Below are 72,089 nucleotides of genomic sequence, written 5' to 3' on the forward strand. Positions count from 1 at the left end.
CACTATAAGTATGTTCTGAATCATTGCTTTCATTGTTTCTTAATGATTTCTGTGGTATTTAGTTTTTGCATGCTTGATTAGTTATATAACTTCTTAGATGCCTGCCGATTCGAGGAATGAGCGAATGCTCGGAGCTCTCATCGACTTGATCTGAGGCACAGAGGCCCTCGATCAAGCGGTTTAGTAGATTGTGCGGAGTGCCCGGATACTTGCACATCCGGCACCTCCTTGTGGGAGATGTGACCAGTATCACACGGGATAGATTTGCCGATGACCTAAGGAGGAACACACCAGGAACGTCACAGTCAGCACCTCAGCGACCTCCTCAGCAGCAACAATAGCAGCAATCGTACCCGTCGTTGCAACCTTCCCAGCAGAAGACGGGTAATCAGAGGATGGTGGCAGGGCGTGCCTACGCAGCCACTATCGAGCAAGTGACCAAGGGAGAGTTGGTCCAAGGTACTATTCCAGTCGCTGGTCATGCCGCTTTTACCCTGTTTGACTGTGGTGCTTCACATTTTTTCATAGCTTCGAGATTTGCTAGTTCTTTGCCTATGTCTGTTGTGTTGTTGAATTATCCGTTGGAAGTTCGTACACCGACTGGTGATTAGTCTTTGTGTACTTTGTACATTCCGAGCGTAGAGGTGTCAGTGGCGGGTCAAAACTTGTCAGCTGACTTGATCCTGCTAGATATGACAGAGTTTGATGTCATTCTAGGCATGGATTGGTTGTTTGAGTACCATGCTCAAGTTCTGTGCAGAGAAGGCAAGGTGGTTTTGTACCCTCCTGATCGTCCAGTTTTGGAGATCAGCTTTGCTCGACCTATTCAAGATAGTCGCTTGATTTCGTCCTTTAAGGTTCAGAAGTATCTATAGAATCGTGGTACTGCATTCTTGGTCAGTATCGTCCCAGTTGAACTGGTGTTAACTCCTATCGAGGATCTTGACGTAGTTCAGGAGTTCCCTGATGTGTTTTCTGAGGAACTGCCTGGATTACCTCCAAAGCATGAGATCGAGTTTTGTATTGAGTTGTTGCCTGGAACAACTCTGATCTCAAAGGCACCGTATCGTATGGCTCTGGCAGAACTCGAAGAACTAAAGCGTCAGTTGGAAGAGTTGATGGAGCAAGGGTTTATCAGAAACAGTGCATCGCCGTGGGGTGCACCTGTTTTGTTTGTGAAGAAGAAAGACGGATCCCTGAGGTTGTGCATTGATTACAGAATGCTCAACCAAGCGATGATTAAGAACAAGTATCCATTGTCGAGAATAGAAGATCTCTTTGATCAGTTGCAGAGAGCAAGGATATTCTCGAAGATTGACCTCAGATCGGGTTATCATCAACTCCGGATCAGAGAGGAAGATGTCTCGAAGACAGTTTTTTGAACTAGGTACGGGTTGTACGAGTTCGTTGTGATGCCTTTTGCGCTCATAAATGCACCAGCAGCATTCATGGATTTGATGAATCGTATTTTTCATCCGTTCGTGGATACGTTCGTGATCGTATTCATTGATGACATCTTGATCTACTCAGAGACCCCTGAGCAGCACCGAGAGCACTTGCGTATTGTGTTGGGAGTACTTCGGGAGCACAAATTGTTCACCAAGTTCTCCAAGTGCGAGTTTTGGCTTCGACGAGTCATGTTTTTGGGTCATGTGTTATCCAGTGATGGTGTGTCAGTTGATCCAGCGAAGGTCGAAGCAGTGTTGGACTGGAAGCAGCCTCAGTCTGTTACAGACATCCGCAGTTTTCTCGGGTTAGCTGGTTACTACCGACATTTCATTCAGGACTTCTCCAGGATTATGTTTCTATTGATGAAGCTTTTGCATAAGGGAGTCAAGTTTGAGTGGACTGACGCTTGCAAAGAGAGTTTTTGGATCCTGAAGACGAAGCTGACTACCTCTCCGGTGTTAGATTTACCTTCAGGCAGAGGTGGTTTTGTGGTGTACACAGACACCTCGGGTACAGGATTGGGATGTGTGCTCATGCAGCACGGTCGTGTTATTGCGTATGCTTCGCGATAGCTGATAACTCACGAAAGGAATTATCTGACTTATGACTTGGAGTTAGCAACTGTGGTGTTCGCCTTGAAGTCCTGGCGACATTATCTGTACGGAGATACTTTTGAGGTCTTTTCTGACCATAAGAGTCTCAAATATTTATTCTCCCATAAGGAATTAAATATGAGACAGCATCGTTGACTCGAGTTTATCAAAGATTATAAGTTTACGTTGTCTTACCACTCTGGTAAGGCGAACGTCGTTGCGGATGCACTTAGTCGCAAATCGAGCAGTGTTCTAGCTAGTCTTGTGTGGAGCCAGAAGTTGATCGAAGATTGCGTGGCTTGGAAGCCATTCGTGATCGGAGGTGGAACGATCAGATTGTCTGGGTTGGCCATTCGATCAGAGTTCTTGCCTAAGGTTATCGAGGCGCAAAAGTGAAACGCTCAATATCAGAAGTTTGTCGACCGAGCTCGTGAAGAGGGCTCAGTCTTTCGCATTGATGACAGGGATTGTATTCGCATGAAGGATCGACTTTGGGTGACAAATGACCCTGAGTTGAGGAAAGAGATTCTTGATGAGGCACATCTGTTGAAGTACATTGTTCACCCTGGTGGTACTAAGATGTTTAAGGATCTTCAACGAAGATATTGGTGAAACGGGATAAAGCGTGAAGTCGCAGCGTATGTTTCTAGGTGTTTGACTTGTCAGCAAATCAAGATCGAGAACCAACGTCCCGGTGGTTCCATGCAGAGGATCGAGATTCCTCAGTGGAAATGGGAGGATATCACGATGGATTTCGTGGTGGGTTTACCGCGAACCAGGTGAAAGCATGACGCGATATGGGTGATTGTGGACAGACTCACCAAGTCTGCAAACTTCTTACCTATCTGGATCAGTCAGCCGCTTGAGAGCTTATCAGACTTGTATATCCAAGAGATCATACGATTGCATGGTGTACCTATATATATCATTTCGGATCGTGATCCCAGATTCACGTCGCGACTGTGGGGACAGTTGCAGTCAGCTTTGGGAACGAAGCTGAAGTTCAGTACAGCCTTTCACCCTCAGACTGATGGCCAATCAAAAAGAACGATTCAAACGTTAGAGGATATGTTGCGAGCTTATATGCTCGACTGAAAGGGTGATTGGGATTCGCACTTGTGTTTGGTCGAGTTTGCCTACAACAACAGTTATCACGCTAGTATCGATATGGCTCCGTACGAGGATTTGTACGGGAGACCTTGTCGATCATCGTCATATTGGGACGATATCAGCGATTGATCCAGTGAATCACCGATTGTTCTTCAGCACTACACTCAGCAAGTGCAGAAGATCAGAGAGCGTTTGAAGGCAGCTCAGGACAGACAAAAGAGCTACGCCGATAAGAGGCGGCGAGAGCTTCAGTTTGATGTGGATGACATGGTTTTCGTGAAAGTATCACCGACGAAGAGCATCTTTCGTTTCAGAAAGAAAGGAAAGTTGAGCCCTAGATACATTGGGCCATTCAGGATCCTTGAGAGGATCGGTGGAGCAGCCTATCAGATTGAGCTACCACAGCAGTATGCTTAAATTCATAATGTTTTTCACGTGTCGATGCTGAGGAAATACATTCCGGACCCATCACACGTCATCCGCTACGAAGATGTTGAAGTACTAGAGGACTTAACTGTAGCCGAGAAACCGGTTGAGATCATCGATCGTCGTGATCAAGTTCTGCGTACCAAGACCATTCTGTTGGTTAAGGTACGGTGGCAACACCATGGCATCGAAGAATGCACATGGGAGCTAGAGGCCAGCATGATGATTGTGCCTGTATTAGTGGCTATCGACCCTGAAAGTGGTTAATTGTATTGATGCATGTATGACAATAGTTTTCACTGGATATGGTACATGTTGATGAATTGTTCCTAAAGGATTCTCTATGAGGGTGTACATAACCAGATTAGGTAATCCGGCTAGAGCGGTAAGTCTTTGTGAGGAAGTGCATTGTCTAAGAGCAGGTAGCCCGCGAAGACGGTATATTCCTATGAGGAAGTGCATTGTCCAAGACCAGGCAAATCATCCGTCTTGGACTGTAATTCTTTGTGAGGTTGTATATTTCCCAAACCAGGCAATCCAGTGCAGATCTTGTGAATATTTGTATGATTAAATGAAATGTTATGATGAATTGTGATGATCTTCTAAGTTGGTGGAGATCATCAATTATGAATCTATAGATTTGGCCTTTCTGTTGTAGTATGATTATATGTTAAACTTAGATGTGAGAATCAGATCCTTATTGATTTTAGATCTTGATATGTGGTTATAATTGTGATGCTTATGTTAGCATATAGGTAAATGACACATCATGCCTACAAATTACTAGGTTGACTTATCAGGTGAATGACACATCACGCCTACATAGTTTTATTGCAGATGATTACATTATGATTGTTTGAGTGAATATATCATACATATGTATCATGATTGATGTGTATCATAAATATCTAACTGATTTACTTAGAAAGTATGTGTGTGTGTTTCACACTGAGATGGTCAAATATGATTTAACCTATTGTTTATAGGAATTATGAATGCATATGCAAATGATGCAATGGTCTAAATGTCTTAGAGGCATATATATATATATATATATATATATATATATATATATATATATATATATATATATATATATATATATATATATATATATATATATGTGTGTGTGTGTGTGTGTGTGTGTGATGACTTGTATGTCTTGAATGCATGTGGATTATGTGTAAGACCCGCAATTTTTCAGAAAATATCTGAATAAAATTCATGAGGCAATTACCGCTAAAAATGGCATTTTTCTCAGAATGCGAAACGAATCAATTCCTGCGAGCCAGTTACACTTAGGATATTCGTCGAATCGCGAATATATGCTCAAACACTCTGGAAGCTATAACTTCCTATCTGAACAAAATCAAAGGATTCCTGCGAGCCAACTTTCTTAGTGGCATCAATACGAAGATAATGGCGTACTCAGAATTTTTCGGAAAAAAAATCGCCAAAAACCCGAAATTCTTGCGGGACCCACAGAAATATGGGTGGGACCCACAGAAATATTTCTCAAAAAATATTCTAGAAGATTCTAGAATATTCCAGCACCTTCCAGAGCCTTCCAGCTCCTTCCAGCACCTTCCATGGAAGGGATTTCTGAAAAGCCAAGGGGTAAAGAGGGGATTCTGAAACTTGGGGCCCAAGTTTCAGAACCTATAAATAGAGGACCCCTCCTCCTTTAGAAAATCGCCAACCCCTCTCTCTCTCCTCCTTTTTCCAAACCTCCCCTACCAAGCCTAGCCCACCTGACCTGGTCTGAGCCTGCCTGACTTAGCCTGAGCCTGCTTGACCTGGTCTGAGCCTGCCTGACCTGGTCCTAACCCACCTGACCTAGGTCTGAACCTACTTGACCTAAGTCTGAACCCAGTTGACTTGACTTGAACCTGGTTTGGTTCAAAGTCAAAGTCCAAGTCCTTTTTCGTCCGAAGTTCGAAGTTGATTCTTTTTCGAAGTCGAGCCTCGTTCGAAGCGTTTGAAGCAATCGGAGTCGTTTCTTCCTCAAATTGAAGTAAGTTCGCTTCATTAAACCATCTCTCTCAAGTATTTGATTGTTTGTATATAGCATATACTTTCTGAAGTAGTATCTTGCTTTAGTTCTTGGTTGAGCCCTCTAGGACACTTCGGTGTTCACTCGCTCGCCTCGTAACTATCGTCGGATATATATGTTTGAATACGCAGTATATGCGTTCTTCAAAATAGTATCTCACCCTAGTTCTTGGTTGAGCCCTCTAGAACACTTCGGTGTTCACTCGCTCGCCTCGTAACTATCGTTGGATACAGATCTAGGTGTATATCTGCTGATTCTGCCGACGCGTCTTATATCGCACAGGCTATGTAATTTACCTTTGCCGTCGCGTCGTATGATGCCAAGGCTCCCTGCTTTCTGTACTTCCGATTAAAGCACTTCCGATTATGCATTTACTTACGCCGTCGCGTCGAACGATGCCAAGGCTCCTGCTTTCTGCAATGTATTTACTTACGCCATCGCGTCGAACGATGCCAAGGCTTCTGCTTTGTTATATATGTAGAATATTTCGTTCAGTTACACACCCTGAACAATAGTATATGCATTTCCTTTACGCTGCTGCTGTATAAAGCACAGGCTTCTGCTTATATTACATATATGGCGCGTAAGTGAGCGTTCAAATGGAGATCAACTCCAAAATCGCCCATGCGATTCCCTTACCGCTCCTCGTGCAAGATTCTGCTTGACGAATGAAGCCCCTATTGGAAAGGCTTCGCCTTTTGGCAAAATGCTCTTTACGTAAAGACTAAATCAATTACGTATGGCCTGGCTATGGCCCAAGGTTCCTGCAACCTTGATGGATGCAAAGTACGCACAACGGTGCATATCCATTTCCCGAGTTAAGCGTAGCGATTTTCCACCAAAGAGGGGAGATGCCGCTGAAATGGATAAAAGAAACGCACGCTTTCTCCGTAAAAGAGAGGAAGTGCTGCTGAAATTCCTGAAGGAGCTAAGAATGGCTCAGAAAGAACGTAGCAGAAGTGCTACCCAGTTATGGAACGCCTTCTACGATGTAGAAAGGTTCATCGCACCACTGCCGGTAGAGCAGAGAAGGTGTTGACAGAATGGTTGGCAGAAGAGCTGCCAGAACCAGTTAAGTGGCACAATGATGTCCTTTGTTGGAACGATGTCAGAATGACTCGTCTCCCTAGCACCTGCAAGGGCACCATACTTGTAAGAGTCGTTGCGCCAAAGTAGTGGTGGCACCTTGACGAGGTCCTGAGCTCGTTGCGTAAAAATACGCCAAGTAGCCGATCCGTAGAGATCGAGTCATGTGCATGCTCATTGAGAATTATCAGACAACCAGACTCATAAGGGCCGCTGAGCCGGAGTGTGTTGTTTCCACCGAAAGAGGTGAAGTGCTCGTCAAGGCCGAAGTGCCGAGAGCAGAGTTAAGCATGCATATGAATAAAACCTTTGTTCCACGGTGAAAACCGTGTGGTTGATTGGGGTCGGGTACATACTTCTCAAAGGCTGCCCTATAGGCATGCAATGTTCGTCAAGTAATTGTAAGACCGGCAGGCCCCTTTCAGAATTTCTCACCGAGGAAGACGGTGATGGCGCAGCCTTGAGTGACATATATTTCACCCGAACCTGATAGAGTTCATTGATGGCCTTCGTCACTCAGAGGTATGGAGGTCGTGGTTATCCTTAAATATCTAAGGATTGAACCCAACTACTGCAGTAGCAGAATGCATTCGGATACCTAGTAAGGATCTCTTCTGGTATGCTGTACCGTCCTACTAGGGGGATGGGGTCAACAGGCCTCTGGGGTATCTAAAATACATAGAATAATCAACCCTCAGATCATCGCGTTGTCGCCCAGCTATGAGTCCCCTAAGCCCAGGGGGAGGTGCAATTATCGAAACAAAGCATTAGCTTAGGTACAGCGCTACTTTGAATGTATGAGTGGATGACGTTGTTGAGTCAGTCCTGCATAACCTTTATGAAGGTGTCATGGTCGGTATACTACTGGACCGATTGGGAAAGAACCTCATTGATATCCGTACGACTAAGTGAAGCTCGGAGAGCTGTCCTTAGATTCGTAGGATACGGATGTGCCAAGCATAAAGGCTTGAGCTAGACATCCATTCGTGACTCTGAGGAAGTCAAGGCTAAGTCGTAGAGACTTAAGAGGTTATTCTAACTCACAGCCCTAAAGAGGCTTATGCGAAGTCATGACGACTTGCGTGGATGTTCAACTCATAGCCCTGATGAGGCTTTTGCGATATACGCTAAGTCATGGAGGCTTGAGCGTCGTATTACGAACTGCGACCCTGAGTGGTCTATGCATTTACTTGAGTTGAATAGATAGGTGTTTGCCTACTTACCAGACCATCAGTGGTTCTGACCCCGTTTTATGGGGATTTCAGGTGTTGAACCTGCGTGGCGATATGCGGAGCAAGGCGGCATCGAGTTCCAGGGTTTCTCTAGACAGAGTTGTACTGCTTCCTTTTTATTGAACCTTCACTGCTTTTCTAAGCAGTAGTGTTGTAATAAACATGTGCTTTCGATAAAAGGGAACACTTTGGTGGTCAATGAGTTGCTTGGCCACATACCTGCAACGTGCTCGGAGTTTTCTAAAACCGACGACTCATTATCGTCTTATTCCGATGCTAAAAGCTTTCTAAGTTCCGCTGCAAAGAAAAAAAAAAGAAATTCATGAAAATTTTAACTTAGCTTTGTTTTGGAAATCCGGGGCGTTACAGAATTGGTATCAGAGCAAGAGTCTGAGAAACCTGGTTCAAGACCCGTCTTGTCCACCATATCGCACTGTGAGTATATTTTATACTTCTTGTTCTGATCTGGGTGCATCTTTGTATAGATGGCAACTCACGACTCCCGAGGATACTGCTATCGTTGCGGGATCATGCACGATGAGTGGGTATGCCCATATGAAGTCCAAGACTGCCAGTATTGTGGCGAAGAAGGGCATTCCGCCAACGAATGCCAAATGAAGCATACCACCGATATGGGTCGGCAGGGATCGCTTGGTCTTAGGGATGAGACCTCGCGTGTTAGTGGGCCACATTACTCTAGTAGAGGGAGTAGCCGTACCCCAGCAACTTCTGATAAACTACCATCTCTGGTAGGATTTGACTTGAACTTCCTTGAGGGATTTGGTCAATCGCAAGGCTATCAACAGGCATCATGTACGCCTAGCTTGCACAGTTGGGAGGAGGGATGCAACAACTCCTTCTATAATCCCATTATGATTTCAGATTCCTCGAATCAAAGTACTATTATATGGGGGAACAGAGCGGCTTCACCAACGCCGAGTCTGAATGGCCAGGAAGAGGGATACAACCCCTATCATCCTGTTATGGTATCGGATTCCCCGAGCCAAGATGCCACTGAATGGGCAAGTGGACCGGCATCACTGATCTATCCACAAGAGTCGCTTGAGAGTGCGGAAGTGCCGCCCAAGCCAAAACTAGTAGTGCCTGCACCAAGGCAATGTGAAAGTAAACGATACTTCGGGTTCTTTGGGTCAAGAAAGAAGTCCAGTTCCTAGAAGAGACTGGTAGTGTTTTGGAGTCAATAGACTCATGTACATAGTTACTCAACGCCTAAAAGTCTGCCAGTGCGGCATGACGTTTTGTTTAAGGCGATGCTTGTGTAAATATGATGTATATTAAGTAAATAAAACTTTGCTCGATATATACATTGTGAAATTAAAACACGTTGCTTGTATGTGGTAGATAAATGGCTCCTACGACGAGGAGAACCATGCCGAGTGAGGAGTCCCATACTCAAGGATTCCTGCTGGAAACACTCAACAATTTGGTTACTGCCATTCGAGAAACAAGGCCAGAACCAGTCGCACCTCGAAGCGAAAACCTTGGGGGAATAACCTATGAAAAATTCCTCAAGCTCGATCCACCAGTCTTCGCCGGTAGAGCCGATCCTGAACTGGCAGAAAGTTGGGTCGAAGAGACCGAACGTGCCTTCCTGGTGCTGGGAGTACCAGAAGAAAAGAAGACCAACTTTGGCACGTACAGGCTGAAAGACAACGCACGAAAGTGGTGGGATACCACTAAGATTATCCAGTTCTCGGAAGTTGAAGTCATTCCTTGGACTGACTTCCGGAGAGCTTTCATGGATAATTACTTTCCATTACACTCCAGAAACAAGAAGAAGATGGAGTTTCTGGAATTGGAGCAGGGTGGCATGAATCTGATTGACTATACCACCAAATTTCAAAATCTTGAACGGTACTGCTCCCGGTTATTTAAGACCGACCAAGAAAGGGCCGACAAGTACATCAATGGACTGCGAGAAGGGCTAAGGTCACGGGTTATCACCAGCATGCCCCAAACGTTTCAAACGGCTGTGGCAGCAGCTTCAAAAATACAAGTGGATTGGGAGCGATCAAAAGTGATCATAGCAAAAAGGCCCATAGTTGATGGTGGGAACAAGAAGAGAATGTTTCCAAGTGGCCAAGGTTCACGACAACCCTTTCAGAAGAAAAGGTTCCAAGGTGGGAACAACACTCAACAAGTTGTAAGGCCAAGGCAGAACATGGCTCCAAACAACCTGCAGTCCAACCCGAACTGCCCAAAATGCCATGTAAATCACGCAAGAGGACCATGTCCACGTGACACAGGTGGATGCTTCTACTGTGGCAAAGTGGGCCACATTGCAAGATAATGCAGGAAGAAGCTTATTGATGAGCAGAGGAGGAATGCCGGATCTGCCGGACCCTCTCAACAAGTACCACAACGAACACTAGTCCAACGACCCCCACCTAGAGTAGAACAAAGGCCTGCTGCAGGTCGTGTATACGCTGTAACGACTGAACAAGTCGAAACCGGTGACCTCATTGAAGGCACCGTACCTGTTAATGGACATTCAGCTTACGTCTTGTTTGATTATGGTGCTACTCATACGTTTATCTCTGACGATTTCACCGAACAACTCCACGCCTCGGTGCAACTGATTGATAAAATGATCGAAGTATATAACCCGTTGGGTTCACGCACCAAATGTATCCGGTGTGTGAAAAATTTGGATATTGAGATAGCAGGGCAACACTTGCCTACTGACGCCATCCTGATCGATATGATACAGTACGATGTCATTCTGGGAATGAATTGGTTGGCTCAGAATAATGCCAAGATTCTGTGCCGCGAGGGCAGAGTAATTCTATCTCGACCCGGATTGCCTAAGATGGAATATCGGTTATCCAAACCAGTTCCACAAAAAAGGCTCATATCAGCACTTAAGGTACAAAAATACCTTAGGAAGGGTTGTGTGGCCTTCCTGTTGAGTCTCTCGGTGGAAAAATCCAACGACCAACCCCTTGAGAGTTTGGAAGTAGTGCGGGAGTTTCCCGATCTGTTTCCTGAGGAATTGCCAGGACTTCCGCCACTTCGTGAGGTTGAATTTGGAATTCAATCCTTACCTGGAACAACGCCAATATCCAAAGCCCCTTATCGTATGGCACCAGCTGAACTCAGTGAGTTGAAGTGTCAGTTGGAAGAACTGATGGAACAAGGGTTCATCCGACCAAGTATGTCACCATGGGGAGCCCCGGTACTATTTGTAAAGAAGAAGGATGGATCCCTTCGGTTATGCATCGATTATCGGATGCTTAACCAGGCAACCGTTAAAAATAAGTACCCGTTGCCTCGGATTGAGGACTTATTCGATCAGCTCAGAACAGCGAGAGTGTTCTCCAAGATCGACCTCAGGTCTGGATACCATCAGCTCAGAGTTAAGGAGGAGGATATACCTAAGACTGCCTTCAGAACGAGATATGGCCATTATGAGTTCGTAGTAATGCCCTTCGGACTTACTAATGCGTCTGTTGTCTTTATGGACCTGATGAACCGAGTGTTCAAGCCATACTTAGACACTTTTGTCATCGTCTTCATTGATGACATTCTCGTGTATTCAGAGAATGAGGAACAACACAAGGAGCACTTGAGAATCGTCTTGAAAACCCTTCAAGATAATCAGTTATATGCCAAGTTTTCAAAATGTGAATTCTGGCTAGACAAAGTAATGTTCCTTGGCCATGTGATCTCCAAAGATGGAATTGCAGTAGATCCTGCGAAGGTCGAAGCTGTGATAGACTGGAAGCAGCCAGAAAATATCACTGAGGTCCGCAGCTTCCTTGGACTTGCCGGATATTATCGGAAGTTCATACAAGACTTCTCCCGAATCGCCGTACCGATGACAAAATTGTTGAAAAAGGGAGTCAAGTTCGAATGGACTGACCAGTGTAAGGAGTGCTTTGAGGTTCTCAAACAGAGGCTTACCACTGCCCCTGTCCTTACCTTACTTGTTGGTCAAGGAGGCTTCGTGGCTTATACCGATGCCTCGGGAACAGGTCTGGGTTGCGTATTGATGCAGCATGGCAAAGTAATCGCCTATGCATCCCGTCAGTTAAGAATTCATGAGAAAAACTATCCAACCCACGATCTTGAGCTTGCCGCGGTAGTGTTCGCACTTAAAATATGGCGACACTACCTTTATGGAGAGAAATTTGAGGTCATGTCGAACCATAAAAGCCTAAAATACCTCTTTTCTCAAAAGGAACTCAATATGCGGCAACGGCGATGGCTGGAATTCCTCAAAGACTATGAATTCACGCTTTCCTATCACCCTAGAAAAGCGAATGTTGTAGCAGATGCCCTTAGTCGCAAGACTGTTGGCACTCTGGCCAGCCTCACCGGACAATGGAAGCTGATGGAGGATTTTGTCAGTTGGAAGCCATTCCTGGCTGACCCAGGAAAGATTCGATTGTCATGCCTGACAATCCATATCGAGATCCTCGATCGCATCGTAGCCGAACAGTTCAAGGACCCCCAGTACTTGGAATTAAAAGCTCGTGCTGCAAAAGATGACACTTTCTTCCATTTAAAAGAGGATGGAGGAATATGGATGGAAGAAAGAATTTGGGTTCCAAATAACCCTGAGCTAAGACAGGAAGTACTCCAGGAGGCTCATAACAGCAAGTACACCATTCACCCTGGAGGTACAAAAATGTTTCGGGACTTACAGAGAAAGTACTGGTGGAAGGGTATAAAACGTGATGTGGCTACATTTGTCTCAAGGTGTTTAATCTGCCAGCAAGTAAAAATTGAGCATCAACGACCTGGTGGAAAAATGCAACGGATCGAGATTCCAGAATGGAAATGGGAAGGCATTACGATGGATTTCATCGTTGGATTGCCTCGATCCAAGAGACAACACGATTCGATATGGGTGATCGTGGACAGACTCACCAAGTCTGCTCACTTCCTGCCGATCAACACTCGATACTCAACTGAACGGTTGGCAGAGATCTACATTCGGGAAATCGTTAGACTCCATGGAGTGCCGATTTTGATCATATCCGATCGTGACCCGAAGTTCACCTCTCACTTTTGGGAGCAGCTTCAAAGAGCCCTGGGGACGAAACTCAAGTTCAGTACAGCATTCCATCCCCAAACAGATGGGCAATCAGAACGAACCATACAGACTCTTGAAGATATGCTAAGAGCCTGTATGCTAGAATGGAAAGGTGATTGGGATTCCCACCTAGCGTTGGCTGAATTTGCTTATAATAATAGCCACCACGCTAGCATTGGAATGGCACCGTATGAAGCCTTGTACGGGCGACCCTATCGATCACCAATCCATTGGGGTGAAGTGGGTGAGCGAACCTTGGACTCGCCCATAGTGTTGCAGCATTATACTGAGCAGGTCCACATGATCAGGAAGAAGCTACTGACTGCTCAGAGTCGACAGAAGAGCTACGCCGATCAGCGGCGTAGGGAACTCACTTTTGCGGTTGGAGATAAGTTTTTATCAAGGTCTCCCCAACCAAGAGTGTGTTTCGTTTCGGAAAGAAGGGGAAGCTCAGCCCCAGATTCGTTGGTCCCTTCGAGGTTTTGAGCCGGATAGGAGAGACCGCCTACAGAGTAGCATTGCCGCCGCAGTATACACAGATACACAACGTATTTCATGTGTCAATGCTTAGAAAATACATTCACGACCCTTCCCACGTCATCCAACATGAAGATATTGACATCCAGGAGGATATGACGGTGGAAGAAAGGCCAGTAGAGATCATGGACTGACGGGAGCAAGTGCTAAGGACGAAGGTCATTCCACTTGTCAAAGTGAGATGGCAACATCACGGAGTCGATGATTGCACTTGGGAGCCCGAATCGGATATGCGGGATAAATATCCTGAACTCTTCACCTTGTACTCTTAGCTGAATTTCGCGGACGAAATTCCTTTAAGGGGGTAATGATGTAAGACCCGCAATTTTTCAGAAAATATCTGAATAAAATTCATGAGGCAATTACCGCTAAAAATGGCATTTTTCTCAGAATGCGAAACGAATCAATTCCTGCGAGCCAGTTACACTTAGGATATTCGTTGAATCGCGAATATATGCTCAAACACTCTGGAAGCCATAACTTCCTATCTGAACAAAATCAAAGGATTCCTGCGAGCCAACTTTCTTAGTGGCATCAATACGAAGATAATGGCGTACTCAGAATTTTTCAGAAAAAAAATCGCCGAAAACCCGAAATTCTTGCGGGACCCACAGAAATATTTCTCAGAAAATATTCTAGAAGATTCTAGAATATTCCAGCACCTTCCAGAGCCTTCCAGCTCCTTCCAGCACCTTCCATGGAAGGGATTTCTGAAAAGCCAAGGGGTAAAGAGGGGATTCTGAAACTTGGGGCCCAAGTTTCAGAACCTATAAATAGAGGACCCCCCCTCCTTTAGAAAATCGCCAACCCCTCTCTCTCTCCTCCTTTTTCCAAACCTCTCCTACCTAGCCTAGCCCACCTGAGCCCACCTGACCTGGTCTGAGCCTGCCTGACTTAGCCTGAGCCTGCTTGACCTGGTCTGAGCCTGCCTGACCTGGTCCTAACCCACCTGACCTAGGTCTGAACCTACTTGACCTAAGTCTGAACCCAGTTGACTTGACTTGAACCTGGTTTGGTTCAAAGTCAAAGTCCAAGTCCTTTTTCGTCCGAAGTTCGAAGTTGATCCTTTTTCGAAGTCGAGCCTCGTTCGAAGCGTTTGAAGCAATCGGAGTTGTTTCTTCCTCAAATTGAAGTAAGTTCGCTTCATTAAACCATCTCTCTCAAGTATTTGATTGTTTGTATATAGCATATACTTTCTGAAGTAGTATCTTGCTTTAGTTCTTGGTTGAGCTCTCTAGGACACTTCGGTGTTCACTCGCTCGCCTCGTAACTATCGTCGGATATATATGTTCGAATACGCAGTATATGCGTTCTTCAAAATAGTATCTCACCCTAGTTCTTGGTTGAGCCCTCTAGAACACTTCGGTGTTCACTCGCTCGCCTCGTAACTATCGTTGGATACAGATCTAGGTGTATATCTGCTGATTCTGCCGACGCGTCTTATATCGCACAGGCTATGTAATTTACCTTTGCCGTCGCGTCGTATGATGCCAAGGCTCCCTGCTTTCTGTACTTCTGATTAAAGCACTTCCGATTATGCATTTACTTACGCCGTCGCGTCGAACGATGCCAAGGCTCCTGCTTTCTGCAATGTATTTACTTACGTTGTCGCGTCGAACGATGTCAAGGCTTCTGCTTTGTTATATATGTAGAATATTTCGTTCAGTTACACACCCTGAACAATAGTATATGCATTTCCTTTACGCCGCCGCTGTATAAAGCACAGGCTTCTGCTTATATTACATATATGGCGCGTAAGTGAGCGTTCAAATGTAGATCAACTCCAAAATCGCCCATGCGATTCCCTTACCGCTCCTCGTGCAAGATTCTGCTTGACGAATGAAGCCCCTATTGGAAAGGCTTCGCCTTTTGGCAAAATGCTCTTTACGTAAAGACTAAATCAATTACGTATGGCCTGGCTATGGCCCAAGGTTCCTGCAATCTTGATGGATGCAAAGTACGCACAACGGTGCATATCCATTTCCCGAGTTAAGCGTAGCGATTTTCCACCAAAGAGGGGAGATGCCGCTGAAATGGATAAAAGAAACGCACGCTTTCTCCGTAAAAGAGAGGAAGTGCTGCTGAAATTCCTGAAGGAGCTAAGAATGGCTCAGAAAGAACGTAGCAGAAGTGCTACCCAGTTATGGAACGCCTTCTACGATGTAGAAAGGTTCATCGCACCACTGCCGGTAGAGCAGAGAAGGTGTTGACAGAATGGTTGGCAGAAGAGCTGCCAGAACCAGTTAAGTGGCACAATGATGTCCTTTGTTGGAATGATGTCAGAATGACTCGTCTCCCTAGCACCTGCAAGGGCACCATACTTGTAAGAGCCGTTGCGCCAAAGTAGTGGTGGCACCTTGACGAGGTCCTGAGCTCGTTGCGTAAAAATACGCCGAGTAGCCGATCCGTAGAGATCGAGTCATGTGCATGCTCATTGAGAATTATCAGACAACCAGACTCGTAAGGGCCGCTGAGCCGGAGTGTGTTGTTTCCACCGAAAGAGGTGAAGTGCTCGTCAAGGCCGAAGTGCCGAGAGGAGAGTTAAGCATGCATATGAATAAAACCTTTGTTCCACGGTGAAAACCGTGTGGTTGATTGGGGTCGGGTACATACTTCTCAAAGGCTGCCTTATAGGCATGCAATGTTCGTCAAGTAATTGTAAGACCGGCAGGCCCCTTTCAGAATTTCTCACCGAGGAAGACGGTGATGGCGCAGCCTTGAGTGACATATATTTCACCCGAACCTGATAGAGTTCATTGATGGCCTTCGTCACTCAGAGGTATGGAGGTCGTGGTTATCCTTAAATATCTAAGGATTGAACCCAACTACTGCAGTAGCAGAATGCATTCGAATACCTAGTAAGGATCTCTTCCGGTATGCTGTACCGTCCTACTAGGGGGATGGGGTCAACAGGCCTCTGGGTATCTAAAATACATAGAATAATCAACCCTCAGATCGTCGCGTTGTCGCCCAGATATGAGTCCCCTAAGCCCAGGGGGAGGTGCAATTATCGAAACAAAGCATTAGCTTAGGTACAGCGCTACTTTGAATGTATGAGTGGATGACGTTGTTGAGTCAGCCCTGCATAACCTTTGTGAAGGTGTCATGGTCGGTATACTACTGGACCGATTGGGAAAGAACCCCATTGATATCCGTACGACTAAGTGAAGCTCGGAGAGCTGTCCTTAGATTCGTAGGATACGGATGTGCCAAGCATAAAGGCTTGAGCTAGACATCCATTCGTGACTCTGAGGAAGTCAAGGCTAAGTCGTAGAGACTTAAGAGGTTATTCTAACTCACAGCCCTAAAGAGGCTTATGCGAAGTCATGACGACTTGCGTGGATGTTCAACTCATAGCCCTGATGAGGCTTTTGCGATATACGCTAAGTCATGGAGGCTTGAGCGTCGTATTACGAACTGCGACCCTGAGTGGTCTATGCATTTACTTGAGTTGAATAGATAGGTGTTTGCCTACTTACCAGACCATCAGTGGTTCTGACCCCGTTTTATGGGGATTTCAGGTGTTGAACCTGCGTGGCGATATGCGGAGCAAGGCGGCATCGAGTTCCAGGGTTTCTCTAGACAGAGTTGTACTGCTTCCTTTTTATTGAACCTTCACTGCTTTTCTAAGCAGTAGTGTTGTAATAAACATGTGCTTTCGATAAAAGGGAACACTTTGGTGGTCAATGAGTTGCTTGGCCACATACCTGCAACGTGCTCGGAGTTTTCTAAAACCGATGACTCATTATCGTCTTATTCCGCTGCTAAAAGCTTTCTAAGTTCCGCTGCAAAGAAAAAAAAAAGAATATCATGAAAATTTTAACTTAGCTTTGTTTTGGAAATCCGGGGCGTTACATTATGCTTTCAGAAGTGAGTGATCATGATCATCGTTGTGGCGCAAGCGTCACGCCCACGAATAGAGTTCTCTCAGAGCAGCCATTTTCTCTCACGGTTTTGGGCTCTATCCTTAGGGGGTACAACTCAGGGGGTTACTCGGGCATAATAAAATATATAACATAATAAACACCCGAGCTAGTCAGTCTGTTTTGGGTTGATTTACATCATACCTAAGTAGACCTAGTAATAAAGAAAAAACATAAAATACTTGTCCACATTACTTTATTGCACTTTGCTTTACTTTGCTTTATATTACTGCAAATTATTCTTGTTCTTGAAAGTTTGTGAATTTATGTTTATTGATATATGTCTTGTTCTCATCTGGAGTTTGATGTTAGCATATTTAAGATTGTTATTACATACTTGCTTATGAATTTTGAATTCATGAATAGCTTGTAGAAATTTTATGTCTACCTTGTATAGTTTATGCAAATTCTGAGATATTTATATCATGCAAGATTTAGGTGTTGTAATTTACATTAGTTGTGTGAATTTTACTGGGACTTTCTAATGTATCATTCTTTTAAAATAAAATGATTTTCAGGAAATATGTGATGTTAGAGCGAGTGCAGGAGGCTAGAGGGGGTTGTGCATACTAATGTTTTCGATGATCCTAAGGGATTTTTGTTTCATTTAAATTTTAATACCTTCTGAATTGCTAAAGGACTATTTAATTGGATATTTGATTATTAGTTAAATTCTGAATTTCAATTACCTTATGCATAGTCAATTTCTATTCGGGTATGCGATGATAGTAGTTCTCGTAATGTAATGTGTCCAAAAATTTAACAAAGAAACCAGTTTATAAAATTGATTTTAAAAATTAATATATTTTCATTGTGTTTACTCACATAATAATAACATAAGGATTTTATCATTTGGATGTTTTAACTTTGAACCTTGTTCCACAGAGCTATTAAACGTTGGTGCATGCGCAGGCTAACTCCCTAGGGCTTGATTCGATTAAGGCGAAGCCAATGATGAAAAACTTGGTTTAATGAATTCTGTTATATAATGGTTTGATCAGATTTATTGATGGTGGTTTCATACTGGATCTAGTACTAGGAGGCTAAGACACGCTCGCGCTTGCGCTCAGGCGGGTTGTCTAGTACTTGGTACGGTTGGAATGAGTCCATTGATGAGACCGTTATATTATTATATTTAAAAAAAAATCTAGTATTTTTGGTTTGAAATCATTCAGGCGGTTACATCACACCCCTTTTTCATATCTCCCTTTCTCCTTTCTTCCTCTCTGCCTCTCCCTCCTTTCTGCCTCCCTTCTTGATGTTATTTTGCTTCTCTTTACCATCTTGTTTGCTATTGTTTTTTCTTTTCTTTTTCATTGTTGCTTTTCGTATTTGTTGTAGGCACCCACCGCTGGAAACTTCCAACTCGGATTTAGTGCGAACCACCATCTACCACCATGATCGGTGGCTGAGAAATCACTCCCTACAACTGACCGATCTCTTTTCTTCCAACACCGATCTTCCCCTTCGTTAACTCGGCTTCCAATCGTGTTGTAGTAAAAACAGAATTCCAGCAAGAAAAAGACATATGATGTGAAATCTGAAGTGTAAGTCTACTCTTTTCTACCCCAAACTTGTCGGGCAACCCTTGAGGTGTGCTTTTTTCCCCTCTACTTTTCGGTCTTTATTTTCTTACTTTTTATAAAAAAATAAATCTTGACTATTTTTTCTTTTGAGATTTGATTTGGGTTTTTTATATTATATGTTATTTGTCATTTAGAGTCAGTATTTGATGTCTGATCATTTTCTTTTTAGAGTTTTGGTCAAGTCTTAAGTCGTCCGGGTCAAAGAACTTAACCGAAAAGGCTCGTCGAGTACGTTTTGATTTGTAAAAACTATTTGTATTGATTCATTAGATAGTTTATTTTTATATTTGCATTGATTAGAATAGTTTTAGGTTAATTTTAGATTAGATTTTATTTTCTTTTTACTTTAGATTTATGTTTTTGCCAAATAAAAATAGATCTAATTAGGGTTTTATCGATTTTAGTGTTTTTCTGCATATTTTTATGTTTTTCTTGAAATCGTTAGGCATAGATTGATTTATTTTTATATTTCACGTGATTTTCATTCAGTTTAGTTTCAGATTTAGGTTAGATCAATTTAGATTAGGTTTTTGTTATTTAGTATTAATTAGATTAATTAATTAGATTTTTTTTAATAGCCGATTAGGGTTCTTGGTAGTATTTTTTATTCTTTATTATTTTTGGTAGTTAGATCTTGTATTTATTTATTTATTTTAGTTTAGTAGAGTAATTAGTGCATATTAATTTATGTTTCTTGCATGTAACTATTTTTTCATTAATGTTTAATTAGATGTATTTAATTGTTAGTTAAAATAGATAAATTGGTAAATAAATAGTTAGTTATTTTCACTTTTTTTTGTTCAACCGAATAGATTAGATTTAATTTAATTCTCTTTATTAGTTAGTTAATGTTAATTTCAATTTCAGGATTTTGATTTCATTAGTTAGATTAGAAATTAGGTGTTTAATTTGCAATTATCGTCATTAATTGAATTTTTTATTCTAACCAAGTTAGATAGTTAATGATAATTATTCTTTTTAATTCATAATTCCAGTTCACGTTAATTATATTAATTAGATTAGTCTGGTAGCTAGTTTCATGTCATTAGATTAATTAGATTAATTAAAAATTAGTTTAGACTAAAATAAATTAGTCGATTTAGTCTTTAGTGTAATTATCATTTTCTTTAATAGAATAGAATAGTAATATGTATTTTTCTGTTTTTTTAGATTAATCATAGTTCTGTAGTTTAATGTATTAATTAGTTTAGTTTAGTTTTATTCATGTTATTAGTTTAATTCAGATTTTTTATTTTATCTTGTTTAGATTAGTTACATTAATAACTCTTAGTTGATTCTTGTTTTTCCTTATTTTTTATTCATTGTTAATTAGATAGGCTGTTTAGTTTAGTTGTTTCTTTATTTTGTTTCAGATTTGTTAGTAGTTAGTTTAAATTAAATTTGTTATTCATACAGCACATTAGTTATTAACTTGTTGAATTAGTTATCTTGTTTGTTAATTAGTAAGCATATTAGTTAGAATCTTGAATTCGATTAGTCAGTTTCTTGAATTACTTGTTTCTTGTTTAGTTAAATTAATTAAGTAATTTTAACTTTTGAATTCGGTTAGTCTTGTTTTCTTGATTATTAAGTTAGTTAGTTACTGTTAACTTAGCATAGATTGGTTACTTTGTGTTTTCTTTATTTAATTGCATTTAGTTAATTTAGATAATTAGTTTTGTTTATTTCTTTATTAGCCGATAGTGTAGTGTAGATCTTAATTTAGATAATTCCTTAATTGTATTTAATTATTTATTGTCCCCTTAATTTAGTTCTCTTAATTGTATTGTCCTTTATTTAGTTAGAATATTTTATTATTGTTTAGAATAGGGTAGGTTCCCTTTTTATTTTTTTATATTACAAGTCCTTATATTGTGCCAGAATAAGGAGGATGGTGGGCTAAGGTGGATACAAAAGAAGAGGATTATAAATCTCTCTGGAATTTAATTAAGGGATCCCCAAGTATAGTTAGGAATATTTCTTTTTATTATTTTTATCCCTTTTTAATTTTAGTTAGAATTGTAATTAAAGATAGTGTAATTTTCTTTTTCAGTTATTAATAAAGTGAAATTCAGTGAATTATTTTGCCTAAGTTTTGTTCCATGAAGAGACGATCTGACTTGCTACTCTGCAATGAGTGCAAGAACTAGTTTTAAAATTATTATTTGGTGTGCAGTTATTGATTTAAAAATATTATTTTCAAAATCGTCACCATTGCGCATTAGATAGGCATGGCATGCATCATATAAGAAAAAAAATTAATTAAACATAATAATTAGCTTATGTATAAAGTCAACTTCTACGATGGTAAGTGCATACATTGTTAATTGTTCATGCATCTTTAACTATTCATGTTTAAGTGGATGTTTAATTGAAAGTTATATCGCAAATGTATACTTGAATAAGGTATTAGAAATTCATGTTTAATCTATGTTGTATTTAATCTTGTTAAATGTATAAAAGATTGAAATGATTCTTACTTACTTGTTCTAATTTGTGTGTTTTGAATAGCTCTACCCTACTGAGACATGATTGTCTGACCCTATTGATTTTAAATGTTTTTAGGTAGCGAGTGAATTCACATGTGATGGTGGAAGGTTGCGACAGGGACTGAGCCAAGCATTTCCCAACCTTTGAGTGTTTTTGGATTACGAGCATTTTAACATGCTCGGGACTCTAATTATTCATTAAATTTTTAAATGAACTGTTATTAATTAAATTTAGATATGTAATGAACATTTATTTGACTTATGAATATTTAATTTTTTGAATTTCCTATATTTATGGTAAATGAATGTGATCGAGAAGTAACGTGCAAGTTTTTGTCCCGTTTGAATTTTTTGATGTAATTTTATAAAAGTTTCAAAAAAATAAAATTTTCATGATTTTTTTGATACAAAATTTATGGTGTTACACCATAATTGGTTTGCCCACGTGGCTTCACATCCTCTACAGTGATCCTTTTATCATTAACTGTTTGAGACAGTGAATTTTTCTTCAAAGGACTGAGCTCAATACAAACATGTGCCTCAGATGGATGCACATTATCCACATGATTGTCATCATTTCATTCATCAATTGGTTCTTATGCATCGCTTCTGACTGCTTCTTGGACATCATTTTTTATTACTTCATGTGTAACTTTGCAAACAATGGTTTATCGATTACCTATACTAGCATCTATAGCTTTACTAGAATCTAAGTAAACTTCACCGCTATATAACATTGATTCTACATCATCATCGTCCAAGACACTGTATCCATATATGTTGGTCATCTAATTTTAAAGAACACTTATACCGGAGTATCATTGACTCCTCTACATATCTGATTTTATGAGAAATCAATGCTATAAATTTCTTATAGTTGTTTTTAGAGACCAATATAGATCTCTAAATAGGTTGATCAGTGCTATAGTAAAATACCCTTACCCTTTCAAAAGCCATCATAATTACCTACACCAACCACACAACGTAACATTCAGTTAACAAAAACTATTCAAAAACCAACAACCCACAATAACTCCCATAGCCCCTATTTAATGTTTGTGCACATATATATCTATACAAAATAATATATATATATATGAAAAAACCCTAAACATAGTCAACCATAAACAATAAATCTAGTGCCAAATATTAAACAAAACATAGGATTACATAAATAAAACATCCACAACAAGGAAACATATATAATACATCCACAACAACAACCAAACAAAAAACACTGCAAGGCTAATTGTTCATATCTACAAAAAAAAAACTTGAAAAACAATTGTAATCGCCAGAATGGAGCAAAAACACTAACTGAGAAAGTTGATGAGCATCAGAATGAAGCAAAAAACTTTCATAGGAATCACCACAAGGATACAAGAAAAAGGTGATTAGAGTGCAAATTTCATATCAAATGTTGTTGTTTTATAGTGATGCAAAATTTTGTTTTAGCGTGCAAATTTACGTATATATATAGGCGATTAGAGGGAAATTTTGTCAAGAATTTCACGTTGGTAGCTGTAAAAGTCTACTTTCGATGTAGAATGCATAATTTTTTTTTTAAATTCAAGAACTTTTGCATGTTGTTGAGTTTAAGCGATGCGAGATTTTGTTTTAACATGTGAATTTACCTATATATATAGGCATTTGTGTTCATTTTTTTTTTTTGTATGTGAAAAAAGTGGTAACCCTTTTCCCTCTAGAACCCTAACCCTTTTTCTTGTATCCTTGCGGTGATTCCTATGAAAGTTTTTTGCTTCATTCTGATGCTCATCAACTTTCTCGGTTAGTGTTTTTGCTCCATTCTGGCGATTACCATTGTTTTTAAAGTTTTTTTTTGTAGATATGAACAATTAGCTTTGTAGTGTTTTTTGTTTGGTTGTTGTTGTGGGATGTATTATATATGTTTCCTTGTTGTGGATGTTTTATTTATGTAATCCTATGTTTTGTTTAATATTTGGCACTAGATTTATTGTTTATGGTTGACTATGTTTAGGCTTTTTTCATATATACAAACAATAAATCTAGTGCCTAATATTAAACAAAACATAGGATTACATAAATAAAACATCCACAACAAGGAAACATATATAATACATCCACAACAACAACCAAACAAAAAACACTAAAAGGCTAATTGTTCATATCTACAAAAAAAAAACTTTAAAACAACGGTAATCGTCAGAATGGAGCAAAAACACTAAGCGAGAAAGTTGATGAGCATCAGAATGAAGCAAAAAACTTTCATAGGAATCACCACAAGGATACAAGAAAAAGGGTTAGGGTTCTAGAGGGAAAAGGGTTACCACTTTTTTCACATACAAACAAAAAAAATGAACACAAATGCCTATACATATAGGTAAATTCGCATGTTAAAACAAAATCTCGCATCGCTTAAACTCATGTGAAAGTCCTTGAATTTAAAAAAAAAATATGAATTCTACATCGAAAGTAGACTTTTACAGCTACCAACGTGAAATTCTTGACGAAATTTACACTCTAATCGCCTATATATATACGTAATTTTGCACGCTAAAACAAAATTTTGCATCACTATAAAACGACCGCATGTAAAAGTTCAAGAATTTTGCAAAGTTTTTATAAATTCTGCATCGAAAGGCAAACTTTTTCAACTGTCAACATGAAACTGACAAAATTCGCAAGGGATTTTCGTAAGCAGTGTCAAGATATTTATAATATTGTGCGAAATTCATGATTTTTGCAAAAATATCATGTGAATTTTGTTTTTAGTTAGATTTAACGAGAAAGGAGAGCATTATGACCTAATACATGAAAATTGAGAGAAATCCACACATGCTAAAGGTAAAAAGGTCTTAAAAAATTTGAGAACCTACGAAATTGATCGGGCAGATTTTAAAATTTGTGAGGCATTTGAAAAAATGCATAAATTTGTCGTGCAGTACGGTCATTTTTCGTATAAGTTTTATACATACAAAAACTTCTAAAAAACAAATTTTTTTAGAAAACAAGCTAGCTGGTAAAGCTTGGCTCGGCTGATGACAAGCTAACAAGACGATCCTAAGCAGAGATGTACCCTTTAACAAGCCAAGCTCGGTTCATTTTCCAGCCCTACACCCTGATTCTCGCTCTAACTGAGTGACCCCTCGAGAGCATTCACGTACCGTTTGCCTCATAGAAGACTACTCTTAATTGAGAGCAATAATGAGTTTGCATGAAGAAAAAACAGAATTGACTCGTTCAGGATAACTTTCTTAAACCAAATTGATTTCATAGCCCATGCATTCTTTGGGCATGATTGGTTTTATGACATGTATTGTATTTGCCCTATAATATATTACATTACCACCTTATTAAAGCTACTGACCAAATGCAGAAACAAATTAATATTGAGATACATGCACCTTATACGTCCTGGGAACAGGTTGCAGTGTGCAGGATATGAAGAGGCAGTATGTTAGAGATACATAACCTAGGACATGGGATACATGATGAAGGCGGTGAAGCAGATAACTGATAACCACGGTTCAAGTTTGCATGAACCTCCTAATAGTTCTTGTATAGGTCGCATCTTAACACGCTGGCATAACACACAATTTGTTAACCATGGTTCAAGCTATTATAACTCTGAATTTAGGTGGAATATCCTCAGACCATACTACAGTAACTCTCCCATCTTGTTAAATCACTATATTGAAATGAATAAAGATCGACAAGAAGTTGGTCAATAATGCTCGAGCATGCACTTTTTTGAAGTGCCTATTTATTTTCTATTGGTATCTATGGATTGATCACAAGTCGAAACATGGTTATAACACTTATGAATCTCAGGTTTTCTGATTTATTTGATAACCACCAATTAACGGGAAACGTTTCCCAATCTTCGTTATCCATATGATAGGATGGCACCATCCTCTTAACATCATGAGTGGGTATGCTAGACCAAGACGTTCAGAGGACGTGCTGGTGAAGCTCTGGAGAGGAGGAAGGTCAAGAACGACGTGGCCTATAATTTTTATCCAACATTGCCAACGTACTTTTAGCGCTTTCCAGTACAAAGTAAAATGAAAGACTACTACTAAATGTGTTGAAGTGACTAACAAAATGACACATGTTGGATGCATATGGTCATATACTTTCTGCTTCAAGACCATACCATCTCATAGTAAAATCTGATGTTCCCTCATTTCAGCAGCCACACGAATGAATAGAGGTAATAGTTAAAATGCTATCATTCTTGACCCAGAGAGACTGTTATAGGAAGCTAATGCATCAGAAGATAGAGAGCAAATATGATATCTACCTCTGATGAACTACCAGCATAATAAAATATGAGCATGTACGTACAACTTGGGTGAACCTTATGCAGAAATAACTTGAACATTACTTCCACTGAAACACAGGTTTCGATTAATGAGAGCACCAAGGCTTATACCAATTCCAGTCACATTCCACAACCACAACTATTGGTGAATAGAATCAAATGCGGAAATCCCACACTAAGGGGGAAAAATTCAAAAAACCAATACATTACCTGATGAGGAACTCCCCAGCTTCAGGAGATTAAAAAAAAAAAAGGATGACCACGAACTACATTAGTATTTACAATGAATGGATATGAAACCCGTCCGTAGCAAGGTTGTCAGACTAAGAAGCAGAAGTGAGAAGCGATGTATTTAAAAATGTATAGAAAGCGAGAAGCAAGGAATAAAAAAAAATAAGAATTGAAATGAGAATCAAAATGGAACACAAATAAAAACTAGAATAAAAGTGACTATTCTTAAATTTCATGATTTTTTAGTGTAGGAATTAAATTTTTAACAAAATCGAAAAATGTTGCCTGACAATTTAAAGAAAACACATGGAAGTGAGTGAGAAGCATGAAAGGAAACACATAAAAAACATGAAAAATAATAGATGAAGCATGTGCAAAGCATAGGAGAAGCATGGAAGAATTGAGATTCTCACCAAGTTTCAGAAGCGAAGAATATCGTGCTTTCAAAGCGAGTTTCCGAGAAGCGGGCTTCCCACCTAAGAAGCTTCCGGTAACTCTGGTCCGTAGCCCCTTTAAATTAGAGTATAATCTTCACCTCATGTACTAATCGTCACAACGAATGAACCAACACAAGGACCTTGACACTTGATAGCCAATTCCCCAGTCCGGCTCACATGAGCTTGTCGGACATTACCAAGAAACAGGAACAAGTTCTGCAGCATTTCTTCTCAGATAAACATCAAATTCAGTTCCTCAAACAATAGTTTCAGTAGCAATGAGAGCAAGCCATCCTCCACAAGATATAAAATAAACAAAAGTATGTTTGGATTTCACTGCAGAAGGCCAAGTAATAATCCATTGCCCTTGCTATTACTTTCATAAACAAGATAACCTACCCGAGTAGATTGAAGGTTGTCCTCATCTGAGTCTGATTAACATCAATTCATCAATTCACAAAACATGTCTAGTTGTGATGATGAGGATAATGGCAGTAGAGCCTATGCAGGGAGCTTCAGTGGACCAGACTACTATAACCAGCGTTGACAAATGAAGGCAACATCTGATTAGGATAACATAAAACATTAATTCCCAGAAGATGACTGCAGAACATGTTCTCTGATTCCATCAAAGAGAAGATCCACTGCATTACCTGTTATTTCCATTTCAAGCTAACATGTGTATTACAATGTAGTCTGTCTAAAAGACAAACATTGAGAGATGGACACACAAGAACCTTGCGGCGTCATACTCATCTCCAACACATACAATCAATACAAGGCAACATTGCCTGATGCTGAGCACCATGTCAAGAGAAAATTACCTAACATCATCTCGAGCCAACTCAATGAGCTGAGAACTTATGAAAGACATTGGGCATGTTTGCAATGTCCTGTGATTCTTGGATTTTCTCAAGATCTATGATTGTAAATCACAATCATAACACTTTCTTAAGGTTAGTGAAACATTGAGAAAGTACGAGTTGTGATTGTGATTGTCAGTTGTGATTGTTTCTACCTTGAATCTTATGAAAGTTAATCACAAGATTAACTTTTCGACCAACAATCACAGCTTGAACTTTCTCAGCTGCGATTGTTCTTCCCACTTGTGACTAAAGCAAACATCCCCCTTGTCGATACCATTTTCTCACTAAAAAAGCAAATCACTGTTTCCAAGATCAGAAAGCTGATGCAGGAAACAATCATGAAACAAATTCCATTGTAGATAAACTATAAAATTGTCGTAAATAAACATTACATTTACAAGATTGTTGACACTAGTCTCATATCATTAATTTATACACTGGAAAAACTGCAGGTAATTAGGAACATTATTTAGTTATGAAGATTATTTTATCAATGACGAAAAGTGGTGTCTAACTAACGCTTCCAAGTAGTTATCTGGAAAACCTGTTACATCATGTAAATAACAGATCAAGTAGCTCTTGCTATGAATCATTGAATATATCCAAGTCTAGAAAGTCCAAGAGCTTCATTGGAAGTCCATATCTTCTTTTGTTACTACATATGCAATTATACACAATATATATATATATATATATATCAAGTGACGCCTCACAGATTCATAAAACCTTTGATACACCAATTGCAAGATACAGCTCCTCGATCTTGAGTGTTATTGATTTGGGACTCAATCTTTCATTTGCACAATCAGTTTTCGTGTCCAAAAATATTGATAGAATATGAGAAAGAAACCTTCAAGTCAATGGTAAGCCTTTTCTTGAAAGTAGACCATGGCATGAGCTGTCAAACATTTCGGTTAGAGTTGACATATATGACTGCAAATCTTCCTAATTAGAAAGAAACATTTTCTTTCTTAATAACTGTGTTGCAGACTGGCTGTCAAAGATGACATCTACTTCAACCTTTTTGTTACGTTCTGAAGTCTCCTACTACATTTGTGACCAAAACTTTTCAAAAAAATATGATTGCCAACAAAGTACCTTACAAGATGATGTGAAAAGAAGTCAAAATAGAAAAGGTAAAAGACAATCAGAAAGAAAGGATAAGTGCCAAAAATAAATGAGCAAAAGTGAAATGAGAAAAGAAAAAAAACTATTAAATAATATATTTAAAGAGATCATAGAGCATAAAAACATGCTTTTGTTCATAAATGTCATTACTTCAAGAGTCTAGACTTATTGGTTGCTTCCGTTGCTACTTGAATAGGACTGAGTTGAATAGAAAGATAAACAAAATGGCAGGAATTTGGAAATAATAGATACTTGGAGTGAATATGGAATCTGAAGTATTTAAACATCTAAAGAAAGGCAAAACTTGCACAGAAAAGTGACTTGTTTAATGCCATAATGCATCGAGAGCTTTTGCTTCTCTTCGATAGTGTTAAGGGCAAGGTTGTCTGTATTGTACCGTATCATACGATACGGTATCGTAACTATCAAGGAAAGCGATACGATACGCACTCGTATCGTCACGATACGAGTGTGTATCGTACAATACAATCTCGGCGGAATTAATTTTTGGGTTTTAAAGACCTCTCGAGGGCCGACTACCTCATTTGGGCATAGGCCATTAGAGAGTTATCCACGCACCCTAAGACTCGTGAGAGCGATTTGAAAGTCGATTTGTGCACAAGAGAGAGGGTTTTTGCGATTTCATTAAGTAAGAGTGCATTTCCACAATTTTTTCACTCGAGTAGGTTAAGGTAAAAAAAACCCTATTATTTCCTTTTTATTGAGTTTTTTGGAGGGAAGATGGCATCAAATGATCAAGCATGACAATGGGGCACTCGAATAATGAGTGAAAATCTAGTGCAACTATTGTCACTATGTTATTTTGAGTGGTATTTCTCGGTTGAAGCATCATTTAGCCAGGACACATCATAATATTGCCGCATGCACATAAAAAAATGTTGGATGTCGTGAAATGGAAATGCCAACAATTACTTACTGGTTTGAGAGAAAAAAGACAAGAAAAATAGATGAATGGGGCAGAAATGGGGTATGGGGAGCCTTGTGAAGATGAAGATGAGCTTCCTACTTTTAATCCAACAACCCCTAGTGTAGCATCAGAAGTAGAAAGTTTTATGGCGAAGGGGAAAGGTGTAGCTGGGGCTAATAATAGTGTCGCGGGCACAAAAAGAAGAGAAAGAGAAAGAGGGGTAGGAGGGAGTTCTTAGAGAGGAGGTAGAGGTAGAGCTAGAGGCTCTATTATGAGTTTTTTCCCTCTTACAACTACCCCTGGGGGCCAACCCAACATTTGTATTGTTATGGCACCTCAACATTTAGTTGAGCAAGTGAATGTTGCAGTTGCAAGATGGTTTGATGATGCCTGCATTCCTTTTAATGTGGCAAATTCATTTCATTTCCAGGCCATGGCAAATGCCATAACCAGTATCGGGCCGAGATAAAAGATGCCTTCATATCATGTTTTAAGAGGAAAAACTTTCAATGCTAATATAAATGAAGTGAGGGCTTATTGTGATGAGATGAGACAGCCGTAGAGAAAGACTGGGTGTAGCATCATGGCATATGGGCGGACAGACAGAAAATCGAGGACCTTGATAAATTTCTTTGTCTATTGCCTTAAAGGAACTATATTTTTGAAATCAATTGATTTGTCTGATATGACCAAGACATTGCTAAGGGTTTTTTTACCAAGTTGTAGAAAAGGTTCAACCTCAAAACATTGTACAGTTCATTATTGATAATGCAACAAATTATAGGGCAGCATGTAAAGAATTGGCCAAAAAATGTGGGTCATTCTTTTGGACCCCGTGTGTTGCCTATTGCATAGACCTCATGCTTGAGGACATCGACAACATGGATGAGGTACATCAGACAATTGAACGCTGCTAAGAAATTACTAAATTTATTTACAATCATGCATGGGTTTTGAGCCTAATGAGAAAGTATACTAGTAGTACTGAGTTGATTCGTAGTGTAATTACTGGATTTGCTACAAATTTTTTGACAGTGCAAAGTCTAGTAAAGAATAGAGTTGCACTAAAAAATATGTTTTCATCATATAAGTGGAATGCATATCTCTATGCACAAAAAAGAAAGCCCACAGAAATTATAGATATTGTATTCATACGTGAATTCTATGATTCATGCGTGAAGTTGTTGAAAATAACTAAATCTTTCATGAAAGTGCTTCGATTGGTTGACAGTGAAGACAAACCAACTATGGGTTATCTATATAAGACCATGGATAAGGCAAAAGAGGCCATTAGAGATAATCTGAAGGGGAAGAAAAAAATTGTACATACCTGTATGGAACATCACTGATCATAGGTGGACTAAGCAACTTCATCAACATCTTCATGTTGTAGCATATTACTTAAATTCTACATTTAAATAATCTCTTACATTTAAAATGGACAAGAAAGTCAACAAGGGACTTTTGAATTGCATCGAAAAGTTGAACCCTGATTATAGTATTAAAGATCAAATTCATAAGGAAATGAAAACTTATGATAATGCATTATATGATATGGGAAGACTTACAGCAGTGTGAAACCGTGTCACGATGCATCAAGGTAATTTATTTTGTCTATTTCAATTTTAATTTCAAATTGTTATTTATTTATGATATTTTGTATGATTGTATATCTATTATTATCTTATTGATTTCTCATTTTCTTGTTTTTTTTTTTCAGACATGTGGTGGGCTAAGTTTGAAAGTGGAGTTTCAAATTTGAGAGCTTTTGTTATTCGTATTCCTAGTCAAACATGTAGTGCAAGTAGATACAAGAGAAACTCGAGTATCTTTGAGCAAATCCATACCAAAAGAAGAAATAGATTGGAGCACAATAGGTTCAATGACCTCGTCTATGTTCGCTACAACTTAGGACTGAGGCAGATGTATATAAAATTATAAAGTTCATTTGTCATTTTCATTCAAAACACAACTAATTTTAATTTTTTCATGTCATCTTTTTAGGTAAATCGAAAAGTTATCAGAAAAGAGGCACAAAGAACAATTTTATCCCATCAGTTTGGAACATTTTGATGAATTGGATGCATGGGTTGAAGAAGACGCAGAGACTCTTTTGAACGAAGAGGACATTAAGTGGATTAACATGAAAGGAGCACAAGGGGTAGATAATGAAGACCCCATGTATCTTGGAGACAATGTGGATGTTGAAGGAGGAGAAGAAGATAATGATGAAGATGATTATGATTATTGAGGTTTTATGTAATATGTTTTAAAAAAACTTAGTTAATTAACACTTAATTGTTCATAAACTTGGTTGTTTTGTTTTTGTTTATGTAATATGAAAGTATGAGTGTTGTGCCATGTTCTTAATTGCAAGATAATTAATATTTTGCATTGTTCTTGTGAGATATGCATGCAATATTATCTATGATTCTATGATGTCTTATGCGGCTCATAGAGACATAAATGCTTCATATGTGATTTTATGATTGTATTTTGTGAAATTCATCATTGTTTCATGTGATATTATTTTTTTAGAATTTTTGCTAGATTTTTCTTGAAATTTTTGGATTTTTTGAAAAAAAATTATTAAAAATTTACAATACGGTGTAACTATGGGCTCGATCGATATGGGTTACGATACGATACATACAACCTTGGTTAAGAGTGATGGAAAACTAAGTCACTGAAACGACTCATAGGAGAACATCACAAACTCTTTGATTTAACCAAGCAAATTATAATAATGATGATAATGACCATCAATGTTGTTTATCAAGTTGTAAACAACTTCAGAGAAGACGATTTCAAGAAGGAAGTATGATATATAATCAAGCAGAGGTAGATCTACACTCCATCCCCCTAGCTGAGGTAGATACAAAGGATTATATACAAAATATTGACGGACTCCGTGAGATTGATGAATGACCTAATAAAGAAACTGGAGCAGATTCAGCACATCCAATTTTTCCCTCGGATTGAGAGATGAAGTATTAAACACCTGAATGGAAGAGCAAAATAGATTCGACTCATCTTCAACACTGATTTCAATTGAAGTAGCTTACTAAGAATGAGATAAAAGAGAGTCACTCTTCTGCCATAATTGAAAGTTTGCAAACCACCAATTTATCTACAAATTAAGAATCTAGACTCTGTTAACCCCCCCCCCCCAGACACACACACAACTATACCCTAGGAAAACAAAGAAAAACCACATTCGAAGGTGACACAGCAGTACTTTCTGGATAAAACACATAAAATTAAGGGTCTAGCTAAAATGATTTATCAGAAAAGGTGTAGAATGGATACTGTCTTCAATTCAATGTGAACTACATTTTGGACAGAATGCAGCTTTAGTTCAACTCCTATCACAGCAAAAAGCACACTGCATATGATTGGATTCCTTGGTGCATCTGCACTTGAGATCCATGTCTGAACCCTAAACAATGAAATCATGTGTTCAAACCACATATGCATAAGGTGTGCATCAGTCGAACCAACATGGGAAAGAGCACACATGAACCATACTAGTTCTTTTACTCTAGAATAGAGACAATGTTGATCACATAATTCACGTTGTCATTCAACACTTCCAAAGACAATGTTGATCACATAATTCAAGTTGTCATTCAACACTTCCAACGGACTTTGGCCCATCTTGAAGGACGAACCACCTACATTTATGTGAAGCACTTAAGGACCACTTTCTTTTCCATTAATCCCATAAGGACTAATACCACCCCACCCAACCCCAATATCCTATATGTCAATGCAAGCATGCACAAGAACAATATCACCAACAATGGATTTTGATGAAAGGTAGTCTGGACTCTTTTTACTCTTACAACAACAACAAAACAACAACAACTATGTCACAGGGATTCGGCTAGCAGGGTGCCGCACCCGCGTCGACGCGACTCGACGCGGGTGCGGGTGCGGCACCGGGTGCGGTCAACCCGACCCTGGGTGCGTTGACCGCACCCAGGGTCATTTTTGTCCTTTTTTTTGGATTTTTTTTTTTTTAAAAAAAATTTGCCTGATGAAATGGGCTGCGGAATTTAAAAAAAAAATCTTTGGGGGGGCGCTGCCCCCATGGACCCTCGCCTGCTGACCGCACAGCGGGACCCACGCCGGGGGGAGCCCCCGGACCCCCCTTCCTGCAAGGGCAAAAACAATGAATCAGGCTCCACAATCATCTTTGGGGACAACCATATAAGATAAAAAAATGGTAAAAAGTAAGTTGGGCATAAATGTCATGGACCTTAATAGCTACCATACATATACACTATACATGATATATATGTATATATATATTTTACATTTTTGCCCCTGCCGCACCCCCGCACCCGGATTTTTTGGAAGTGCCGAATCCCCGCACCCGCACCCATGTGACATAGAACAACAACAACTACGCCTTCATCCCAAAACAATTGGGGTCGGCGATATGAACCAAAAAAGAAAATCATTCTGGGTCTTCCACATGAATCCTTCTCCTCCAATCATTTCTATCCAATGCCATGTCCTCGGTGAGGTTCAAAGCATTCATATACTCTTTTTACTCTTAAAAGCTGCAAATTTCTAATAAATTAAGAGATCAATATCAAACAAAAAAAAAACTTGGTAGGGTAGCACTGGTAGCACATGGCAACCAAACCAACATCTCCATTCAAAATCAACTATGTTTACAAATCTAAGAATGAGAGAGATCACTTCCCTTCACAGCCCTGTACGTTAAATTGCAGAGGTATCCTCAGCCATAAGTTGCTCATCCTCCTTTTTAGCCAAAACTCTTATTTTTCATGTATTCCAAATCCATTTTCAATCTTGAGAAACATATAAACACATTGTATATTCCAACAATTCAACTATATTCTTCAACATGTTCCCAACACAAACACATTACCAGAAAGAAAACACTGAAGAATCTATCTTGCAAAGTCAAAACACTCAAAATTTAGCTGCATTTTGAAGATTATCCATCAATGAGAAACATTCATTGATACACAACATAAAAATTAGGAAGTAAATTAAGATTAAAAGTAGCAATTAATGTACTATAAGCACCGAGCTCTAACATTTCAATGAGGAAGAGAAAGACAGGACCTATAGCAATTAGCGATGTACAAATCCATCCTCAACGCCTCGAGTGCCCACCTCACCATCCATGATTCAGTGACCCAATTGACAAAAAAAAAGAGGGAGGAAAAACCCATGATTCACGGTTCAGAGGCATTGCCCAAGGGAAACGAGAACAACTCACGCACTGGGGAGAACTCCACCACGCCGATATCCAGAGCGTACCCACTGACCGGCAGCTTAAGGTCCCGCAGGATGCAGAAGGCTTCCGCGATCCGGTTCCTGGGCACATCCTGCGCCACTGCACAGGCAGGGATCCATGTGTCCGGGAGATACTGCTCGCCTATTTCGACGCCCTCCTTCCTCAGGAAGTCACACAGCTGACGGTGGAGGTCGAGGAGGGAGGAGGTAGGGGTTGGGCCGAGGAAGAGAAGGCCATCGCCGGACGATGACGAGAATGCTCCGACAGACGAGAGCGTCAGCGGGATGGGCTCGTGCTTGGCAGCGAAGGTGCGGACGAGGGACTGCAGCTTCGGGGGGTCGAGGAGGGGGCTCGAGAGGAGGGTAAGGTGGGGACGCGACTCCATCTCGATAAGTTGGGTGCTGATCTGCCGCCGCGCCAAGACGTTCCACGCCTTCAAAACCTGGTTCTCGAGGGCGGGATCGAAGTAGAGCTCTACGGCGTACCCTTGAGACATCTCCCTTGCTGAGATCAGGAATTCGGAGAGTACCCTAAGATTTTTGGGGGGATTAGAAGACCTTGGATTCTCTCAATTTCAAGGAAACCCAGATTTTGGGTGGTTTCAGAGTGACAAAGATATCGGACGCTTCAGAAAAACCGAGAATTTTGGGATTCAGAAGGCCCTGGATTCTCTCAATTTCAAGGAAAACCCCGATTTTGGGTGGTTCAACAGAAACCAAGAATCTGGGTGTTTCAGAAAACGATGGATTTTGGGGATTCACAAAGCCCAAGGTTTTTTAAATTTCAGGACCAACCTGATTTGTGGTCTTCCCTGAATTTGGAGGGTTCCGGGTGCTCTTCGTTCTTTGAGGCCCAGGGTAAAACCAGATTTCGAGTTTTTACAAGAAAACAGATTGTGGGTTATAGAGAAACCCAAAATGTGGGTGTTCCAGGTAAATCCTAGAATTCGAACGTTCCTCAAAACAAACCCAAGGCTTTTGCAGATTTAGAAAACCCAGGTGTTGGGGGTTTCATAAGATACTTTGATTCCGGGTGCTTCAGAAAAAACCCAGATTTTGGTGGTTTCAGAGAACCCAGAATCTGGGGTTTTTCAGCGAACCCTAGATTTCAGGGTTTGAGCGCTTCAGCAAACCCCAGATTCTAGATAATCCTGGAAAAAAAACAAGTGTTTGGAAGGATCCAAAACCTAGGGATTAGGGTTTTTTATGGGAAATACTTGGAGGATGTAACTGAAAGCACTGACCTTCATTCGTTCAAAGGAATGAAGAAGAGAGGAGCAGAAAGCAGATTTTAGCCATGAGGGCGAGGGGCAACTCTTGTAAATTTGTGGGGTTCTTGATTCGGTTCGTATTCAGTGTTTTGTCTTTTGTTTTCCCGTGCATTATTTGGGATTTATTTTCTTATATGCGTACTTTAAAAAAAAATAAGAGGATGTAAAGTTGTCTTTAGAGCCTATTTTGCTTTTGTTGACCACGATGTAACCTAATTGGTTGAGGTGAATACCTCCAAGGGGCAGTCTGCATGTTTGAACTTTAATAGCTTTAAGGTAAAATTGTAAATGAATTAAATGTGTTAAGCTTTCTTTTGATCACATTCGTTGTGATTGTAATTCTTCTTTTTATATTCTATTTTGCTCTTTTGCACTTTGATTACAAGCTTTCACGACTGGCAAGCGAGCTGACAAGTAGGCTTACAGCGGTAAGGAAAAATCGTCGCACCGTGCTGGCTAATTGAAGAAAATAGGCCTGTGACAAGTGGTATCAGGGTCCGTTCTCGTGCTGAGGAAGCGACTCAAGAGTCGATGTCGACAGACACACCGACAGGCTGCAATTTGTGAGCAAGACATCGTGGCACTTTAGTAAAATCTGCGCAACACCAAAAGCAAGGTTGTTGTCGAAGCTGAAAAGATGGGTTCATCTCGGGACCAAAAAGAGATGATTGCAACTGTCAATAAGCTGGTGGAAGATGTGACTTCGCACGAGGAAGCGATTTCACGCACAGTTAAATCATTTGGTAGATTGAATGATATGGTGGCGAGCCTGCAAGAGCAGGTGAACTTACAGATGGGGCAGATCACTTCGTTGACGACAACAGTGGCCGACTTGCAGACTGAAGTATGAGAGCTTTAGTTGAAAAAACGCACATGGCAGCAGTCAGTGACCCTAAATGACAGAAATTGTGAGAGGTCATCAAGGATTGATGTGCCAAGACCCGCAAAGTTCAATGGTTCTCGAGACAGCAAGGCTATTGAGAACTTTTTTATTCCAAAAAAGACTACTTGGATATTCAAAATGTGATGCTTGAAGGTCTCTGGATTAAGGCTGCAACAACGCTATTGGATGAGGATGTTATCGCTTGGTGAAGGCGGAAGCGCAGCGACATGGAGAAGGGTCAATGCGTGATAGACACCTTTGACGACTTCAAAATAGAGCTGCACAACTACTTTATGCCCAAGAATGCGCAGAGACAGGCGTATTAGATTGTTCGTGAGCTTAAACATACTGGTTCATTACAAGACTATGTCAGAACGTTTCAAAAGCTTATGATGGAGTTGCCTAACATGCTAGAAGAGGATAAGCTCAACTGGTTCATTGTGGGACTTCGGCCATGGGCACAGTCTGAAGTGAAAAGGAGCAATCCTCATATTTTGGAAGATGCATATGTGGTGGTCGAGCGCTTAGTTGACACTCAGCACAAGTCTTTCACCCCATCAACCAAAGTCAGGAAGAAGCCTAACCATAGTGGAAAGAAGGATAAGCGGTGCAACAACAAAGGTGAGACATCAACACGCCATCAATCTGATAAGAAACAGAACTACACAAAGTATAACAACAACAAGGGTACAGTTGTGACATGCTGGTTTTGTGGCAATAGGCATATTGTCAGACAGTGCCCCAAGCGCCTCGTAAAGGACAACGAGCAAGCCAATGCAACGCATAAAGAATGCAGTGATACTGAATTCAGTGACACTGAGACCATGCAACAGCGGATAAGAGCCATGCGGTCGATCAACGCAGCTAGAAATTGCGCAGTTGAGAACATGCAAGTTAGCAAAGAACTAATGTATCTCGAAGTCATTACCAATGGAAAGTCCATTTCAGCTATGGTAGACTCTGGGGCCACACACAACTTTGTGTCGCAGGAAGAGACAAAGCGGTTGGGCTTAAAGCCTTGGCCAAAGCAGAGGACCATCAAAACGGTAAACTCTGAGGCCAAGCCCATCCTTGGTGAAACAAGAGATGTGGTTATCCAAGTGGGGAGTTGGGCCGGCAAAGCGAACTTCTCTGTGGTGCCCTTGGACAATTTCAAGATGATTCTGGGTATAGAGTTTCTGTGGAGCTAGAATGTTATGATGCTGCCAAAGTTTAACACGTTGACGATTATGGGGCCAAACCTGTCCCACACAGTGCACTGCCTTACGTAGAAAGTCAAGTCTTCAGTGTTATCGGCGATACAACTAAAAAAGGGTGTCAAGCATGGGGAGCAAGCATTCTTAGTTATTGTGCATACAGAAGAAGGGAAGGTAGAAGCAACAGTGTCGCCGACTCTAGCCCCACTGTTGGAGAAGTTTCGAGGGGTGATGCCTCCAGAATTGCCAAAGCGTCTTTCACCAAGACGTGAGGTCGACCATAAGATTGAGTTGACACTGAGAGCGAAACCTCCCGCAATGGTTTCATACCGTATGGGGTCAGCTGAGTTGAAGAAGCTGTGCAGGCAGTTAGACGAGATGTTGGACACAGACATCGTTCATCCATCGAAAGCCCCATTTGGCACCCCGGTTCTTTTTCAAATGAAACATGATGGCTCCAAACGGATATGTATGGATTATCGCGCTTTGAACAAGGTCACGGTGAAGAACAAGTATTCATTGCCACTGATAGCAGAGTTGTTCGATCAGCTAGGCAGTGCCATATCATTTCCAAGTTAGATTTGTGATCGGGTTACTGGCATGTGAGGATTGCTGAAGGTGATGAGCCGAAGACAACTTGCGTCACCCGCTATGGTGCTTACAAATCATTAGTAATGTCATTCGGGTTGACAAATGCTTCAGCCACGTTCATGACTTTAATGAACCAGATCTTCTACCCTTACTTAGACAAGTTTGTAGTAGTCTACTTGGATGATATTGTGATCTACAACAACAACATGGAGGAACATGTCGGGTACTTGCGAACAGTATTTCAAGTGTTGAAGGAGAATGACCTCTGTGTCAAACGAGAGAAGTGTCTCTTTGGACAGGAAGAAATCAGCTTCCTTGGCTACGTTGTGGGGCGTGGTGTGTTGCGTATGGATGGGCAGAAGATAAGGGTCATCCAGGAATGGGTTCCGCCAAGCAAAGTGCTAGAATTGCGATCATTCTTTGGTTTGTCAAATTATTATTGATGTTTCATCGAAGGTTATTCCTTCATTGTTGCACCCCTCACAGATTTGTTAAAGTCGAATCAGGTATGGCTTTGGACAGGAGCTTGCCAAGATGCCTTTGATGGCTTGAAGAAAGCCTTAGTGAGGGAGTCAGTGTTGTGACTGCCTGATCACTCAAAACCCTTTGAGGTTCATACAGACGCCTCAGACTTTGCCATTGGCGGAGTTATTATGCAGGAGGGTCATCCAATTGCATATGAGAGTCGAAAGCTGAAGGATGCAGAGAGGTGTTACACAGTGCATGAATGTGAGATAACCGTCATCGTGTATTGCCTCAAGACTTGGCGACACTACCTTCTGGGTGTCGAGTTCATCGTCAAGACGGACAATGTGGCAATGAGCTATTTTCAGACACAAAAGAAGCTGATGCCTAAACAAGCTCGGTGGCAGATGTTTTTGGCTGAGTTCGACTTTGCCTTAGAGTATAAGGTTGGAAAGACCAACGTTGTTGCGGATGCTCTGAGCTGCATGGTTGAACTGGCAGCTACGCGCACAGAGCCTTCTGAAGTACATTTGGAGGGCACATTGTTGAGTCGCATACGCGAAGGGATGCAGCAGGATCTGACAGCACAATACCTTGTTTCTTTGGCGCAGGCAGAGAAGACTCGTCGATTTTGGCTATAGGATGGCCTCCTTGTGACAAAAGGGAGACGCATCTTCGTGCCGCGGTGGGAAAACCTCTGTCGAGAACTGCTTAAGGAGTGTCATGATACACTATGGGCTGGCCATCCTGGTCAGGAGTGGACCTTAGCACTCCCTGAGCAGGCTGGCTACTACTGGCCGCAGATGAGGGACGACGTTAAGGGGTATGTGCGGACATGCCCCATCTGCCAGCAAGATAAGAGGGCAAACTAGAAGGCTGCCAGTCTCCTTGAGCCTCTGTCAATTCCAAAACGTCCTTGGGATAGCATCTCTATGGACTTCATTGTTAGTCTGTCAAAGGTAGAGAGCCTCAGTTCTATTTTGATTGTGGTGGATCGTTTCTCAAAGTATGCCACTTTCATCCCAACTTCTAAGGAGTGTCATGCAGAGAAGACTGCAAAGTTGTTCGTAAAGCATGTGGTGAAGCACTGGGGCATACCAAAGAGCATTGTGAGTGATTGTGATGCTCGCTTCATGGGCAAGTTCTGGCGTGAAGTATTTTGGCTACTTAGCTCTTATTTGGTATTTTCAACAAGCTTTCATCTGCAGACAGAGCGCATCAATGAGATACTTGAGCAGTACTTTAGGCACTTTGTTAGTGCCAATCAGAAAAATTGGGTGAAGCTTCTTGACGTGGCACAATTTTGTTATAATTTGTAGAAGAGCGAGTCTTCAGGCCACAACCTGTTTGAGATAGCCATGGGGCAGCAACCACTGACCCTGCACACTCTTACCGCACAAGAAAAGGGAAGGTCATCCTTCACCTATCAGTTTGTTCGCGACTAGCATAAGCAGAATGAGTTGGCAAAGACATTCTTACACAAGGCGACATAGAGAATGAAGAAGTGGGTGGACAAGCATCGTCGACCCGCTGGGTTCTAAGTTGGGGACCAAGTGTTTGTGAAGTTATATCCAGGGCGCACAAGCATCTTCCGCGGATGACACCGCAGACTGCTCAGAAAGTATGAAGGACCATTCACCATCACAAAGAAGATGGGAAAGTTGGCATATAAGTTGGAGTTGCCCTCAGGCTTCAAGGTGCACCCGGTGTTCCACATGTGCAACCTCAAGCAGTTCCATCCAGATGATGGAGATCCAGAACATGGCATACCACAATGAGCTCCCATCATGCAGAGGGCCCCGACAGCACAACGGGCCGAGAAGCGCCTCAGTAAGATTCTTCGTCACAAGGTCAACCACTTGGGCGAAGCGAAGAAATATCTAGTGCAGTGGGAGAAAACAACAGAACCAACGTTGGAGCCGACATTATGAATAAACAGCCGCTACCCGACTAAAGTCAGGGCCTACCATGAAACAGATGACGCCGAGGATGGCACATGATTTGAAGGAGGGAGCATGTTCCCTTGCGACTTACATTGTAAAGTTGTGCTTAGAGTTTGTTTTTCTTTTGTTGAGTCTGATGTAAGCTGCTCGGTTCAAGTGAATCAATACCCCGAAGGGGCAGCCCATGTGCTTGAACTGTAATAGCCCTCGGGCAAAATTGTGAATGAATTAAATGTGTTGAGCTTTCTTTTGTTCACCCTCATTGTGATTGCAATTCTTCTCCCTCTATTCTCTCTTGCTCTCTTACACTCTGATTACAAGCTTCTGCGACTGGCAAGTGAGCTGACAAGTAGGCTTGTGGCAGTAAGGAAGGATCATCTCGCCGCGCTGGCCCATTGAAGGAAATAGGCCCATGACAGTCACCGTATAGTCATAAATCCGGTTATCAGGTTTTTTCGAGAGGGTGTTGTGTGTTCTCCCTAAAACACAAATTCGTGTGTTCCGGTGTGTACGGAGGAATATCTTAGGACCCACGATAATTCATATACCAATGTTGCCTACGATGACTTTATAATAAAATAACATATAAAAAAGGTAGGTATGCTTTTGACAGAAATATTCTCTCGTAAGATAGATATGTGTTGGACGAAAATGTCCTCCCACTCCCCATATATAGATTTGCACATTCCGCCTTTGTTTTTAGCTTGTGCTACAACACATGGCCGCCTTCTCGTTCCTGCCTTGTGTTAGATAGAAAACTTTTCCTGGTTCGTTCCTACCTCATGGAGATAACTATAAATCGAATGACTAGTTAGATCATTGGTGGGTGTCAAAGGGGGATTTTGTCGACCATCTCTTTTTACAGTCTTCTCTTCTTCTTTGCTTTCATTAGGCAGTATGGAAAAAAGCAATGACACACAAACATTCCAACAAGTGCCATTAAAGCGTCATGAGTACCTTTCCATGCCATCATGTTATTGTTGAAGAACGTGTCATCGTGAGTGTCATTAAGGCGTTGTTTTGTTATTACAGGTAGATTATATCATTTCAACGCTGGGAAACTTGAAGATATTTGTAAGGTTGTGGGATCTCCTGACAAGAATGCGAGATTACAGATGTGAGCAAGAGCCTCTACCCCATCCGATATCATTCATTCACTCAGTATATGCAATATAACCAAATCACGGTTGTAGTAACATGTATATTAATTTGTGCGATATTGTTTTGTTTATTAATATCGATTTGTAATATATTATGCTGAATTGTCGTATATTAATTTGTAAGATATTATGTGTTTTCTAGTGTCGATTTGTGAGATATTGTTTTGTTTGTTGATATCGATTTGTAATATATTATGCTGAATTATCGTATAACGATTTGTAACTATTATGTATTTTCTAGTGACGATTTGTGAGATAATGTTTTGTTTGTTAATATTGACTTGTAATATATTATGTTGAATTGTCGTATATCGATTTGTAAGATATTATGTGTTTTCTATTGTTGATTTGTGAGATATTGTTTTGTTTGTTAATATCAATTTGTAATATATTATGCTGAATTGATGTATATAGATTTGTAAGATATTATATGTTTTCTACTGTCAATTTGTGAGATATTGTTTTGTTTGTTACTATCGATTTGTAATATATTTTGCTGAATTGTCGTATATTGATTTGTAAGATATTATGTGTTTTCTATTATCGATTTGTGGGATATTATTTTGTTTGTTAATATTGATTTGTAATATATTATGTTGAATTGTCGTATATCGATTTGTAAGATATTTTGTATTTTCTATTATTGATTTGTGAGATATTGTTTTGTTTATTATTATCGATTTGTAATATATTTTGTTGAATTGTCATATATCGATTTGTAAGATATTATGTATTTTCTATTGTCGATTTATGAGATATTGTTTTGTTTGTTAATATCGATTTGTAATATATTATGTTGAATTGCTGTATATCGATTTATAAGATATTTTGTGTTTTCTATTATCGATTTGTGAGATATTGTTTTGTTTGTTACTATCGATTTGTAATATATTTTGCTGAATTGCCGTATATCGATTTGTAAGATATTATGCTAAATTGCCGTATACCGATTGTAATATATTATGTTGAATTATCGTATATCGATTTATAAGATATTATGTGTTTTCTTGTGTCAATTTGTGAGATATGATTTTGTGTGTTAATATCAATTTGCAAGCTATTATGCTTAACTAATTGGTAGCCGTTGTTATATGCATCTTGAATAAATCGTAGTAAACGTATGCGCTGGCTAATGCAAATTGATATTTTGCTCATGACAGTGTTGAGCATATCAACTAGTTGTAGTAAAGATGATGTATCTCAATCATTGAGAAGTCATGGAGCAACAGACATCCGTACTATCAACGCACCTAAAGAATTGAATATGTGCAATAATGATGCACATGATAAGAAGGGTGCAGGCAATGGATTCACTCTTGACTTGAATAATTCAGTAGACGAAATGCAATTCGATAATGAGGTAGACGATCATGACAGTGCACTTGACAAAGATGCATGCACATCAAGTCTACATGATAATACACTTGACTCTGTTCCCGTAGAGGGAATGCAGTTTAATAATAAGGAAGCTGCATACAAATCTTATAATGATTATGCCTTAAAAGTTGTCTTCAGTGTTAGAAGGTATTCTTGAGTAAAAATGCATGGGGTGTCATGGTGAAAAAGGCATATGTTTGTTCTAAGCATGGTTGGAAGAAGTCAAGTGGAAATCTAACAAGGAGCAAGCCAAATTCAAGATGTGGTTACCCAGTGAGAATGGTGTTAAGAAGACTTTCAGATGGAAAATATGTAGTTCGTACTTTAATCAATGATCATAACCATGAATTAGCCACTTCATTTATGACTCTTATGTTAAGGTCACATCGTAAAGTAACTACAGCGCATGCTACAATTGTTGAAATAGCTGATAGCACCGACATCGCACCAAGAAAGACATACAATTTCTGCGCACACGTAGATGGTGGTCGCGAGAATGTATCATTCACACCCATGGATCTAAGAAACCACTTGAGAAAGAAGAGGTTAGAAAACATAAAGAATGGAGGAATATGTTCTTTGGTTGATTGCCTACATAAAAAATCAAACATTGACCCTGGTTTCTTTAGTGCAATACAGCTGGATGAAGATGGGTATGCTGTGAATATGTTTTAGGTAGATTCAAAGTCAAGAGTGGATTATGAATGCTTCAATGATGTGCTTTTTTTTATACGACAGTGAAGATTAATACGGAACAATGGATATTTGTGCAGTTTGTCGGAGTGAACCATCACTCATGAGTTGCATATTAGGCGATATTTTTTTGTATGACCAGACCAATGAAACCTTTGAGTGGTTATTCAGAGTATTTACACAAGCAATGAATGGGAAGCACCCTCGAGTTGTACTTACAGATGGTGATCATGCAATTGCAGTTGCAGTGTCTCATGTATGGCCATATGCATATCATCGCCTATGTTTGTGGCATATCTTTCAAAATGCAGCAAAGAACATAGGACACATTTTTAATCAGAAGACATGGTTTGATAAAAAGTTTAGACAGTGTGTACTTGAGAGCATGGACGAGGTCACCTTTATGTCTGATTGGGAGCAAATGATTCACATATACGACCTTGAAGACTGTGTGTGGTTACAACATTTATATGCAGACAAAGAGAAGTGGGCATTGGCATATGGAAGACTACTTTTGTGCAGGTATGATAAGCACACAAAGAGTTGAATCTATGCATACCACAATAAAAAAACCTTGTATTCGTGTTTAACAATGTTTTGTTTCATGGAACAATATGAATTATTTATAGACGGTCTTAGACAGAATGAGCTTGAACAAGATGTGAAATGCTTCAACATCCGACCTGTAACTTTGGGCATGAAAATATTGACGCGACCTGCAGATCTGTATATACTAACTCTATTTGAATAAACTAATAAGGAGGTTATACAGGTCATGAATTGCAACATAGAAGAATGTATGCAATATGAGAATATGCACAAATACTATGTTGTATGGGAGAGCGAAGAGCATCCAAAAAGGCAAGAAACACATGTTACATACAATGTTGACAACGGAACAGTTGAATGTATGTGCAAAATGTTTGAATTCAAAGGTATTTTATGTCGTCATGCATTAAAGGCCCTTAATCAAGAGAAGATACAAGAAATACCTGAGTCATATATAATGCGAAGATGGACGAGACAAGCAAAGATTGAACTGCTAGATATAAATAATGGCAGTCCATCTAGTGTTGTAGAGAAGTGCCAGATAGCCTTCCGCTACCAACAACTATGTAGGTCACGTATGCATGTTGCAGATTTGGCATCGAAAAGCGAAGAAGACTATATATGTATGAAAAAAGTGTCAAGGAAATTACTTAAAAAAGTGCAGTTAATTTACCATGAGTCTGTTGCAGCTCGTAAAGACAAATCTAAGAAAACAGAATCGAACAATGTAGGTGAAAATCATGCTTCCCCTGACCCTTGTGAGAAGTTGCGCCGAAGCGTAAACATCATATTCGACAAGTCAGGAGTAAACGTTGTAGATTATGATGAAAATATTCACCTAGCGAAGGGTATCAAAAGAAAACATGCCTCTGATCACAGTCGTTGGAAGACAAAGGGTGCATTGGAATTGGTTGGCAAGAAAATGTCTAAGAAACAACCAACCACCAAGCCCTTCGCATGAACAGGTATGTAATACAATATATTGCTTCCCATGTAAATTGTATTACATGCAACTTATCAATATCTAACTTGTGTAATTTCTAACATACATCAATACCATACAGACGTGCAGTACAATGTTGGAACCTACAATCCACCCGACTTGTTTGAGTAGAACGATGACATGAGTTTGACAAGTCTTTTGGTATATAACAATTTTGGGAGGATGTTTGCATTTCTTGTTGAACTTAATATAGTGTCTGATAATGTTCTATTTCATGATAGGCTCTGTTCAATTCAAAAGTGAGCATCGCAACACAAGAATCACGTGTGGATTCTTCAGCTGCAAAATAGTGGTAGCATTTAACTTTCATATCTTACAAATCGTTGTAATGTTTAGTATTCTATAATTCTTTGTTGTAGTTCTATAATTCTTTGTTGTAAATCGATAATTCTTTGTTATAATTCTATAATTCTTTGTTGTAAATCAATAATTTTGTGTTGTAATGTTATAATTCTTTGTTGTAATTCTATAATAAAAATCATACTACAAATATCATAAAAATTGACACTAGAAAACACGTAATATCTTATAAATCAATATATAATAATTAAGCATAATATATTACAAATCGATATACAGAAATTCAGCATAATAGCTAACAAATCGATATTAACAAACAAAACCATATCTCACAAATCGATACTCGAAAACACATAACATCTTACAAATCGATATACGACAATTCAGCATAATATATTACAAATTGGTATATAGCAATTCAGTATAATATCCTACAAATCGATATATGACAATTTAGCAAAATATATTATAAATTGATAGTAACAAACAAAATAATATCTCACAAATCTATAATAGAAAACACATAATATCTTACAAATTGATATACGACAATTCAATAAAATATATTACAAATCGATAGTAACAAACAAAACAATATCTCAAAAATAGACAGTAGAAAACACATAATATCTTACAAATTGATATACGACAATTCAGCATAATATATTATAAATTGGTATATGGCAATTCAGCATAATATCTTACAAATCGATATACGACAATTCAACATATTATCCTACAAATCGATATAGGGCAATTTAGCAAAATATATTACAAATCGATAGTAACAAACAAAAAAATATCTCATAAATCGATAATAGAAAACACATAATATCTCACAAATCGATATACAGAAATCCAACATAATATATTACAAATCGATATTAACAAACAAAATAATATCTCACAAATCGACAATAGAAAACACATAATTTCTTATAAATTGATATACGACAATTTAGCATAATATATTACAAATTGGTATACGACAATTCAGCATAATATCCTACAAATCGATATACGACAATTCAACAAAATATATTACAAATCGATAGTAACAAACAAAACAATATCTCACAAATCGACAATAGAAAACATAAATATCTTACAAATCTATATATGGCAATTCAACATAAGATATTACAAATCGATATTAACAAGCAAAACAATATCTCACAAATCGACAATAGAAAACACATAATATCTTATAACTCGATATACGACAATTCAACAAAATATATTACAAATTGATAGTAACAAACAAAATAATATCTCACAAATCGATAATGGAAAACACAAAATATCTTACAAATCGATATACAATAATTCAACATAATATATTACAAATCGATATTAAGCAATTCATGTGAGGTATAGTGAATTAGAACATGGTATGCTCAATGCATTTGTTCATCTGGGTGGTTTTTAGTTTATAGTGCATCATCGACCTTTTCTATCTTTTGCTTTAGCTAATGTTTAGTTTGAGATAGAGGGGAGATGATGATTTTGAATATGAAGTGCCATTGATGCGATCGCGGGTAATAATAGAGGAACCTCCATCTTCTCTACCCTCTGTTTCGCTGTTGTCTTATCACGACACACCAATGTCATCAAAGAAACCCATGCTGGAGGAGCCAACCCCACCAAGAAGACGGTTGCAGTTGAAATTGGAGCCACCATCTTCCCCACTTCAATCTTCTTCTCCAAGATTGTCGTACCATGAAGCTTCGTTGTCGAGGAGACCCATGTTGGAGGAGCCTCCAAGAAGACGGTCTATGAGATTGCAGGAGCCCCCATGTTCACCATCAGCATCTCTTCTGTCCTTGCCATATCGCTAATTCTTTGTTGTAAATCGCTAATTATTTATTATAATTTTATAATTCTTTGTTGTAAATCTATAATTCTTTGTTGTAATGTTATAATTCATTGTTGTAATTCCACAATAGAAATCATACTACAAATATCATAAAAATTGACACTAGAAAACACATAATATCTTACAAATCGATATACAACAATTGAGCATAATATATTACAAATCAATACGGAAATTCAACATAATAGCTTACAAACCGATATTAACAAACATAACTATATCTCACAAAACAATACTAGAAAACACATATTATCTTACAAATCGATATACAACAATTCAACATAATATATTAAAAATCGATATTAAGCAATTCAGCATAATATCTTACAAATCGATATACGGCAATTCAGTATAATATATTACAAATCGATATTAACAACCAAAACAATATATCACAAATCGATACTAGAAAACACATATTATCTTACAAATCGATATACGAAAATTCAGCATAATATATTACAAATTGTTATACGACAATTCAGCATAATATCATATAAATCGATATATGACAATTCAATAAAATATATTACAAATTGATATTAACAAACAAAACAATATCTCACAAAATGACACTAGAAAACACATAATATCTTATAAATCAATATACGACAATTCAGCATAATATATTATAAATCGATATTAAGCAATTTAGCATAATATTTTACAAATCGATATACGACAATCCAGCATAATATATTATAAATCGATATTAACAACCAAAACAATATCTCACAAATCGATACTGGAAAACACATTTTATCTTACAAATCGATATATGGTAATTCAACATAATATATTACAAATCAGTATATGTCAATTCAACATAATATCCTACAAATCTATATACGTCAATTCAGCATAATATATTACAAATTGATATTAACAAACAAAATAATATCTCATAAAACGACACTAGAAAACATATAATATCTTACAAATCGATATACAACAATTCAACATAATATATTACAAATCTATTTTAACAGCCAAAACAATATCTCATAAATCGACACTAGAAAACACATAATATCTTACAAATCGATATACGTCAATTCAGCATAATATGTTACAAATCAATAATAACAAACAAAACAATATCTCACAAATCGACACTAGAAAACACATAATATCTTACAAATTGATATACGACAATTCAACATAATATATTACAAATCGATATTAACAAACAAAACAATATCTCACAAAAATCGATATAATATCCTATAAATTATAAGATGTGTCGATTTGCAAGATATTTGTATTATAATTTTGAAACGTGTGCCTGCGGAATTTATATTGTTGCGATTTGGGCGCTTGAGGTGGCAATTTGCGTATTCAACATACTTGTGTGAGGTTCATAATTTTGGTTTATGGATCAATGTGAATTTTGTACGCACTCTTACAAAATTTATTATAAATGTTTGTACACCAAAAATTTGGAAATTGAAAGTTGAACAAAAAATTGCTATCTCTCTCTCAATAGTAGAACGTAACCCTCTTCACGTTATCCTTGAGAACAGGTAGACGTTTAAAATGACTTCCTCTTACTCCTGAGGGCCTTGCATTCTTTGTAGCTTTCTAGGTAATCTTGCAGTATAGGTTTTTGTATCTTCCTCAACTAGAAAATCCTTCAAATTTTCGCATAGTTCTGTGCGGAATCCAAGTATATCATCCTAAAAAAAAACCCGAAAGTCAGACAAATATAAAAATATAGTCACCAATAATATAGGACAATAAAACATGTTTAAGTGAACAACATACAATGGTGAATTTTGGTGCTCGTTCATAGTATATTGCTTCAATATACTTCATTAAAAAGATACCAAAATCAACACCATTATTTTGTAAAGGAGCATCCTCTGCGACGTGAAACTTCCACGGGCCAATGTCGACACCCAACTTGTCTCTAAAAAATCCAACCTGTGGTTTATGCAAAAGCAAGTAAATTTTGGGCCACGGTACAAGATATGGTATTCTTAAAGATGGAAACTTACCAAATGCACAATGTCACAGTCTACACCAATGTCATAGTCCAAGGAGTTGTATAACCATATTTTTTGTTCTCGTACATCCAACACGTATAAGACCTAATGCTTTTTCGATTGCCACAATATAGGAATCAATATCTATAAATCGATTATAAAATATCTTAAAAAATGGATATGAAAATACATAATGATGCTATAAAAATCAATGTTTAGAATCAGAACAAGATCTTAAATAGATTTAACATCTTACAAATCAATATGGTCACAAACCTTTTCACTTGAACAAAAGTCTGCTATTTGGTCATCGTTACCCCAGTATTGTATTCCGTCTAGAAATCCAGCCGCGTATGGCATTCAGCGCACAATACTCTGTTGAAGAGAACAGTAATAATAATAAGTTTAAAATATGAAGGTACATTAGTAAATAAAAAAAGAAAATAAACATATAAGATAATCGATAGACTATAAAATAAGGGGTGACGACACGGGCCAACATGGTTGTTCCTTTTCTTTGAATATACATGAGGAAATCATGTATAGTCTGTTTACAACAAATATGCACTTGTTAATATACATACCCATGACATACATAAATGTATAACTGATAGTGGTTTCATATGTATAGTGTGTCTTTCTGCAAATTTATCTCGCATCCGATTGATGTTCTCTTCAAGCACTTTGCTGAGTTTTTTGGCACCTTGTTTTGTAGATGTTGCACTGAAATTAGTTGAATATTCAATAAAATAACTGTAGCATTATATTCAGTAAATGAATTATAAACGACGTAAAAAAGACAAAGCAGGTTATAGGAATCAATGGTACTCTTTTTTGTAGACGTTCAACTGAATCATAGCGTCCTTCTTCGACATTGATGCAACTTTTGCAACGAAGGAGGTTAGAGGAAATGTCAGTTTTTCTGTTCGTTGCTCACGAAGCAGGTTATAGGAAAGGCTCCTTTTCTTCTTTAAATGAAGCGTCGCCTATTCCATGCTCTTAAAGAAAACGTCTTGTGTTCCTTGTGAAACACGATGCTTCATTTATTTATTCTTCATGTTGTTTCACATCCTGCCAGTTTTCAAAAATCACGCAAAAAAATGTTAACTAATAAATAAATTACATTGCGCATTAATTAAAAGACATTGTTTCATTTGCTAGTATCATCAAAATGATATTAGTACGTGTAAATGAATGACACGTCGCATAACATCAATAGCGTGTCAGATGATACCTCCCTAAGCTCTAGACCCTAAACCCTAAACTAATGTTATGTGACGTTCCTTGCAACTAAAGGAAATACTATAAATAATAAACCCTAAACCAGTAATCGCTTAACGATTGAACAAACCTAAGTATAAATCGTGGTAACTTCATAATCACTATACATAGTAAGAGCTGTTACAGGAATCACTATAAAAATTAAAACTCAAAACTAGTAATCACTATAGGATTTAGCAAACAAAAGTACAAATCGTGGTAACATCATAATCGCTATACCTATTAATCGCTCTACTAAGTAATCACTATCACAGAAAATGTTATAAGTAATAAAACCTCAACCGGTAATCACTATACGATTTAGCAACAGTAAGTACAAATCATGGTAGCTTTATAGTCGCTATACCGAGTAATCACTATTACAGAAATCACTATACATAATAAACTCAAAACTAGTAATCGCTATACGATTTAGCAAATGTAAGTACAAATCATGGTAACTTCATAATCGCTATACCTATTAATCGCTAAACTAAGTAATCGCTATCATAAGAAACACTATAAATAATAAACCCTAAACCAGTAATCGCTATACGATTTAGCAAACGTAAGTACAAATAATGGTATCTTCATAATCGCAATACTGAGTAATTGACATATTAAGTAATCGTTATCACAAGAAACACTATGAGTAATAAACCCTAAGCTAGTAATCGCTATACGATTTAGCAAACGTAAGTACAAATCGTGGTAACTTCATAATCACTATATATAGTAAGCGCTATATAGAGTAATTGCTATCACAGGAATCGCGATACATAATAAACCCTAAGCCAGTAAGCTCTATACGTAAGTACAAATCATGAAAGAATTATATAATTACAAACCTAAGTTTATGTAGTCTTGTCGATTTTTCAGTGGCACTTATGTGTTACACTTATTAAGAAAAGAATTATATAATTACAACAAAGAATGACAGAATTACAACATAGAATTATCAGGATACACAAATCACATATATTTATTCACTTGCACTTGACGACTAAGATGGACATAGAAATCGTCTTTTTCCTGGACTTGGTGGAGTCTCTTTATTTGGTGGCCTCTTCGTTCTCTTGATCTTATAAAACCCACTGGTAATCATCTCAACCAGTGACCCAATTTGTTTACTCAAATTCTACACATCCTTCCATAACTCCTTATTCTCACTCTCCAGCATCGCTAACCTTTGGTCGCACGATACCTTCTCGAGCTGTGTTTGATTCTTATCGTGTACTGCAATAAAGGGAATCGTAGTATTCACCAAATGGACACGATGAACGTTACGTCTATGCTGGAGGACGACATGCTCGGTGACAAGAGATAACTCACTTTTAGGTTGTTTCTCCTCAATCTGTCGATTTCCACGCATAGGTTGCCAATATTGTTTGAAATAGTTAGGGTCATATTGTCGTTCTTTATAATCATATGGTATGGCACGACCACCTCCTTTGTTCCAGCTATCTAATTGTTTCCTGAAGTGTTCGTGCTAATTCACGTTTGTGGCCCCACCACTATTTATCTTCCTTTTTTAATGCCACAGACAATTTTGGTATCGACTGTCCCAAGCCAGCTTGTAGGAGTACTCAACTACCATGATGCAACTCGACTTCATATTTGCTAAAGAGCCAAATATTGCAGACAGACAGTCTCACAGCCTCGACAACAACCTCGTTGTCCTCGTTCTCCCCATCCTCATAAGGTCTCCACATAACCTATACAATCGAGATTGTGGTTTAGATATAGACATAATTATTCATGCAAAATGATGAATGCGATAACGATTTGTACTAAGGAAGACAAAATACTGGCTATGATTATTAGTTAAGAATGCTAAACATTACAATGATTTACGGTAAAGAAAGTTAGATGCAAATACGATAACGATTTGTACTAAGACAAAATGCTGAATGTGATGATTACTTCAGAATGCTAAACATTACAATGATTTACGATAATAAAAATTAGATGCAAATGCGATGATGTTTTGTACTAAGGAAGACAAAATCCTAAAGCGATGATTACTTAAGAATGCTAAACATTACAACGATTTACGCTAATGAAAGTTAGATGCAAATGCGATAACAATTTGTACTAAGGAAGACAAAATCCTAAAGTGATGATTACTTAAGAATGCTAAACATTACAATGATTTACGCTAATAAAAGTTAGATGCAAATGCAATAACAATTTGTAATAAGGAAGACAAAATCCTAAAGTGGTGATTACTTAAAAATGCTAAACCATATAACGATTTACGCTAATGAAAGTTAGATGCAAAGGAGATAACAATTTGTACTAAGGAAGACAAAATCCTAAAGCGATGATTACTTAAGAATGTTAAACATTACAACAATTTTAAACTATTTACCTCATTTAATTGCAGCCCATCTAAAATGAATTGAGCATTTTCCTTCTTGACATTTATTGAACCCCACTCGCCGATCTTGGGAAAACCACAAATCGTTGGGCCACATTGAGGACACAAGGCAACAATATGCTCCCACGTCCAGGCCTACAAAAATAATATATTAGTAAGACTACAACCTTCAACGAGCTTAGTCCACAATATGTAATAAACAAATACCTGAACAAATGGCCAAAACCCCTGTGAACACCCCAAATTTGTCAAATTTCTGCAAATATTCCCTATTTACCCCTGGCCCCCATTTTCTGAGTAAATTGAGTCAGTTTTAATCAAAATTCCAGTTTGTTTCTCAAATTCACTAGAATGTAAATCCATATTCCATATCTGACTCAATTTCAGATTCGGATTCAACATCAAAACCCAAATCTAGGTCCTGTTATCCAATTTCTAAATCAAATTTATAAAGAATTCAAAAAAATAGTTTCTGAATGGCTCAGACAGTCCATCTGGCATCCATTTGGATCCACTATTCCATATTTTCTCGATTCAAGATCTAAAACTCGAATATCTCCTCAAAACTCAGATCTAAGCCCATTTTCTGAAGAATTTTCTAAAGCTTAAAACCTGAATTCTCAGAAAACACTTCTTTTGTAAATATGTTTAAATTTCATAAAATTAGTTTAAAACCCTTTAGTTTTTAAAAGTTTTTATATCGAAAACACCAAAAAAATAGAAAATTACAAAGAAATGAACAAAAAAATAAAATGGAAAAAGGAAAACACAAAAGAGTGGTTTTAGAAACCCTACTTTTTGTCTTTTGTTAAAACCCTTTTTAGAAAGAACTTATTGAGAGGTGCCCTGTTTTGAAAAAAATTTAAAACTTCAAAGGATCCCCGTTTCAAATTTTGCAACGGTTTTTCCCTTTGAAAAATCGTCGCGAGGGATTGGACGACGATCACGGCTACTTCCGCTTCTTTGTTCACAAATCACCCGTCGATCCCTAACCAACCGATCCTTCCTTCCCCTTTTTCGATTCTTCTTCCTCTTCTTATATAAACAAGCACATGGGTCTCACTCTATCCATCGATCTTCAGCCCATCAGAATCACGATCCCTCTTCTCTTTATCTATGTTCCCTTCTCCCCTTTTTTTTCCCTCTTCCTCTCATCTTCTTTTTCTGATTCCCTTTTCTCCATTGGTGAGGAAGATCGATCCAGTCTTCATCGCACGGAAGGAACGCCACTTTCTCTCCTCTCAAGCAGGCCACAATGAGAATGATTTCCTCTCTCCATTTGTTTTCTATTGATTTATACCTTAAACATCTCTTTCCTCTTTTGCATAAGCATCGTATGCAATATCAGTTCATCTATAGTGATATCGATCTGCATCCTACGACAAAAATTTGGCTCTCTATTGGGCCACATCTTCTTTGGTTCTTATTTTACATGTTTTCTTGATCTTCTGTATCTCCATCATGTATATATCGCCAGTCATTTAAATTTCCTATTTTATTCTGATTTTAGTTTGCAACTTAATTTACGATTGGCATTTGTTTCCTGTTTTGATTAGTCTTGGTTTTTGTTTCTCATTAGTTTTGAATTTTGATTTTTGTTTTCTTTTATTTTGAAGCGTATTGATTCTTGGTGTTCGATTGAGTAACTATTTGATTGTTGATCAATCGAATTCCAGCAATCAAATAGTTATTTGGTTGCTAATTATTGATTTCCACTGCGATTTTCATTTGTTGGTTAAATGCTAGTTTTCAATGCTTTCTACTATTGTTAATTACTGATTTTTGTTACTGTAATTACCTGTGTGGTTTCCTATACCACTAATTCATCTTAATCATAGGATTCTGTCCTTTCATCTTATTTACTGTAGTTCTCTCAATTCACCATGATCGCTTCACTCACATAAAATTTTTCCCACTGCTTTACGTTCTTCTCATTGATTTTGGGTATGGTTGTTGGTTTTGAGAATCATCTAGAGTCATCCTTCACATCCCCTGCGTTGCGGTCCATATGATTCTATCTCCATTGCATAACCTTTATAACTATAATGTCATCATCCACTGCTGTGTGTCTTCATCATATAATATCTGTGGAACTGATCAGATATTCTAGAGGTAATGACTTGACTTCTAGATTTTCCATCTAGAAAGCAAATATTGTTTTAGTTCTGTCAGTTTGAGAGACAAGAGGGCCGTGATGATATTCTTAGCATTATGTGGTAATGCAACCCATGCTACGTTGCAATGCCACAAAGGGCTGATAAGTCCCCATAAAAGCCTGGTTCTGTGTAGTTACATGTCCAAATGCTTGCATTGATCTACTGCCAAATGGTTGTCGCAATAGAAGTTTCAGGTGGCTAGGCAATTACTAAAAAGGACAATGGTAGAATTATCTGGGTCCGATGAGATGATTTAGGAACTCTGATCAGTAACCATTGCGAGTCAGGCAAACATGCAGGAGGTCCATCACCTGTTTAAAAGAAATGCAGAAGAAGGAATTAGCACCGGATGTTGTCGCTTATAGCTCTCTAATAAGCTTCTTCTCTAGAAGCAAAAACCCAACTGGAGCTCTGTGGTGAAATTCTGTCCAGTGACATCATACTAAATGAATTTATGCATAATTGACTCCTTGATATTCTTCATAGAACATGAGCTTCATACCAAAGTTGCTAACGAACAACTCTCCAAGAGGATAGTCGTTGATTTAAAAGCTATTTATAAATTTGTTCAACTCTCTGACTGTGGCTCGTTCAATCAACAAAAATTGAACCAGATCTCTGACATTAGCCATTTGTCATCAGTAATATGATCTTCTGTTGAATCCAGCTAGTTCTGAGAAAGAAAGAAAAGAATGTATGACTTTCAGTACCAGATATGCATTTGCCATCAGTTGCACATTTGCTGAGTATAACCTTCAATACGTTTGCTAGGTTGTGGTGTCATCTAGATCCATGATTTCCCTTTTGGTTTAATGTATTCCTTCACATTTCAGTATGCAGCAATTTGGATCAACGATCACAAAACGACATTCGATGACATTTGCATCATTTGATGGCATTTGTGCCACAATTAGATGGCATTTGTGTATCCGTTTTCAAGTGAAATTCAATACAGTACTGTCGATATACTGGTTCTGAAAACTAGAGAATCTCCTTCATCTGTCATGCAATCCTGTGATACAAGCTTCATATCCATATGTTCAGTTTGTAGAAAATCATTTGTATTATATATAGCTTTTCTGAAACTATTGATTAAGCATTTCCCAAATCTGAGATTTCTTTTCTTATTATATTCTAGCATTTGATTAGCCATTTGCTTCAAGCACTGTTAACACTGTGATATTATTGCATCATGGTTACACCATTGATGTTGTGTTATATACATCCTCATTGCATCCTTTCCACAACATCTAGGCACCTCTGCACTCCTTACACGATTACCTGTGTTGCACATCCTCTCATTCACTATTTTACCTTCGTTATGCTCCTTAACACTTCATCATCACACTGCACTTCCATCACACTGTAGCACCCTTCACTGTCTATCACCTACCACCCTCCAGCACTATACTCCATCTTCACCATCTATACCCTTCAACACACACAGTACCCACTACACAATGTTTTCATTTTCCTCACTACTTGAATCACCTAGGGATTCATCCCAGCATACCATATCCCTGCATGTATCACAACACTTTCATGCTTTCATTACATTATCGTCCGCCTACTTCCATGCCACAAATGCTTCTATAGCAAACACCATTGTTGTATGTACAACACTCCATCCTCGCATTGTGCCTTTGCAGGTCAGTAGCTGTATTTCAATTTATATGGTCCAGTTCAAATCTTGAATGCCCTGCACTAACTCCCTGCACTTTCATATACTTCCTTGCACATTGTTCCACCATCAACACTTATCTTCCACATTCACTGTTACCTACTTCATCAGACTGCATTCTTTCACAACACCATTCCATTCTTAACTATACCTGTGCTACCCACACAGCAGGCCAACAGACCCTGCTGCACCCCCTGCTATCATTTGTAGCATATCACCTCTGCTGCACTTAAAATCCACTATCATACCCACACCTATGCCCTTCGTAATTTACATTCAGTAGTATCTTTTGCACTGTGTGTCAATACTGCATCTCATCCATCTCTTTCAATGGATATATGCATGGCTTTGGGTAGATATATTCAGATTCTCATTTAAATTAAGGCATAACATATGCCTTTCTCATTGGCTTATATATATAACTGGTCATTTAGTTTAAGGTATTATATATATCTCTTTCCCATAGATCTCCATCATATTCACACATATATATTTTGCCCTTTACATGAGGATTTGCCACCTTGCCTTTCTAATTGAAATCTGAGAATAGTATTTTATGTGCATTTTCACTAGAATAGGCATATGCATACGTAACATGATAAATTTCCATTTCTTTCTAACTCTGTTTTGCAGGAAATATGTTGAAAGTATTATCTTCTCTCTTAGCTTAGGAATGTTGATTTCAAATTCAAATTCAATTTCAAGGTTGTAATAGTTGGGTATTAATGAAAATGTTACATTTCTAGCTATTAGATAGAATGAATGAGCACGTAGACATTACAAACTGCTTGCATCATATTGTTTTCTTTCAAAAAATTCACGAATGGGAACACGAATGACACGTGCACCATTCTAATAAATGGTAATCAAATCCTAAGTTGACGATTTGCATTTATGGCTATAGTCAAAATGTGAACAAAACTTAGAATTTTCATCTTTTTATGGAATAACATTGGATCCACAGTGGATCTCTTTAAAAAATCATCATATTTTTTTTCTAAATTTTTTCTTCATTTTTCAGAGTTTTAGTTGAAATTAACTCAAAATATATATCAATGGTCATAATCAGGATATATTGAGAGTTAATTTCACTTCAAAACTCTATAAAGGCACCAAAATGTATTTTATTCTTCATTTGAATTTGAATATAGATTATCTTATAATACATTTTATGACTATAGTAAAAAATGTATTATATTTTCAATCCTATTTCAATTCATCTAAAGAATGAAATACACTTTTCAAAAACCCAATTTTAAAATTCTTTCATCATTTAGGATAAAATTACATCATATTTTTCAAAATTTCTTTTTCAAAATTTCTTTTTCAAAATCCAAGTGATTTTGAGATATATTTTCAAATATCTTCTTCATTTCTCAAATCAATCTGTAGATTCAAATTCATCTTCCTATTCTCAATTCTATTTTATTTTTCAAAATTCAATATCCTAATTTCAAAGTTCAATTTGACTTTGAAATTTCAAATTCATCTCTAAATTCAAAATTCAATTTTCAATTCAAATCAAATTTCAAAGTTCAATTCAACTCTGAAATTCTAAATTCATTTCTAGGATTAGGATTCAATTTTAAAATCAATTCAATATTCCAGATCAAATTTCAAAGTTCAATTCAACTTTGAAATTCCAAGTTTATTTCTTGATTTCGAAAACCAAGTTTTATTCTTTATTCTTCACTTCAAAATTCCCAAATCTTAAAGATCATCTTCTAATTTCAAAATTCAAGTTTTATTCTTTATTTCTCAAAATTCCAAAATTCTAAGTCTTATCTCTTAAATCCTAAAACAGAAACTTGGTATTTTCTCTGAAAATCGATTTTTTCCAAGTTCCATCCCCCTTTCCAATTTCAAAATTGATTTAGGATTTCTCAGATCCAATTCCAAGTTCTATCTGGATTTCCAAAATCTAAATCCATCTTCAAATCCCATCTGGATTTTTCATGGTTCAGATCCATCTTCAGATCTCATCAAAAATTCCCAGAATTTAGATCCATCTTCTAAATTCCATATTGGATTCCAGATTTCAAATCCAATTCCCTCTTGGATTCCAGATTTAAAACCAAATTCCATCTAGGATTCCAGAATTTCAAATCCAATTCCACCTTGGATCCAAAATTTTCAAATCCAATTTCATCTTGGATTCAGATGTTCAAATTCGAGTTCCATCTAGAATTCCAAATTTCAAATCCAAATTCTATCTTGAATTTCAGATTTCAAAACCAATTCCATTTTCAAATTTTATCTAGATTTCTCAAAATCCAGTCTCATTTTTATCTAGATTTCAATTCCAATTCAATTCCTATTTCAGGTTTTGAATTCAGAACTCAAAACCAAAGATCCCTTTTCAAAATCAATTCTTGAAAATTGATTCATTCAAATTCAAAGTCCATTTTTGACTTTGAAAATTCATTTTTACTTCAGAAATTCTATCTCAGTTTCAAATCTCCCCTTCTCTTCACTACGTTATAAAATTTTCAAAATCACTTGAAAGATCCAAAAGTTTCGAAATTATTCTTCTCAAAAGAGCATACATCTTTGCATTTGCATAAGCATGATTTTTTATGCATTCTAGACTTAGAATAAATTCTTAGATAATATTTAGGCAAAGCAAAAGGGATAAAAATTCGATCCTTGGTTCGATTACCCCTGGTAAAGGCACCAGGAATGGTTGAACCTCGTACCGACAAACGAATTTCGTCTCTCTATTTTCTCACAATTTTTTAAAAAATGGAGGCGAGTAATTTCAAAATATTTTCAAAATTAAGGTCAAGTGAGACCTTTGTAAAAGAGTTCCTCTCACTTATTCCTTTTTCTTTTCTCTTTTTCTTTTCTATCTTTTATTCCCCTTCAAAAAGAGAAAAGTGGTTAGAAAGGCAAAGAGAAGGAAAAAAGGACCACAAGAGGAAAAATTTTGCAATGATCACAACCCCCCGATGGTTTTCGTATCCCTACTTGCACGGTAAAGTTGACTGTATAAGTGTGCGAGCATAACAACACCCCATGCCCAGTTGTCGACTTCATCTAAGTCTTCTAGGAACTGCAGCCACAAGTAACTTATTCTTGAACCAGAACAATCGTAAAATAAAGTAAGTCTAAAAAAATAAAGAAGGAAGTCACACAACTCTTGGTGAGCTGCTTCAGATGCACATACAGCAGACCGGCCTTCCCATTTATTACAGAAAAAATGAACTTTCATCATTGAGGATTTGCCTCCACCAGAAATACACTCACGCCATTCCTCCATCGACATTCCTACAAGGGTCGTGCAATTGTCCCTTGGGTTATAGTTTGAATCTCGTGTCAGGACAATAATTCCATGACACTTAAGACTTGTAATCCATGCCACATCTTATAGGGTCATGGTGATCTCAAAACCCCCAAACTGGAACGTGTTTGTCTTATGGTTCCACTTATTGACCAGGTGGGTCATGGTATTCCAGAAATTTTCAAAATAATGTTGGTTCAGAAGGCCATCAAAGTACATCTTTCGTAATCAGTCCTTCTAATATAAACTCAGCTTTCTGAACCACGACAGAACTATGGGCCACTGATACCGCTCTCTCAGTTTTTCACCTGTTGTTTTACTTCTCTTCTAAGTTGTCTGTAATATAAAATATCAAATCACAGTTAATCGCTATACATAGTAATCGCTATAGCAATAATCACTATACAAAGTAATCACTATCGCATTAATCGCTATACAGAGTAATCGCTATACATAATAATCGCTATATAGAGTAATTGCTATTCATAGTAATCGTTATTCATAGTCGCTATACATAATAATACCTACAATAGTACACTGCAACATACAACAATGATTAACTTACCTTGGTCACACTTTTCTCCTCTTCATCCCCTCTCATCCTCTGCTTTTGTACTTCTTCCTTCCTTTCGTCCTTCATGTCTATCATATGCCTTTTCCTTTTTGTTTCCTTCTCTTTCTCATCTTTCTTCTTCCTTTCTCTTTCCTTCTCTTCCTTGTCCTCATTCTCCTTCCTTTGTCTTTCCTTCTCTTCCTCATCCTCCTTTGTCTTTCCTTCTCTTCCTCATCCTTCTTCTCCTTCCTTTGCCTTTCCTTCTCTTCCTTGCCCTCCTTCTCATTCATTTGTCTTTCCTTCTCTCCCTCATTCGCCTTCTCCTTCTCCTTCTTTTCCTCATCCTGATGCTTTTTCCTTTGCCTTTCCTCTTCCATCTTCATCATTTGGCTTTTTTTCTCTTCCTCTCTTCAATTGCCTTTCCCTCTCCTCCTTATTCTTTTTTTGTCTTTCCCACTCCTCAGTCTCTTTCTTTATTTGCCTTATCCTCCTTCGCTTTTCTAAATATTTCTGCTTCATCAGTTGCCTTTTCTTCTCTTCCTCCTCCTTCTTCTTCAATTGCCTTTCCCTCTCCTCCTCCTCCTCCTGCTTCTTCCTTTGTCTTTCCTTCTCCTTCCTCTGCTTTTCTCTCTCCCCCTCCTCCTGCTTCTTTTGCCTTCGCTTCTCCTCCTTCTCCTTATTCTTTCTTTGCTTTTCCCTCTCCTCCTCCTCCTCATTTTGCTTTCGCTTCTCTTCCTCCTTCTCCTTATTATTCCTTTGTTTTCCCTTATCCTCCACCTCCTCCTTCTTTTGCTTTGATTTTCTTTGCTTTTTTTCATTATCCTCCTCCTTCCTTTCATTTTGCTTCTCTTCATCATCCTTCTTCTTTTTTATTTGTACTTCTTTCTCATCATTCTTTGTTGGATTATCATCTTCAATATCTGACGAATTAGGCTCTGCTCTATACTTTACCAGCAATTACTCCCTTTTTTATCATTCTCAATCTTCATTATTTTGTAGTACGCTTCTAATTGCTCATATAAAGCATACTGTTGGACGATTTCATCAAGAGTTTTCTCCGCTGATGAGGAAGCATTTCTTCTCTTAGGAATGTAAACCATTGGTAACCTGCACAACACAAAAACTTACCGAGATGGCAAAGGATGCTCCGGCAAAAAAAGATGAAGTGTTAAAATTTTTGTGGAACGTTTAGGGGAAAATATTGCGAAGAACTCCTTTTATAGTCGAGGAGTTTAATGCTTATGGGACTCGCCAAGGTTTTTTTGGTGGTTCACATCTTATAATAAAAGATTTTATAATGACGTTGTTGTTGGCCACAAAGATTTGCCTTTGTTACGAAAATATTGTCATAGTATAACGTAAGTCGATGATCAAATATCATACAAATCGATATGGAAATTACTGTTAATAGCTTATAAATCGATATACAGAATCAGGATAGAAATCGATATTTAGAATAAAGTCAATATCTTAAATCCATATTAAGAATCAAAACAACATCTTAAATCGATATGAAAATTCCTATTGATATCTTAAAAATCGATATTTAGAATCAAAACAATATCTTAAATCGATATTAGAAATCAAAACAATATCTTAAATTGATATTAAGAATCAACATAGAAATCAATATTAAGATTCAGAATAATATCTTAAATCGATTTGGAAATTCGTATTGATATCTTAAAAATCGATATTTAGAATCAAAACAATATCTTAAATCAATATTAAGAATCAAAACATCTTAAATCGATATGAAAATTCCTATTGATATCTTAAAAATCGATATTATGAATAAAAACAATATCTTAAATCAATATTAAGAATATTATGCTGAATTGCCATATCGATGATTAATATATTATGCGATATGCATATCGATGTGTAAGATATTAGGTATTTTCTAGTATCGATTTGTAAGATGTTATACCATGTATTGTCCTATCGCGATCTACACAATGACGTCTATGTCGACCACAACTGGATGAAAATCGCAATTGGCATGAGTACAAATTGCGATACAATTGCACGGACAAATCGTTGTCTTATCTAGCCTTCAAATTTATACATCGTTATACACATCGTTTAGGGTTTAGGGTTTAGGGTTTAGGATTTAGGTATAATGTTTAGGATTTAGGTTTAAGGTTTAGGGTTTAGTGTTACGGTTTAGTAAGATATGACATAATTTGTAATATATTTTGCCATATGTACATCGATTTGTAAGATTTTATGTGTTTTGTAGTGTCGATTTGTAAGCTATTAGACTAAACTTCCGTATCGATTTCGTTCACAAAGAAAGAGTTTTGTGATGAATCCATTTTCATGAATCGTGAGCCAAAAAAATAGAATTGGCAATATTTTTTTGCATCACCATTCATGAAAATGGCTTTATCCAAAAAGCACGTGAATTTTGTTTAATAATGTATCTTTCACATGTACAAATCGTTATAACAGGTATCATTCACATGTATAAATCATTGTCTCATCTAGCCTACAGAGCTACAATTTTGAAAGTCCTGTTGATAGCATCATACAAATCAATATGAAAAGTCTTGTTGATAGCTTATAAATCGATATACAGAATCAACATATAACTCAATATTTAGAATCGTAACATATAAATCGATATTAAGAATAAAAACAATAACTTAAATTGATATCAAGAATCAACACAAAAATCGATATTAAGAATCAAAACAATATCTTAAATCGATTTGGAACACTAGTATAGATATATATAAAACCCTACTCGACACGACCCGACCCGTTGTCGAGGTGTAAAACCATAGTCTATTTAACCTCTCTTCCTCTTTTCTACGACAGCGCAACTTCTTCTTCTTCTTTTTTCTCCTCCGCCTTTGTCTTCTTCTTCTTCTCCTTCTTTGATATTTTCATCAAACGCATATCTATCTTTTAGAGACTCCCATGTTTACATGAAGAGATCACCAAAACATCCATAGCGTTCATCGTCGAGTTCATTTCCTGCTGCAAAGTGATTCTATGTGCAACTGCAGATTCATCCTCTTCAAGAAAATGAGCTCGTTAGTAATGGCAGCCCATTGCACTATTTTCCTCGGGCTAAGGCTAATAGAGACTCTAGCAGTGGTGCACTCTTAAGAATATGCTTCACAAACTTCAGCTCAAGCATTGAGCCCTTGAAAGAACCGATGAGCTACATCATAAGTTGCTTTTACGTATTTGTCTTCAATATACTTTATAATAAATACGTAAAAGAGATTTATGATGTAGCCCATCGGTTCTTCAAGGGGACAGTGCCTGAGCTGAAGTTTGTAAAGCATATTCTCAAGGTGCACCATTGCTTGAGTCTCTATCAGCCTCAGCCAGAGGGAAATGGTGCAGTGGCATGCCATTACTAATGAGCTCATTTTCTTGGAGAGGATGTATCTGCAACTACAAATAGAATCACTTTGCAGCAGGAAATGAACTCGATGATGAACAATACGGATGTTTTGGTGATCACTTCTGTAAAAATGGGAGTCTCATAAAGATAGATATGCGTTTGATGGAAATATCCTCCCATAAATAGCTTTCCACATTCCCGCACCTGGATTGCATTAGAAGCTCATCACTAATTTGGACGTGGGTTTCATACTTGTGATCATATCTGTTTTCTTTCTTGATGATGGCCATGTATTGTATCTAAGCCAAACCATTGGTCATGATGTATTGTATCTAAATTCTAATATTTTTTGTATATAAATATGGTTTTAAATCATGTGGATTTATAGTTACAAAATTGCGGTGAGAACGATATGTGTTTGTAAAAGCAAATCATGATAGCACGTTGTGTAAATCGTGATGGTACATGTCATTCACTTAGACAAAACTCTTTGTCTAAAAGACAGATGTCATTGTGTTAATCATGATGGTATAACGATTTACACAATGACGTCTATGTCAGCCACATCTAGATAAAAATCATGGTGCATGAGTATAGAGCATGTTTGTGCAAATCGTTTCAGCCGTTTATCAAAATTTATGTAAAGTGATTCATTACTAGCAGATTGCTTTTACGTTTCATAATTCACCGTTTCAGACATTTATTAACTCAACTATGTAAATCGCGATAAGAACAACTCGTAAAAGCAAATCAATGACATTTTTACTGTACACAACGCTAAATGATTGTTTGTTTTTTATTTACGAACGCCAATCATTATAACGATTTGTTCAGTGACAACAGTTTAATCCATTTGCCTTTGTTACAAAAGTATTGTCATAGCATCATACAAATCGATATGGAAATTCCTGTTGATAGCTTATAAATCGATATACAAAATAACCATATAACTCAATATTTAAAATCATAACAATAACATATAAATCAATATTAAGAATCAAAGCAATAACTTAAATTGATATAAAAAATTAGCATAAAAATTGATATTAAGATTCAGAACAATGTCTTAAATCGATTTGGAAATTCGTTTTGAAATCTTAAAAATCGATATTTAGAATCAAAATAATATCTTAAATCGATATTAAGAATCAAAACATTTTCTTAAATCGATATGGCAAATCCTATTGATATCATAAAAATCGTTGTAATGTTTAGTCAATTTGCCTTTGTTACGAAAATATTGTCATAGTATAACACAAATCGATGATAAAATATCATAAAAATCGATATGAAAATTCTTGTTTATAGCTTATAAATCGATATAACAAATCATCTTCATAATCAAGGGTTTAGGTATAGGGTTTAGTTTATAGGTTTTAGGGTTAGGGTTTAGGGTTTAAGGTTTAGGGTTTAGTAATATATTAAGGGTTTATGGTTTACCATTACAGTTTAGTAAGATATTAAGGGTTTAGGGTTAGGGTTTAGTAAGATATTAAGGGTTAAGGGTTAAGAGTTTAGGGTTTAGAGTTAGGGTTTAGTAAGATATTAAGGGTTTAGGGTTAGGGTTTAGTAAGATATTAAAGGTTTAAGGTTTAGGGTTTAAGGTTTAGGGTTTAGGGTTTAAGGTTTAGGGTTAGGGTTTAGGGTTTAGAGTTATCGTTTAGTAAGATATTAAGGGTTTAGGGTTTAGGTTTAGGGTATAGGATTTAGGTTTAGGTTTTAGGTTTTAGGGTTAGGGTTTAGGCATTAAGGGTTTTAGGGTTCCTACTTTAAACATACAAATCGGTGCTTCAAATGTACAAATCGATATAGAAATCACACCCTTCATAAGTACATATAGTTGTAACGTTTGGACTTCAACATTAAACATTGTTGTACGATTTAGCAAACTTGATTACAAATCTTGGTAACTTTATAAATCATAAATCTCTACTACATTAAATGTATAAATTGTTGTTACTTTAAATGTGTAAATCATGAATCATAAATTGCCACAACGATTTGCCTTTGTTACAAAAATATGTGTCATTCATTTGTAAAAGAAACATCATTTCACATCCCGCTCATTGTCAAAAATCGATATGCCTTGTGAGACCTGGATTTCGGTTGTGATGTTTGCGATTTAAGCAATGACATCTATGTAAGCAACAACGATTTGCCTTTGTATAGAAAATATTGGAATAGTATAACGCAAATCGCGGTTGTAGTAACATACTATCGACTTGCAAGCTATTGTTTTGTTTGTTAATATCGATTTGTAAGCTATTATGCTGAATTTCCGTATCGATTTGTAATATATTATGCGATATGTATATCAATTTGTAACATATTATGTGTTTGCTAGTATCAATTTGTATGATATTTGTATTATGATATTGAAACGTGTGCGTGCAACATTTACATTGTTGCACAATTGCGGTGGCGATGTGCATATTCAAATCGTTGTTCATTTAGCGATTGAAATTAAAATTGCTTCGCAGCGTCGTAGATGTCATTAAATTGTTGTCTCTTGAATCGCTATTGTCAACACACATATACGATAAGTCATTTCTTTTATTGGCACAATAAATAACAACTCAATACATAGTATAGTGCAATGGAACTGACGATCATGACAGATAACATGAAGAATGATGTGCATATATATTTAATTTTGCATGGTCGGCAGGAAGAAATCCTTTTGCCTCATAAGTGCAAGTAGTTTTCATTCTCCTCCTCCTTCTTCCTTTGCTTTTCCTTCCCTTCGTCATCCTTCTTTTTTTTCTTCATCTTTAGTTCTTCCTCATCTTTCTTCGTTTGCTTTTCATCTTCAATATCTGATGGATCAGGCTCAACATAATAAATATCCAACAATTTGTTCCTGTCTTTTTCATTCTCAATGTTCTTTACATAACCCTCATATATATAGGATTGGTGGATGATTTCTCCAAGAGTCATCCCCTCAAATGGCGAAGGCTTTCTTGTCTTACAAATTATAGTCATTGCTAACCTGCACAATACATAAATTTAACTGCATCATTGTATGTTACAACCTCTTTCCCAAGTATATTATAAATTATCACATTCATTACACAATCACCAACATTACAAGTTGTGGTAATATTTGGCTTCATAAATAAACATTGTAGTACGATTTAGCAAAAATAAGTACAAATCAAGGTAACTTCATATTTACACATGGCTACTGCATCAAACGTATAAATCGTTGTTGCTTCAAACATATAAATCGTTATACAAATCACAGCCTTCATAAGTACACATCGTTGTGACATTTTTGCTTCCTAAGTAAACATTGTAGTACGATTTAGCAAACTTAAGTACAAATCGTGGTAACTTCATAAATCATAAATACACATGACTACTGCTTCAAACGTATAAATTGTTGGTGCATCGAACGTCCAAAGCGCTCCTTCAAACATACAAATCATTGTAGAAATTGAACTCTTCATAAGTATATATCATTGTAAATCATAAATCGCTACTGCATTAAATGTATAAATCATTGCTGCTTTAAATGTATAAATCATGAATCATAAATCGTTATTGATTTGAACATATAAATTGTTGTTGCATCGAACAAATTGCAACTGTATTAAATGTATAACTCTTTGTTAATTTCAAACTTACAAATCATTGTAGAAATTTAGCCTCCATAAGTACATATCGTTGCCTTTCACGACTCTTGTTTGAGTATGAAAATAGGTGTTATTTAGCACGTATAGTACAACCATTTATAAGATTTAGCATTCAGATTTACAAATCGATTTGTTTATATAACAAAAACTTACACAAAAATCACCTTCTAGGACACAAGTTTTGCTAATCCGACAATGGAGGAGAAACACCTAAAAGGTAGATGCAGCTGATGGTGGCAACGGTGCTTCGACTACGCTCCGGCGACAACAGACGACGACAAAGGGTGCTCCGGCGACAGTAGACGACGACAAAAGGTGCTCCGACGGCAGCAGACGATGACAAAGGTTGTGTCGTCAAAGGGAGCTCCTGTTATAGTAGATGATGCATCGTCAAAGGGTGATCCGAAACATTTAGGGTGACATATTGCGAGGAACTCCTGTTAAAGCAAAAGAGTTTACTTTTTAGAGCGAAAACAATGATGATTTTAACCTTTTCTGACGGGAGGACATTTTTATCCTTTAATCAAAATGTCGTTTTATGGCGCTAATGGCGGGAAAGGGTACTTAAGTATTTGCAAACTCTGGCGGGAGGACATTTTTGTCCTTTACTTGAAACATCGTTTCATGGCAAGAAAGGGTACTTAAGTCTTTACAAACGCATCGGACTTTGATGCTAAGTGATGCAGACACACACGAGGAAACGAGCTCCACGTGCTTACATACATGGCGCTCATTCAGACCCGAGAACACACACCTGCGTGTTCCGGGGGGAACATATAACCTGCTTTGATCGACCACGGAAAATCTTCCAGTAAATTTAAAAAGTTTTGTCTCGCCATCTTTGAATTTTAAGAATATATGAAATAAAAAATTATAACAGAAAATAATATATAAAAACATAAATATCATTTGAATGATCTATAATATTAAAATAAAAACATGATATTTTTACACGAAGTAATATTTCAAAAAGTGCTCCAAAATTTATATTAAGTTCTTAAAATTTCATGATAAAATCACGAGATTTAAAAAAAATGATCAGTATTTGTTACTAGCAGCTGCATAAGAACATAATGAAATGCTTTGCTGCCACCCATCTTAAGAGAAAGGCAGCTTTGGCCTTTGACCATGTGTATACTACAGAGATGCATGATCACATAGATAGCAAGAAGATTTTTTTTCCTTGGGAAGGGGTTTATTGGAATTTGGAACTTCGAGAGCTTCATTTTCCATATTCTTGTTGGATTTAACTTTGTTACGTATATTTCAATTTATGTAAACTGTGAGTCGGTGACAGCTAGACATGCAAATATGGAATCCCAAAAATTGTAGTTTTAACAAATCCAAATGGTTGTTCGGGATAAGCAAAATGGTTCAGCTGAAGATTTTCCACTTTCAGTTGTGTGGATGTTTGGAATGCAGTTGAAAGTCTGAAATTAAAACTTGGAAGAGTATTAGGAAGGTTGTTGGAGCAGTTGGAATGTTCACAGGTATGGGAACTGGCGTAGTACTTGCTATCACCTCATCACCAATAGGAGCAGCTAGTGCATGTCACCTTGTGTTGGGACGTTGCAGGTTCAAACCCAATGGTATAGTTGTATAACTGGTAGGGTCTGCCTAACCCCAGCTTGCCTTTAAAAAAAATATATATATCACCCCAACGAGGTGGGAAGTGAAACTCTAGAATTAGAATCGTGGAATACCACTTCAGTTTCATTATTTTCCACAACTGCATCTATCTCAAATGACTTTGTTGCTGGATATTCTCCAGTTCTACTCCAGCTACCTTCTATGGGTAGTTTCCAAATAAGGCCTTTACAAATTTCAAAGAGTTTTTTTAAATGTTGTGTTTCCAACATAACGCTAAGAATGACATTTCTAAGTGGGGTAATGTCTGCTACCCTCGTGGGTAAGGAACCACCTAATGAAAAAATGTAAGATGTTTTTATTTTTTTAGGTTCTTGCACATCTGACCCTTCATATGTGACTTACATATTAAGCTTTCTAACATATATATCAGATTTAAGATAGTTGAAAGGCCCGCGATGTATCAAATTTTCAAATATGAAAGAAAAAACATATTTTTACATAAAAAAACTATAATCCAAGGGCTTATTCTTACTATTTTGATCATGCTGAATACATCTATGAGGTCAAATTTGGTCAAAACAGCCTCCCCTATGAGTTCCAAATAGGGGGTTTCTTAACCATGAGAGTAGCAAATGCTATCCTTTTTAAATTGTCACTTATTTTGAGAATGCCAAATTTTTAACATGATAAAGTTAACTTTTATGTTTATGTATTTTATTCTTCCCTGAAAAAATGGATTGAGTTGAAGTTTTGAATAAATTTATTCCCCTAAGGATTTAAGGAGCTTGTTTTTTTCGTGGCTTTTTGTAATTAACTTAGGTTTTGTAGATACACTATCATCAGCTTGGCAATACGCTTTTCAAAACAAAGCTAACCTAAGGGTCAACTTGTTATGTAATGACCTCACACTTTCCTATTACCTTCCAATCTTAAATCTAAGGTGCCATTTGGATGTCACCTAAAACTTACGTTTATAACCAGGCTTTTGGGCCCAAACTTTGTTTTGTCTGTTTAGGTGACAAAAACCAAGTTTTCACAAAACCTGGTTTTGGTTAGAACAAGGAAACGAGTTGACTGAGACGAGCTTAGAGTGTTTGGACTCTGCTCACCAAACGTCAGTTAAAGCTCGAGCTTGGCTCGTCCTCGTGCTTGTGATGAGCTAAGCTCGGCTTGTTATCCATATGAGTCTTGTGTTGAGATTCGCCTCAACATGAATGTGTGAAGTATTATGACCTGAGCTCGACTTCGTCTTAGGCTTCAGCTTGATCAAGCTCAGGGACTTGGCTGAGCTCGTGCGCTGGACCAAACTCGTGAACTGATGTACTCATATCTAGATCAAGCTATGTATTCATCTTTAATTTTCAAATCCCCTTTATTTTTCACCAAGATATTTCCCTTTTATTTTCAAATCTTTCATTTTTAGTTTTGAAAATCATAAAGATATATATATATATATATATATATATATATATATATATATATATATATATATATATATATATATATATATATATATATATATATATATATATATATATATATTCTAAAGAGGGCGCCACTTGGCGTTTTTAATTTAAAATCAATTTTCATTTTAAAAACATCTTTTCTTTGTTAAAAACCTTTGTTTTTAAAACCAATTTTAACCTCCCCTTTGTTTTTAAAAACCCACATGGGCACCCACTTGCAAAGTGGTGCCATGCGTAAATTTTTTCTCAAACTACCCACTTTGCCCATTTAAACTTTTTAAAAATACCCACATGGGGAGCGCCCCCCCCCCATGTGTGCCCTAAAGGTGACATGTGCAAAGGGTTTCTAGAACCCTTGCCACATCAGCCCTAAGCCTAACTAACTTGGCTTTTTTCATGCCTAAAATACCCCTAACCTATCCTATATGTAGACCCCTTAAGGGGATCAAATTTTCCAAGTTAAAAATATCTCTCTCTCATCCACCTTGGGATTGGTGCCACCCTTGGAGCTTCTCCTCTCCCTCTTCCTCATTTGAAGCAAGGTATGCCTCTTCTTCTAATTTCATTTGCTCTTTGCTTTGTTTGATTTACATTTTGTAATTTTGATTTATATCAAAAGCCATTATGAAAATGGAATTTGATCTTCCATAGATCAAATTCCTCTTCAATTGGCAATATCAAATCAATATATGCCCTATTTCTTTCAATTTTTGCTTTAT

General features: G+C 37.6%; 1 protein-coding gene across 1 annotated transcript; it reads right to left on the reverse strand.

Moving 5' to 3' along the window:
* Positions 1-34,448: 34,448 nt before the first annotated feature.
* On the reverse strand, positions 34,449-36,007 carry LOC149849215 (uncharacterized). Its single transcript, XM_090013696.1, has one exon. The coding sequence runs from the start codon at positions 35,211-35,213 to the stop codon at positions 34,656-34,658; it is 558 nt and encodes a 185-aa protein (XP_089869822.1). The 5' UTR covers positions 35,214-36,007; the 3' UTR covers positions 34,449-34,655.
* Between the last annotated feature and the right edge of the window lie 36,082 nt (positions 36,008-72,089).

The sequence above is a fragment of the Nuphar pumila genome, chromosome 1 (assembly GCF_984573655.1).
Source record: "Nuphar pumila chromosome 1, dmNupPumi1.hap1.1, whole genome shotgun sequence".
Taxonomy (NCBI): Eukaryota; Viridiplantae; Streptophyta; class Magnoliopsida; order Nymphaeales; family Nymphaeaceae; genus Nuphar; species Nuphar pumila.

What these genes read in the sequence shown, in the direction of transcription:
- LOC149849215 (XM_090013696.1), bottom strand. Translation starts at nt 35,213, where the DNA reads ATGTCTCAAGGGTACGCCGTAGAGCTCTACTTCGATCCCGCCCTCGAG.